Raw genomic sequence first — 72089 nt, 5'->3', positions numbered from 1 at the left:
GCACATATAAACACTCGTTATAATAGAAGTTGAACTGGACCATATCCTATAGGTATGGTATCTATTTGTCACACTGATTTTAAGACCTATATATATATATATGATTTCTATTATTGGAGCCACTTGAGACCTATAGGCATGATTTCTAACATGGTAAGACAAAACATAGCAAAATATAAAGTCTTATAGGCATGGTTTCTACCCATATTACCCCACAAATATGTAACTACCCATCCTTTTTCACTAGTTACCCCAATATTCGTTTACAATTATTAAAGACCATATTAATGAATTATATAAATAGATAAAAGAAAAGAAGAAGTTACATTATATGGAGCCTGAAGCAGGCCCAAGTGATTTCCTAAAACCTCCATTAGCCTCAAATGCCAATTTCATAGACAATATTTCGGGTAAAGAAATGATGGCCAATTTTGACCGGATGGGATGTTTTGAAAGACAAAGGCCAGACTCCGATCTTCGAGTTGCCTACATATCCCTGGTCTTACAGGAATCAGGCCATGTGTAGTTCTGGATTCTGGCAGAATATACCGATAAAGTCATTGCAAAACATACACGAGATGCAAAATCGACTATGGTGAGCGGTTAAAGCTCAGAATAGTTGAAGGAACTGGAGTGAGATCACTCCTGCTAGGATAGCAGTTGCTTATTGGTCACTTGCAGATAAAAGATGCTACAAACATGTATTTGCAAAAAAATAAACATGATGCAAATTCTCTTTGGACCATGAAGGTTGTCTTCGGATGGTTAAAGATGACGTCCTCAGACCATGACATCCTAGGCCATGAATTGTTCAGTGAGGGATTCGTAGGCCATGGAATGATGTTCTCGGGCCATGACAAATGGTGCCTCCAAACCATGACGCCTTTGAATAGTGTTATGCAAATTCAGAGATCCTCAAGCCATGGCATGGTGTCTTCCAGCTATGAGTATGATGCCTTTAACTATGACGCCTTTGGATAGGTTGGCAATATATCAACCTATGATATGCAATAGTCATGATGTTATCAAGACAATGCTTAATCTTGTGAAATGGAGGGCAAAGCTGAGCCCGATTGAAAAGCAAATAAATGGTACTTAGAAATAGAGCAATATTCGTGCAAAGAGAGACATTGCTTAGTCCCATGCAGACGGGGAGGCAAGGATTAGCCTCATGTAAGTGTAGAGGCAGGGATTAGCCTCATGCAAGTAGGGAGGTAAGGATTAGCCTCATGCAAGTAGGGAGGTAAGGATTAGCCTCATGCAAGTATGGAGGCAGGGATTAGCCTCATGGAGTCAAGGATTTAGACTCATGCAAATATGGAGGAAAGGATTATCCGCATGCAAGTATGGAGGCGGGGATTAGCCTCATGGAGTCAAGGATTAGTCTCATACAAATGGGGAGGCAAGGATTAGCTTCATGCAAATGTGGAGTCAGGTATTAGACTCATGGAAGTAGGGAGGCATGGATTAGCCTCATACAAGTATGGAGGCAAGGATTAGCCTAATGCAAATGTGGAGTCAGGGATTAGACTCATAGAAGTAGGGAGGCAGGGATTAGCCTCATGCAAGTATGGTAGGCAGGTATTAGCCTTATGCAAGTATAGAGGTAGGGATTAGCCTCATGTAAATAGGAAGGAAGGGGTCAGCCTCATGCAAATATGGAGGCAGGGATTAGCCTCATGGAGTCAAGGATTAGACTCATGCAAATGGGGAGGCAAGGATTAGCCTCATGCAAATAGGTAATCATGGATTAGAATCATGCAAATAGGGAGGCATGGATTGGCCTCATGTGAATATGGAAGCAGCGATTAGCCTCATGCAAATGGGGAGGCAAGGATTAACCTCATGCAAGTATGGAGGCAGGGATTAGCCTCATGGAGTCAAGGATTAGACTCATCCAAATAGAGAGGCAAGGATTAGCCTCATGTGAGTGTGGAGGCAGGGATTAGCCTCATGTAGAGAGAAAGTAGCAAATAAGAGTAGTATATGTCTTAGCTGGAGATATATTCGGTGTCTCATGGCCTAATTGATAGTGAATTATATGTGTATACATATTTTGCAAATGCTATCGTTACGTCAAATGTGCCTGCGTTCAAAGAAAAATTGTAAGTTTTGTGGGGGGAAGGTTGGTTCGTGCTCCTACCGGCTGGCTTTGCTTTGCTCCGTTCTGAAAGCATTTCGAGTTCCCCTAGTTGACACTTGACTGTTATGGAAATAGAATTTTCGAAAATATGCAATTATTGATAAAAAATAGAGTTGTTTTGGAAATGTATTGATATATCACGTAATTTTTGATGAACTAGTGATTGTAACACACCTCAAAAGCATTGCAGCTCTCTCATATTGGAATTTTGAGGGTCCTTTTCAAAATTCTACCCCAGTTTGGTAGATGATCTTTGACCGTTTGCGGATAATGAATCTTGCAGAACCTTCTCTAGAATTTTGAGAATCCTTCTCAAAATTCTGCCACAATTTCTTAACTAGTTACTGACCGTCTGACACATGTTGTTGTTGGCTAGCCTTGCTCCGAAATTTAGCCCTAGTTTCTGATCTTGAGGGAAATGAAAATTTTATTATGATACGACCGAACCCATAAGGCTGCCAACGTATCCCCTCTTAAATGGGAATCAGCTCAAGCGTAGTTCAATTATATCAAATGAGGAAATGTAAAATATCTTAGCATAGTAACTCTTTTCTGTGTCTGAATTGATTGGTTTTGGCCAGACTTCCCCGTCCATTTCTGCAAGTATGAGTGCTCCTCCTATCAGTACCCGGTGATAAGTTAATGCTTATGCGAGTATCCTTGATGGTTTTGGCGTCTCCCAAATTTACTGCTTCGGTCTCGTCCAGATTGGACTTAGGCTTATTCTCAAAATTTTCAACCTCCCTGACAATTTCCTCGGGTATCTCATCTTCTTCCTCTGAATCACTATTCTCATGTTGCGTTGCCTCGTTACATGTCACAGCCACTGGTTCATTAGGAAAAGTAATAATAACGCTGTGGAAAGGAAAAGTGTAAAGATAGTAGTGAATAATAAAGAGCAAATGCATTTGATTAAGACTTGAAATATTGTCCAGACAAAGTACGGCTCGATGAATCTAGCATTCATTTTGAAACAAGTAAAACTTAAAACAAAACTACAGGAAATCTTAAATGCCTAGAATGGCTTATAGAAGTAAATTCTACCAAGCTACCTAGGGACTCGGCGGGCTCAGGATGGTGTGGCAGTCCAGTTTCTGAGAACAGCTCCCTTCTCCACAGTCTGAATAGTGAGGCCTTCTTCCTCCTCCTCTTCCTCAATTATGGCACCGTAGTACATGTCCTCATCGCCCAAGAACTAATTCTTCAACCCAGCTAGTGTTTCTTCTGCAGTCCCCCATATTGTGTTAGTCTGGTGAAAAGCTTGTTCCAAACGTGGCACTGGCTTCTCAATAGGGTAATACGGTCAACGCCATGGAGGCGACCAATCATTATACTCTTGCTATATATACTGGTATCCGAGCCAAAAAGTGGTACTATGATTTTTCAGCTGTATTGGTTTGGTGATACCTTGGAGGTTCCTTCCCAACCCTTTGTCGGTTTATATCCAGACCATGCTAGTATGCTCTTTATTTTATTACTCTACCACTTATCCTTCTCAACGGCATTGACCCGTTCGATGTGATGATAGGTTTCCCCTCCTAGGTTTCTTCTATGTCCAATGGCCAGGATGGTTTGACTAGTGTAGATGGAGTTACTTCCATCTCCGTGAATGATTACCTCTTGGTGGTTCCATTTAAACTTCACGGCTTAATGTAGTGTAGAAGGCACGGCTCCAGCGGCATGGATCCATGGCCGTCTTAACAGAAGATTATATGAGGCTAGTATGTCAAGCACCTGAAATTCAACGTCGAACCAAGTTGGCCCCATCTGCAAGCAAAGGTTGATTTCCCCAATCGTGGCCCTCTAGGACCCATCGAAAGCCTTTACATTCATGTTTCCTACCCGTATCTCATGGAAACCTTTGTCTAACCTTTTCAGAGTGTTCAATGGACAATTATTTAGCTCGAACTTCCATCAACCAAGACCCTGGCAATAAACATGTCTTCAAATTGCACCATAATATGCAATGCTTATTGTGATTCAGCCCCTCATGTGGTAGCTCATCATCATGGAAGATAATCTTATGGCTCTTCAGCACCTGCCCAACCATGTTGGCCATTTCTCCACCAGTGATATTATTGGGTGCATAAGCCTCGCTCAGTACTTTCATCAAAGCATTCTTGTGTGCCTCTGAATTTTGCAATAATGACAGGATAAATATCTGAGTAGGGACTTGTTCAGATGGTCAACAACAGAATACTCCTTTGCCTGTACTTTCCTCCACATGTCATCTGGCACGGTCTCAATGATAGGCTACCTAGTAGTGGCCTCCTTACTTGAACCTCCCAGGTGTTCAGGTGTATAGACTCTTCCGGTTCTAGTCATTCCTTGTGCAGCATCAGATTCCTCTATCTTGGCCTTCCCTTTTTGCTGAGCCTCGGCAACATAATCCTAAGGTATTGCTTTTGAGTTGAATAGGGATGTGGTTGATACTATCATAGTAAATGATGTGACCATTCTATTCCAAATGGAGCGGAGATGGCTGCGGGCGGAGCCACTTTCACCTCGAATGGAACTGATGTAGTTACATCAACCTCGATTGGTGCCTGAGTCTGAACCACAACAGGAGTAAGTGTGACTGCAACCTTAAAGTCATCGCCTTCTCGAATAAGCCCGATCGACCCCTTGAGTTCCCATTTTTCATTTATTTCTATCACATATACACCATCACATCTGTGATCAGGGAGGGGATTATTGTGGACATTAGGTGCGACTTCCTTTGCTTGTATGACCTTGTTGTCAATTAGCGTCTGGATCTTATCCTTCAATGTTTGGCACTCAGTAGTGGTGTGCCTTTTCATACCGGAATAATACACACAAGTTTTGTTCGGACTAACCCATTGGGATGGATTTTTAATGCCATAGTGGGAACATGAGTGACGTAACCTACGGCTTTTAACCTTTCATATAGTTGGTCCATGGGCTCAGCAATGGCATTGTATTGCCTGGGTGGCTTGCAGTCGAAGTTGGGTCTTGGTATTGGATAATTTTGGCGAGCTGGTGGTGATTGGAAGTGGGATGGTTGGGAGTTGTAGGTGTGATGGATAGAGGCTGGTTGGGAATAACTGGGAGATGAAGGTTGATATGTAGGCGGTGATGCTTGGTATGTGGGTGGAGGTGTTTGATAGACAAATGGAGATTTTGGGTCCTGAGCCACCATTACTGTTACATCCTCTTTCTTCTTTGATATGTTGCCTGATTGTAACGCCTTGTTTGTGGCTTGCAGTACATCAAAATTTGTTACCATCCCGCTTTTGATTCCTTCTTCAATTCTTTCTCCAAGTTTGATGATGTTAGAGAATTTGTGATTTTCGATAACAATCAACCTTTCATAATATTGAGGATCCTAGGCTCTGACAAAGAACTTGTTCATTTGTTCTTCATCAAAAAATGGCCTAACCTTGGTTGCTTCCGACCTCCAATGAGTAGCTTACTCACAGAAAGTCTCAGTAGGTTTCTTCTTAAGATTCTGAATGTAGAAAACATCTGGTGCATTTTCTGTGTTGAACCTGAACCGGTCCATGAAATCCGACGCCATGATATTGGACCATTTCTTGGGATTTTGGCTAATTTACCAAGACAAAGCGTCCCCAGTAAGGCTCCTCATAAAGAGCTTCATCCGGATCTTTTCAACTTTCCCGACCTCGAAAAGCTTGTCATAATAGGTCCTTATATGAACCCTAGGATCACCTGTACCATCGAACATTTCGAACTTGGGAGGTTTGTACCTTTCTGGCAGTTCGACATCCGGTTGTATGCACAGGTCTTCACAGTTCAAACCTTCTATTCTCTGTCGCCCTCAACACCTTGAACTCGGCTGTTAACTTCTTGAGTTCTTCAACCATGTTTTTAATGAGCAAGTCCTTCTCAGAAGATTTCGATGTACATAAGATTGGTTGGGTAGAATGAGGTATAGTTTCCACATATATAGGGTTGCTTTGATAGGTGCCAGAAACTTGGGTGTACTGATGGTCATTGGTGGAGTTTTATGGATCGGGAATGGGTTGTGGTGTGTTTTGGGGAGTGTGGTAAGTGGTGGTTAGTGGGGACTGAATTGGTTGATGATGATGTTGCGCTGGAGTTGGTATTAGTAGTGGATTGATATTTTGGGAGTGGAGTTGGTATTAGTAGTGGATTGATATTTTGGGGGTGGAGTTGCATATTTATTTGGTGCGGTAGGATTTTGTGGCTGTTAGTTTTGTGTGTTTTGAGGAGGTGTGGGGTTCTTTGTGTTTGGTTGGTGGATATCAGGGATATTAAAGGTGAGTGACAAGTTTGCCAAGTTGCGAACCTGCTCATGTTCTCCTTGCAATTCCAGTATATTTTGTTCCAGTCTCAAGACTAGATCATTTGGTGCCGGAGTACTACGGCCATCTGAAGTCTCTGCATTCTCAACATTTTCCTTTCGGATTCCACTTAAGTCGTCCATCTTTGCTTTTCCTCTACCTTTTCTGTTGCTTGGAGGAAGAGGAGGTGGAGGGCCTCTAGATCTGGTATGATATACTGATGAGGTCAGTATGAGTGAACCAACCTAGGGGGATGGAAATAACAATAAAAAATAAGCAAAAACAAAAAGGTAACAAGTCAGTGAGGATCCTAAAATGTTTGTAGTATTTAAACACATATTGCGGAAATGTAAATTCGTGTCCTTCTTTGGGAACCTCGTTGTGCCCGAGGTAGGCCTAGCGACAAATAGATTTAGAGAACTTTAAATGCCAATAAATGCTTCATTTCGTAATATAAAAATAGACGTAATAAAATAAGTCACTACTAGCACTTGGCCTTATTACATTTTTAGGAAAAAGCAAATAAATCTAGCCTATTTGGTCCCAGAAAGACCTTCCCCAGATTCAATCTTCCGGACTCTATCACATAGACCCCCCAACTCGCGTAGCCCCAGTAGCAAGTAGGCTCTGGCCAAATGTCCTCCTTCAGTTCCTTGAACGTTCTGGCAATTTCAATCCTCTTTATGACTTTACCTTCTAGCTCCACTATTCCTCGCTCTAGATATTCCAGCTTCCTATTGGAAGTGACTGCCATCTCTTTCCACTCCTCGATCGACCTCACATTCCTGTAATGTATTTCTCGGTGCTCATTCTCAAAATTGTGGACCCTCTTGCGCAACCTATTGTATTTGACTTGAGCTTCAGCTTCCTCATCTATGATTCTTCTCCCTCGACCGGACCCTGCTATCACCATTCCTTTAAGATTGTCTTCCAACCATGCCGGGTAGAGAGGATCGCATCATGCATGATACCTTTTAGGATCAACAGTGTTCTTCTCCACGATGATTTTGCAGTGCCACATGTGCTGAGCTTGGCACTTGTAAGGGACATCGTCGTCTTGAAAGTCTGCCCTGAAATTACTCATCTTGACAACCCTTGGCACAACCTTGGCACAAGGTTAAAAGTTAAAGTGCTCCTCTATAATTAATACTTGTACGTAGTTGGGGGTTTATTAGATAGTCCCATTTCTCGAGGACGAGCAAGAGTCTAAGCGTGGGGTGTTGATGTTTAGCTTAAAGTATATATATTTCTATGTATATCGCCTTATATTTTACTCTTGTTTCATGAATTTGGGATGTTAAATGCTATGATTTATATTAATTTGAAGTATTTGTACTTGTAGGAATGATTTGGGAGCAAGTAGGGGCGAAACATGCAAGATTTGAGCTAAAACGAACAAAATCGGAAAAATAAGCCATTTGGGATCCACAGGCAGTGCCTGGCGCCACATGTGGTGCTGAAAATAGTACGCACAATTTGGGCAGCGCCCTAGTGGGCGACTGGCGCTACTTAGGGTGCCGCTGACATGATTTTGTCCAATTTCGCCCGGAACAAGGTTATTTCGGCCCTAGACCTACCCAACACGTATAAAAGCAAGACTAAACCTATTTTTGGAGGGGAGGACGCCACTTTTTAAGGATATCTAACATACTTTGAAGGGGAATTCACGTGGAAGAACACACACCACGCTTGGAGAGGCTTCTAACTAGTTTTTCTTCTCTTCTCATCCTTTAATTTCATAGTTTATTAGTTCTAGAGTTGTGGGTGCTACATGAATGTTATAGTTTGAAGCTTAAATTGTTCTTATTATTTTATCATATTGGATTATTTATTCAATCTTGCTTTTAATTATTTGATTGCTTGATCACCAATTGAATACTATCAACGAATCTAGGATTGAACTCGGGAGAGGGAATTCTAGATTGCATATAAGATTGAGTAGAGAAAGATCTTTACTCTTAGGGAGGGCGGATTTACGGTTAGGATAGGAATATACCTGATCGCCTTGCTTGGTTACTATACATGAATTATTAATGCGTTCTTGTTAATCCTAATTCCATAGGAATATAGGCGTTAGATTAGCTTGAATAGCCGAGTTGTACTTCGGGAGAAGGCTACGAGCAATATTAACCCTGTCAACCAATAAACCAGATAAATTAATTAGACGATTTCAGTGGAAAACTCAACCGGATTGTTAGCTAACCCATAGCTCTAGAATATTCACTCACATTGACTTCGTCTCTATAATTTGCCAAATTGTTTTTTTTTAATCTCTTAATTTGTTACTTTAGAATAATTTTAGTTAAATATTCATACTTTAGAATTCGCTTGAATAGATCAATTGTTTGGTTTAATTTAGTTGATAGTTAATCACAAGTCCCTGTGGGTACGATATCTGGACTTATAATCCTATATTACTTGTCGGCCACGTATACTTGCGTGTGCGCTTGGGAGCAATAGTCCACAACTGTGTGTCCCGGTTAAACTTATATTTATGAATTAGTCCATTAACAAATAAATAGTTGAATCAAATAGTTTGCAAGTAAAGCACAATGGACATTGTATAACAAGGCAAAGATTTTGAACAAGTTGTATACATATAGAACAAAGTTTAAACAAAAGGAATTTTGGAAAAATGGGAAGTCCTAGGTTGGCTAGCCTATATGATCACCCCACACAATGTCCGGTAAACACTCCTCAGTGAGGGGCTACACGTAACATTAGCGCATAGTCATCATATCCCATAATTACCCTTCCCACCCCTTAGTGGTTATTAATGCGAGTGTTGGTTAGCGACCTTTATTGTGTGCTATTAACCGTCCCTTCTTAATGGTCCTGGAGGAAATTTAGGACCTCTACCTATAGGTAGTTCTAGACAGACCCCTAAGATTTAAAGGAGAAAATACTAAGGCGACAGGCAAGAAAAAATAAGACCTTAGCACATAAGGCAGAAAGAAGCAATTAGAGGCTCAAGTTTACCTCCACAAACAATGCACATAAGCAGCATGACTCAAACACAAATAAGGTCCTTTTGTTAAATAGTATCGTAAAACATGATGTCTAAGTGAATATTAAGACACGGAAGATAGGCAGTTTATTTTAAAACTCAGAAGTAATGGCCCTATTAGTTTGCCTACTAATTTTTTTAAGCCTGTTAAAAATCAGAATGACATCAAGTATTAAAAATAGTTTCAGAGTTATAGGATTTGGAAACGCCCTATAGGCTTGTCTACACGCGGAATAATGATAACTACATTTTATATAGTAAAACAGGGTGGCAGATTTTAAAACTGACTCTTAAGTCCCTATAGGCATGCTGTCTAGTGATAGATTATGGCATTTTTTGAAAGAATTCGTTTCACGGAAAATAAACCACTAATTAAACTAGTTTCCAAATGAACTAATCGAGGACTGGATTGATTTATTTAAACTAAACTGGTTTAAATCTATAGGCAGAAGTTTTGGTGTTGTTCCCTATAGGCATGAAATCGAGTTGTTAAAAAAACCGATGTTAGAAACTGGTAGGCACGATAACAAATGAAAGCACATATAAACACTCGTTATAATAGAAGTTGAACTGGACCATATCCTATAGGTATGGTATCTATTTTTCACACTGATTTTAACACCTATATATATTATTTCTATTATTGGAGCCACTTGAGACCTACAGGCATGATTTCTAACATGGTAAGACAAAACATAGCAAAATATAAAGTCTTATAGGCATGGTTTCTACCCATATTACCCCACAAATATGTAACTACCCATCCTTTTTCACTAGTTACCCCAATATTAGTTTACAATTATTACAGACCATATGAATGAATTATATAAATAGATAAAAGAAAAGAAGAAGTTACACTATATGGAGCCTGAAGCAGGCCCAAGTGATTTCCCAAAACCTCCATTATCCTCAAATGCCAATGTCATAGACAATATCATTGTCTAGGTGCGTCAGAGTTCCCTAAGGATCTCAAGGATCCCGGGAAATGCTCACACCTAGACTTGGTAACCAAATTAAGTAAGTGTTGTATGGAAGGGCCAGCCTCAGTGTGCCAATGTTCAGAGGGTTCTTAAGAGGATCCCAAGGTAGTACACACACTAGAGGGGCAGAACCTAGTGACTTAGGAGTAGAGTAAGAGTGCTTGCCATAGTTTGAAAAAGGTTTCAGTAGGAAAACAGTATTAAAAGAGATTTCCTTGAAATAGTTTTGTAAGAAAACACATAGTGAGTCAATAAATAAGACAATCTTAAAAAAGGGTAAGGTGGCTAACAATCAATGAAACCAAATACAGAACCAAAAGAAGCACTTCAATACACGAAGTCAAACAGATGCACATATCCACTTAGGCGTAATGGGGATTTGGGGTAAGCATGGGGCACATAGTAAGAATCAGAGGGGCCTAAAAAGGGGTCAAGGCTTTTAAAGTATAGCATGAACTGTGGAGTTAATACAGAACCAATAGGCTTAGGATAGCCAATCACTTCATATAGGAAGGTGCATGCCAGGGATCAGAGAAACATAGTCACATTGGGACATACTAGAAGGGGATCCTAAGGGGGTATATAGCATGCAGTAAAGAAGACAGTGAAGTAGACATGCTAATTGCAGGTTGAACGACAAAACCATGGATAATATCATATTAAAAACATTGCAAATTGAAGTAATAGGAGAAGCATATTATTTTGGGACTTGAATTAAAATTGGAACATACCAGTAAGGGGATAGTAAACACAAAGTGAAAGAGAACCCAGCAGTCAGCCTTGGCTGGCAGCCGACTGACTTTAGACAATAGTAAGTGACACAAAAGAGAGCAGAAAGCTTTTTAGTGTGAAAGAGAGAGTTTTTGAACCAATGTTTGTGTGTCTTTGTGTTAATGTGAGAGTATGTATATATAGTAGTTCGAAATTAGGTAAAATAAGGCAAGAATCACAGTAGTATAGTAATTATAGGACCAAGTACTAATCAGAATCAAATCAATGGAAGTACTCTTTTAATTAAGGGGTAATCAACCAACGGTAACAGGCAAATAATGTTTAAGGAAAGAAATCAAATAGGGCATTAGGTACAAAATAGACAATTAGGGGTAAGTACATAATGGTCAATTAAGGAAACAACTAGTGAAGAATCAGTAAAATACTCGGTTAATCAAATAAGGTAAGAAAACAAAATAAAGTTGCAGAATATGAAAATAATCGAAAATCAGCATATAGTAAATCAGTGAATCAAGGACTCAAACTTACGAATTTAAGGAGAGTAACATGGGTTCCCATAAATAAGCAAATAAACCAAGTTTAAACAGGAGAATCGAAGGTCTAAAGGGAAGTTTTCAAATCAAGCCAAGAAACAGGGAGCTCAGAGTCAATTAAAGAGAGAGTCATGAGTCAATATTTTAACATATAAATAGAGTGAGATGGGAGTAACCTAACATAGCAAGCAAAGAGGTAAGTATTGACCAGTCAAGATGAACACCAACATATAGAGCTGATGTAAGTTAGGCGTAAAAACTCAGTAGAAACATATCCGAGGCGAGATAGTCAGAGAAACTCAAACAAGAATAGGCCAGTCACAAAATCAAACGAAGAAGCCTAGGAAAATTAGGGCTTTCAACATATATGAGTTAAAGATCTGATAAACTCATAGAATAAGTTAAAATAATGCAAGAAGTAGAAGTTTAAACATAAAGAATCAGTTAAACAAAATTTTAAAAGAAGTTTTGAAACCCTAATTTTTTGGAAGAAGGTGAAGAACACTTGAAATCAATGATTCTTGCAAAAGAGTTCCAAGGACGGTGTAAAACATTAAAGAAACAATCTCAAATCATCTTAGATCCGTACAAATCTAGGAGATATAGGCAGAAATTAGGGTTTCGGAAGAAACCCATAGAGAGATGAAAGAACCTGTCTAGAATCCCAAGGATCGTAACAAATACATCGTGATTTTGCTCGAAATCACACTGGAGTAGCCAAGAAAAGACAAGTGACGAACCCTAGATGCAAGTCGGCATGGCCCCAGGCCCTTGAAGACCTTAGTGAAGGCAGACATGGCATGAGAGAAGCCATTGGAGGCTTAGGAGACGATGAGAGGTCACCGGAGAAGACCAGAGAAGAGAGATCGGTAGTTGAAGGGCTAGGGTTTGAGGGTGAGGAGATGAGATGAGAAAATACAGTGGCGGCGGGTTTGGGAAAATGAGTTAGAGTTAGGGTTCTTTTAGAGTTAAAAAAGGCAAGCGTTAATACGGGCCGTTGATCTCTCAGATCAACGGACATGATTTAATTGGTTCTGGGTTGGGTAGGCGGGTTTAGGGTTTGAGTCGGGTAATTCGATTAGGAATTGGGTTGGGGTTGGGTTAAAATTGAGGCTAAAATTGAAATGCAATTTGGCTATATTTTAAATAGCCAATTTATCCCTATATAATTTATAATAAATAATAGATAATTTCTAGAAAATAATTTTGTATACTAAAATTATTAAAAATAGATATTTAACATTTACAAATATATAAGATCAATTTAATGCATACAAATGTAATTATACATTAATAGGGATAATATTGTAATTATATGCAATTTAGCTTTAAAAATATAAAATGCAATTATAAAAATGCACTAAAAATATTTTAACAATGTTTTGGCATAAATATAGAATTAAATGACTAAATCACCACAACAATAATTTGAGGGATAATTATTGGGGATTTTATGAGTAAAAGGGAAGGAAATAAATCAATTTAAAATCCTTAAAATTATAGAAAAATTATAAAAACCTTGTGCATGCTTATATATGCATATATCTGCTATTTTGAAATTATTTATTCATATTTAAAATATATTGAGTAAAATTGGGTATCAACACCAACATCCCTCGTAAAACTCACAAATTTTCTTTGGATGCAGGAATAGGTCACTGCCAGAAGCATCATCACAACAATTGAATCGCCATGCATAAATATATTGCCAGCTAAGAATACTTCACTCTTACTCTTACATTTCCATGAGGCTAAGCTCTGCCTCCCTACCTGCAAAATGCTAAGCATTGCCTTCTCGTTGCATGAGACTAAGCTCTGTCTCAGTTCTTGCATGAGGCTAAGCCCTACCTTCCTATTTGCATAAGGCTAAGAATTGCCTTCTCGTTGAATTAGATTAAGCCCTGTCTCAATTCTTATCTGACGCTAAGCTCTGCCTCCCCATTTGCATAAGGCTAATCATTGCCTTCTCGTTGCATAAGACTAAGCTCTGTCTCAATTCTTGCACGAGGCTAAGCCCTGACTCCCTATTTGTGTAAGGCTAAGCATTGCCTTCACTTTGCATGAGGCTAAGCTCTATCTCAATTCTTGCATGAGGCTAATCCCTACCTCCCTATTTGCATAAGGCTAAGCATTGCCTTCTCGTTGCATGAGACTAAGCTTTGTCTCAATTCTTGCATGAGGCTAAGCCATGCCTCCCTATTTCCATAAGGCTGAGCATTGCCTTCTCATTGTATGAGACTATTCCCTGTCTCACTTCTTGCATGAGGCTAATCATTGCCTTCTGATTGTATGAGACTAAGATTTGTCTCAATTCTTGCATAAGGCTAAGCCCTGCCTCCCTATTTGCATAAGGCTAAGTTTTGCCTTCTCTTTTCATGAGACTAAGCTCTGTCTCAATTCTTGCATGAGGCTAAGCCTTATCTCCCTATTTGCATAAGGCTAAGCATTGCCTTCTCTTTGCATGAGACTAAGCTCTGTCTCAATTCTTGCATGAGTCTAAGCCCTACCTCCCTATTTTCATAAGTCTAAGCATTGCCTTCTCGTTGCATGAGACTAATCTCTGTCTCAATTCTTGCATGAGGCTAAGCCTTGCCTCCCTGTTTGCATAAGGCTAAGCATTGCCTTCTCGTTGTATGAGACTAAGCTTTGTCTCAATTATTGCATGAGGCTAAGCCATGTCTCCCTATTTGCATAAGGCTAAGCATTGCCTTCCACTTGCATGAGACTAAGCATTGTCTCAAATCTTGCATAAGGCTAAGCCTTGTCTCCTTATTTGCATAAGGCTAAGCGCTGCCTTCTCATGAGACTAAGCATTGTCTCCATTTGCATAAGTTTTGCTCTATTCTAAACCTTGCATTATCCTCTTCTTTCGGGGCTAAGCTCTAGCCCCAAACTCTGCACAAGACTAAGCTTGTTCTTGTTATTACCTTTGGTATCATGTCTCTACACTTCATGGGCTGATGTATAGCTAACTTGTCCAAAGGCGTCATAGTCCGAAGGCATCATCTTCATAGCTAGAAGATACCATGCCATGGCCTGAGAATCTTTTAGGCTTGCACATCATTACTCAAAGGCGTCATGGTTCAGAGGCATCATTCTCATGGCCCGAGAACATCATTTCATGTCCTGCGAATCCCTTATCTCGTGATTTATGGCCCAGGACGTCATGGTCTAAGGACATCATCCTCACCGTCCAAAGACAACCTACATGGTCCAAAGGGAATTTGCATCATATTTAAATTCTTGCAATAATCCATATATATTTGTATGCACGCATCGTGTTTTAAGTTTTACAGGTAATCCATGAAGTAATTATTCTTCAAACGGGAGCAATTTCGCTCCGGTTTCCGTTTACAACGTTCATATTTCGCAAATGTTTTAAACATAACCAACCACCATCAATTCCCGCTTCGTACTTTATAGCTATTCAGATACTTTCTCTATAACACATCCATTATGTTTCAGATTCACATTCATAACTCCGCATAAATCCATCCAATATTATCCTTCCTAAAAGAACCCTTTCCGAAACACACGACTATTCCTATAAAAATTCCATCGGTTTCATTCACCGTTGGGTCCAGAACTACACACGGCTTGATTTCTGTAAAACCAAGGATATGTAGGAAGCTTAGAAACTAGAGTGCGGCCTCTATTTTTCAAATCACTCCATTCGGTCAAAATCGGTCATCATTTCTTTATCCGACAACTCTTTCATACTTCCCGGGTAAAGAGGGGCAACTGTTGATACCCAACTTTTCCCTCATATATTTTAAATATGCATATATACTTTCAAAATAGTGCATGAGCATCATCAAGTATTTTTCCTAATTCTTCCTTAATTTTTAAAGGGTTTTAATCAATTTTTTCACATATTTCATTGTATAAGTAATCATTAATCGCATCACAAATTATTTTTATGATGATTTTATCATCTAACTTCATCATTTATATCCATATTAAGCCTTAAATAATTTTGATGCATTTATTATAATTCTATTTGCATCTTTAGGCTAAAATTGTATATTTTGCAATAATAGCCCTTATATACTTATGATTACTTTATTTATGCAAACAAATAACTTTTATGCTTTTATAGTATTAAATGATTGTTATTAACCATTTTTATGCACAAATAATTTTTTTACTATTTTATTTATTATTTTTACGAATTATCTTATTAATTAAAAATGGGTATTTAACTAATAGCCCTAAATTATTATTTTTCGGACATAGGCTACCCAAACCAACCCAAATTACCCTGCCTAACCCTGTCCGCCAGCCCAAATCAAATAACCCAATTACCCATACCCATTCATTAAACACAACCCCAATCAGCCTAAATTCTGACCGTTAATCAAAATTGATCAATGGCCCACAACTAAATGCCCCCTTGACTTATATCCTTCCTCTCTACCCTAATCTCTCATTCCCTAAACCCCGCCGCCCCTGAATGCTCTCTCCTTCTCCTCTTCTAAAACCCTAGCATCGTAACCCCATTTCCCCTTCAATTCCAACCCAGAGATGGAATCCAACAATGATTCCATTACCTTATTGGCTATCTCCTACTACTAGCTACTCGATTATGGTATAACCTAGTAGCTTGCCCAACATGGCAAGCTGATCTCTCTATTTTCGGATTAAATCTTGTTCGAGCCTTCCCCTTTTCTTATTTGTGTTCATTTTTCCTCCCTCTATGTACGAATCTCTGAGATTGTTTTCTCTATTATAATTTACCCTAAATGTTAGGGTTTTAGATCTTTTAAAGATCTGTTTATACCTTCTTCTTTTTTTGAAAACTCCTTTATGTTCTTGCATGTTTATTTCTTTGTGATTGTCCGTTAAAAAGTTTTGCCTAATTTATTTGCCCTGAATTTAGAGCTCAGATCTTGCTAAGATCTGTTTTAGTCCTATTTTAGTTGAGTATATTAACCTTCCTGTATATCTGCCTTCTATTTTCGTGATACTGTTTTGCCTAGATTATTGGCCCTTAATTAGGGCTCAGATCTGTTAAGGGTTCCTATTTTTTTATTAACATTTTTCTTCAATGTTTCCTATATCTGTCTATGTGCGTATCATTTTGATTTCCCTTTGATCATTCCGATTAACTTTACTTACCCTTAAAATTAGGGTTCTTATTTCGCTTCTCTTACTTATTCTGTTATTTCTGTCTTGCCTTAATAATATTCTGAGTTTTCCTTAAATAATTTAATTGATTATTTCCATATTTGTGTACCCTAGTCTAAGGCTATATAAACCCCTCTCTTTTCCCCTTTAAGACAAACATGGAATCAATATACTCTCACTAAAAAACTTAGGGTTTTGGAACTGTATTCTTTTCGCTATCTTGTTTGCTTCTGATCTAGGCCGGCTGAAAGTCAAGGCCAAGTAATTCTGGGCTCTCGACTATTGTGGTGTATTCTTATTTTCTTGCCTAACTGATGAGTGACTATCCTTTTGTCATTTCCTTTCTACGCATCCATGAACTGTGTTTATGATCCAGCATATTTAAAGTCCATTCTGAGCATGATTCTACCATTTTTATGTTCCTATAATTTCCTTTAGTCCTATAATTGATACTGTTAGTTGTGAGATTGGTTATTTTTTGAATAATATGAATCCTCTTAGAGGTTAACTTAATGTCTTTTAACTTGTTTCATGTATGCTGTTTTGCTAGTTCTGAAATTGTCCCGAATTTAGCATCTTTAGGATAATGTCGCACCTCCTTTTTACCGCGCCCGCGGGGCGCGTGGGGAGTTTTCTCCAATTGAAGGACAGTCGAAACGGGATTTATTTAATTATTTCAGAGTCGCCACCTGGGATTTTTAAGGCGTCCCAAGTCACCAATTTTTTAATCCCTGAATCGAGGAGAATATGACTCTGTTTGTTATTCTGCGAACCAGAAATCCTGAGTAAGGAATTCTGTTAATCCGGAAGAAGGTGTTAGGCATTTCTGAATTCCGTGGTTCTAGCACGGTCGCTTAACTGTTTTTATTATTGGCTTAATTATCTTGATTTTTACTAAATACGTTTTTATTGCATGATTTTACTACCGCTTTTTACTTATTGTTTACAATTATATGGACGAATTACGCGTACGTATATTCGTATTATATACTTTTTATAATTACCGGGGATCGTGCCACGCGTACGTGTACACAATAAAATTGTCCATGTTATAGTTTTTATAAAAAAATATATGTTCGAAATTTAAAATAAAATCAGGAACATCATCATCTTTTTTATTTAGACAATGAACTGCACACCTCGGATTATATGAAATTATTTTGACATCCGCGGAGAAATAATTTTTATTAAAATATTCGCTCGAAATTGCGCGTACGCATAATCCGAATTTGTTTTTTTTTAATATAATCAGGGTGCGCGAACGCATCCCTGATTGCGCAAAATCTTTGTTAATAGTATTATGGCCTTTTCCCTCAAATTGTTTATTATATCATGAGAAATCTCCATTTAAGATACCCTTAAATTCTTGAAAAAGAATTTGTAATTTATTAAATGTTGCCCATCGATTATAATTTTCGGATATAAATTATATTCAGCCAGACTATTCAAATTCAAAGAAAAGAGTAAAAATATGATTAACACTATTTTCGGCAAATACAACATATATATCCATATGCCCAATAATGAATTGTATATGAAACTAAAAATGATTTATAAAGGGAAGAATATTTTTCAAGAACTTTTATTATTTCTATTTAGTGCAAGTTTTATTTCTACTTATCCTTGATATAAAGTGTTGCGATTCGTGTTTATATATCTCATCTCATTCTCATATACTTGTTTTAATCTAATAGGCGAAATTAATTTATTTACGATAGTAGATAGGCATCAAATTGATAAGAAAGGGAATTATAAATCGATTAATAATATTGCCTTACATGCAATATAGATATACGTCTAAAACATTCATAGCATTTTAACATTATAATCAACTCATCATCCATTAATGGTTATATATATACATGTTATCATGCCATATATGAACGTATAACTCTCATCATTCAATCCATAACTAAATCAGGTATTAGAATAAACTAGCAATATGGTTTTTGACATTTTTATACTACTCTTTATTCAACTAACAACATCAAACCTTTATTCACAACCAAACAATCAGGCGTACACTAACCATGCATTTTCTTGATATTTCAGAATACTCTATATCTGACTAATAATGTCATAGGACTTAACTAATAACCAACTTCATGCCATATTCCCTATCTTAACAATTCAATCATAACTATACTTTAATGAAAATTTAGAAATTAACCTTGTTACAACACTTATACAGTCTTCAATAAAGAACATTTATCTTACAGTCATCCTATCAACATATACTACTTATTTGATCAAGAAACAAAACTGAATTTTTAGCTAAAGAGTTCAAATGAATAGAAAGTAATATTACAACTCAAACTTTATTTATTGTCATGTTGAAACCCATCACAACATAAGTTTAAAAGATGTGTACCTGGCAATGAAGGAAGAAGGAGTTAAAATTTCAGCAGTAGCAGCAGTAACAAATTCAGCAGAATAGCAGTAGTTCCACAGATTTGAGCAATAATACGACCCGAGGAAACCAGATGCACAGTACAGTATTTTTTAAAGACACTTCAGATTTTAACTGAACAGTGGAATCAAATAAATTTGAACAGATTCAACGAAAGAATAATATTTCAGATTTCAGTTTCTTTTCAGTTTCAAATTCCCATTTTTCTGATTTTCTATTTCTGCTGTTGTAACTGTGTGTGTGTGTGTGTGTGTGTGTGACTGTTCTCTTTTGTCTCTTTTCTGTTTCTTTTTTCCTCTTCAGATTTTCATTTTTTGATTTTCTGCTTGACTTTCCATATTCAAATCTGACTTTTCACTCTCTTAAAATCTGCTAAATCAGATTTTCTTTTGAACTCCTGATTTTCTTCTTAAAATCTGCTAAAATCTGCCTTTTTTCCTCTCTTAAAATCTGCCTTAAATTCTGTCTGAAAGCTCTCTTTTTTCCTTGTTTTTCTTTCTGAAAGAGCTCTCTTCTTTCTCTCTCAAAGACTGATCTTTTTCTCTCTTCAAATCTGCTCTAAATCAGTCCCAATCCCCTCTATTTATACAGGGCTGTCCTATACCCTTCTAGTGCTGCCAGGACCCTTTTCTCCTTTTAAAAATCAGAAAGTTTTCCATTAAACTGCTTTTGAATATTTTAAATCTAAGTGCCCTTATCCTGATTTTCAGCAGCCCATTACCCTTTGTTTCCCATTAGTATCTTAAATTATAGCCAACCAACATTCCACTTTCAGTCCACTTATTCTATCACATTACCCTCACTATTCTGTCCCAAAAAATGTCCCAGATTTCCTACTGTAATTACTGTTATTACTGCCTTAAATTCAGAATCTAACAATACAGATTTTAAAATCTGTTTAAGCAGCTATAACCAATCCTAAAGTTTTGGACTGAATCTTAACTAAGGATGTAACTTTCTAACACAATTACATTTAATCAACACTTGTAAAATCACACTGAATTCAAAACTAACAACATAACAACATATCACTGAAATCATTATAACAATTCAGACTGGACTTAAACATTGAATCAAGATCAAACATACACAGGAGCATTGTCAATATACTGACAATGCCCTGTTCAGAAAACAATATATACACATCATACATTTGAATTCACTGATTTGCAAACAAACATGATTTAATTGACGAGTATTAATCAGTTGACTATTTACAACATTTGTCCATAATCAGTCTAAAACAATAGAAGCAGACTGTTTCAATCAGCATTATCATAAATGAGAATTCATAATATAACTAATCGACGAACTTAATCGAGTCGATTACTTACATTGTGAATAATCACAACCAACAGAAAACAATTTACATTTAGAATTAAGTAGACGGGTAGGAGACAGTATAACATAATGAACTAGAAAAGTATAAAAATTTAAACAAACTAATGAAACGAACATAGAATACATGTAGAATACACATAAGAAACAGAAAATTACCTCTGAACCTTCAAATTCAACCGGACTCAACTCAACTTGGATTTGGACTTTGTTTGAAATCAAATAGACCTTAGTCGAAGTATTTTCTACTGAAAATACTGACTAAGGTCGGTTAAACCTCAATCTTTCGTCTGAAGTGAAAAAGATGCCAAGGTTGGAAAATTTAGGGTTTCAGACCTTGGCTTTTAAATCCGAACACTTCTGGGTAGATTCGAGGGAAACCAAAGATGGCACAAGGGTGAGGGAAGCCTAAAGGTCATTTGGTGTTAATTTGGGAGGAATCTGAGTTTGTTCTTGTTTGGTCCGAATCTTCAAAAGAAGATTCGAGAAACTCGGAAATGATTCGAGCCAAACAAACTTCAGATCCATAACGAGGCATGCTAGGGGGTACTATGGTGTTATTTTGGAAGCCATTGGAAAGGTTTGAGTTTTCAGACCCACCTTCGATTTAATATTCGAAGAGTTGGGGTCTGATTCGAAGGAAACTAAGGTTAGATCTGTGTAGAGGAAGTGGTGAGGAGTCTAGGGTGTTATTTTGGTGACCGGTGGCGTTGATGCCGCCGGGTTTCAGGCGGTGGGATTCTAGGGCGGCTAGGGTTAGGGGTGTGTTTGGGAAGACGATGAACAGTGAGAGGAGGGGGGTGTTAAGTTAGGGGGCCGGGGTAAGGTTTTGGTCCTTATATAGGGGTGGGGTGGATTAATCTTGACCGTTGGATCAATGAGAATAGATGGCCAGGATTAGTTCACTTAGCCAAATGGTGTCGTTTGGTTTACTGCTGGGGTCGGGCTGAATCGGGGCACTGGGTCGGGTAATGGATATGGGTTAAGGTTCGTGGGATCTCAGCCGTTGGTTGGCTTTGATCCAACGGTCCCTGATAAACTACAATCAAACGATGTCGTTTTGACTCGTTTGATTTGGACCGGTGCCTGGGTTGCCTGAATTGGGCTGAAGGGGGAGTAATTTGGTTTTGGGCCTGGATTTTAATCTAGGTCCAATTTTTTATTTTACAACTTATTTTATTTTATTCTATTCTATTATTAATTAATAAAATCCTAATCAAAAAATTATAAAAACAAAATTATCATTACAATAATACTAATTATCTTTAAATAACCATTAACACGTAGATAAATCATTAATCACATAACGACACATTTAAAAATAGAACGAATGCATATTTTTTGTGATTTTATTTAAATTATCTTTCAAATGCATAATTAAATCCTATATGCATGCAACATGTATTTTATCTTAATTTTCATTTTTATTATGACAAAGTAAACATTTACGGACATAACACAAATATTTAACACCACGCAAATTCAGAAATTACACAGTAAAAGAAATTTATTTTATTTTTTGATTTATTTTGGAGTAGTTTTCGTAAGGCAAAAATTACGTGCTCACAGCTGCCCCTCTTTGTGCGGAAACTCGAAGAGTTTTCGTGCAAAGATAAAGTGAGCGGACACGAGCGATTTTTGCCCGTTCAAATACTCCGTGGGAAGCATTTTTTGAAAGATTTGACCGAACCTCTGCTTCAAAGGTTTCCTACATATCCTTGGCTATAAAGGAATCAGGTCAATGTAGTTCGGGAAGTTTTGGGTAGCTGGGACTACCGTGGGACTGTGATGTTACTGCTGCTTCGTGCTGTTTTTACTGCTTGCTGACCTCCTTATTACACCTTACTTCAAAGGTAATACAAAAACTAAACTAGATTATGGTACAGGAATTATAAAAAATCTTATCTAGATCATGCCCTTGCGTTTCTTGTTGTCTTGATATCTTGGGGACTCTTGGGCATTTGGTTTATTCCGTATTCCTTTTCATTGTGTCCCGTATTTTCTTTTGGGACTCTTGTTGTTTCTTGTTGGGGATTTTGTTGGACTCCTCTGTTTTATTGACTTTAAGTGTGCTCCTTTCTCATATGAACGGGCTTTTGACTTCAACACTTCAATTGCATTCCCTCGTTCTCCAGGTGGGTGCCTGACTGCTTCTTTTCTTTCTTCATCCTCATTCTCCAGGTGGACGCCTGACTTCTTCAATTCTTTGTCCTCATTCTCCAGGTGGACGCCTGACTTCTTCTTCTCTCATCCTCATTCTTCAGGTGGACGCCTGATTTCTTCAATTCTCATCCTCATTTTCCAGGTGGACGCCTGACTTCTTTAATTCTTCATCCTCATTCTCCAGGTGGACACCTGACTTCTTTAATTCTTCATCCTCATTCTCCAGGTGGACGCCTGACTTTTTCGATTCTCATCCTCATTTTCCAGGTGGACGGCTGACTTCTTTAATTCTTATCCTCATTCTCCAGGTGGACGCCTGACTTCTTCAATTCTCATCCTCATTCTCTAGGTGGACGCCTGATTTCTTCAATTCCCATCCTCATTCTCCAGGTGGACACCTGACTTCTTCAATTCTCATCCTCATTCTCCAGGTGGACGCCTGACTTCTTTAATTCTTATCCTCGTTCTCTAGGTGGACGCCTGACTTCTTCAATTCTCATCCTCATTCTCCAGGTGAACGCCTGACTTCTTCAATTCTCATCCTCATTCTCCAGGTGGACGCCTGATTTCTTCAATTTTCATCCTCATTCTCCAGGTGGACGCCTGACTTCTTCAATTCTCATCCTCATTCTCCAGGTGGACGCCTGATTTCTTTAATTCTTATCCTCATTCTCCAGGTGGACGCCTGACTTCTTCAATTCTCATCCTCGTTCTCCAGGTGGACGCCTGACTTCCTCAATTCTCATCCTCATTCTCCAGGTGGACGCCTGATTTCTTCAATTCTCATCCTCATTCTCCAGGTGGACGCCTGACTTCTTCAATTCTCATCCTCATTCTCCAGGTGGACGCCTGACTTCTTCAATTCTCATCCTCATTCTCCAGGTGGACGCCTGACTTCTTTAATTCTTCATCCTCGTATTTCCTGACACAAATATTGTCTTTGCCCCTGTTTTAAATCAAAGAAAACTTCGTTAGTTTAAAGCAGGGTGGTTAACTGGGGTATTCTTGCCGATGGTGAGGCTTCTCTTCGTCTCTTTTTTATTGCCTTGGAATGGTTGAAAAAGACCGTTTTGTCCTTGTAATTGATCCTTGACTATAGGATTTCCCTCTGTATGTTTTCCTTCGAACCCTTTTAGCCGTGATCATATGTCTCTTCTGACTTTGCTGATCCACTTTTGATTTCACTTTTCTTACACCAATATCTTTTTATCTCCCGCCTTTCATGGCCGTATTTTGCATCATGTAACCTTGAATCTTGGTAGTATACCTTGACATTCCTTCTTATTTGTTTGGAATAAAACTTATCTCAAAGCTTTTAGAAAAGTAAGATTATTAGTGACGAAACACGCTGATTTCGACAATTATAGAATGAAAAGAAAAATTCAAGTTTGGATGACTGTTGGAGAAAGAATAAAAACTTATCTGATTGAAGTTACTGGCACCAATGATCAGGGTATGCATTTCGTATTAATCAACCCAGTCTTTTAATCAATCTCCTTTCAATTGTCTCATTTTTATTTTTCCCAAAATTTCCATAATCCAACTTCATTTTTCATTTCACAGACCTGTTGGACTTGCAATGTCTCAAAGAGTTTTCACCGATAAACCTTCCTCATTTGTTCATTTCTCACTTCCTTTTCGCCTTATGGTGCCTACGAAGGTTTTCACCAATAAGACTCTCTCATTTTTACTTTTCTCTCAACTTCCGTCGCCTTATGGTGCCCGTGTGGGTTTTCACCTATAAGACTCTCTCATTTTTACTTTCTTTTCTTGTTTGTACCAGAGTGTTATGAACCGTCTTCATTTGCTTGTCTCAGCATTTTTCTAAGATTGATCGAAAGGTCTTTTTGGTATGGGATTAGAAATGGAAAAGGTATTAAAAGCTAAATAGCTTTGGTATGGGTTTAAAATTACAACTCTTGGAATCTTTTCTTATTTCCAATACAATTCCTGCCCCATTTTCTTGATTGGGGTCTCTTAATGTTTCTTTTCGTGCACATTGTGTATGTTGTGCACCCTATGACCGAGCCGCGAGGCGCCTACGTATCCTTCTTTGAGGAATCAGGTCAAACGTAGTTCACTAAATAATAGTGATTTTTTTATTATTTTATTATTATTATTGTTACTTCAATTTGATTTTCATCGATTCCAAGAGAGGGTAGGAACGAAACAAATATGGCTCAAAAGGGGAAGCAAAGGGTATAGTGTTTGGATAGCAGAATAAATTGCCTTTGTCATTCCAATCTTTGAAATAATGCTAAATACAAACATTCAAAAAGTTATGCGTAATATCTCTTTACCGCGTCAGAATTGATCGCCATGTCCATGCATTTGCCTTCAATATCTGTTAAGCATAGTGCACCATTCGACAATACTCTGGTCACAATGAATGGTCCTTGCCAATTCGGGGCAAATTTGCCTTTCGCCTCAACCTGATGTGGAAGAACACGTTTCAGCACATGCTGACCCACTTCAAACTTCCATGGACGCACCTTTTTGTTGTATGCTCTTTCTATTCTTCTTTGATATAATTGACCATGGCATACTGCGGTCAATCGTTTTTCATCAATCAAGTTTAACTGTTCCAGACGGGTTTTGACCCATTCATCATCATCAATCTTTGCTTCGGCGATGATCCGAAGGGAAGGAATCTCAACTTCTGCAGGAATTACTGCTTCAGTGCCATATACCAACAAATAAGGAGTTGCTCCTACTGAAGTGCGAACAGTAGTGCGATATCCCAATAATGCAAATGGTAATTTTTCATGCCATTGTTTTGAACCTTCTACCATTTTCCGAAGTATCTTCTTTATGTTTTTGTTGGCTGCCTCTACTGCTCCATTCGCCTTGGGCCGATATGGGGTAGAGTTGCGATGTGTAATCTTAAACTGTTGACATACTTCCTTCATTAAGTTGCTGTTAAGATTAGCACCGTTATCTGTGATGATCACCTTCGGGATTCCGAATCGACATATGATATTTGAGTGGACAAAATCGACCACAGCTTTCTTGGTCACTGATTTAAATGTTTTGGCCTCAACCCATTTGGTAAAATAATCAATGGCTACCAGAATGAACCTGTGCCCATTGGATGCTGCCGGCTCAATTGGTCCAATCACATCCATGCCCCAAGCAACGAAGGGCCATGGTGCCGACATTGTGTGCAATTCGGATGGTGGAGAATGAATCAAATCTCCGTGTATTTGGCATTGATGACACTTGCGCACAAAACTGATACAATCTCGCTCCATGGTAAGCCAATAGTAACCAGCACAGAGGATTTTCTTTGCCAACACATATCCACTCATGTGGGGTCCGCAAACTCCCGAATGTACTTCAGACATGACAGCTGTAGCTTGTCTGGCATCTATGCATCTTAATAATCCAAGATCTGGTGTTCTTTTATACAAAACTCCTCCGCTTAAGAAGAATCCATTTGCCAATCGTCTAATGGTCCTCTTTTGATCTCCTGTGGCTTGTGCGGGATATATCCCCATCCTGATATACTCCTTGATGTCGTGGAACCATGGTTCACCATCAAATTCTTCTTCGACCATATTGCAATAAGCGTGCTGATCGTGGACTTGAATATGTATCGGATCTACATAAACTTTATCCGGATGATGCAACATTGATGCCAGGGTAGCCAATGCATCGGCAACCTCATTATGGATTCTTGGAATATGTTGGAACTCCACTGATTGAAACCGCTGACAAAGATCATGTAGACATTGTCGGTATGGTATGAGCTTCAAGTCTCGAGTTTCCCATTCTCCTTGAATTTGATGTACCAAAAGATCTGAATCTCCCATGACTAAGATTTCTTGGATACCCATATCTGCGGCTAGCCTTAACCCCAAAATGCAAGCTTCATATTCAGCCATATTATTGGTGCAATAAAATCGCAATTGAGCCGTAACAGGATAGTGATGCCCTGTTTCAGAAATGATTACGGCTCCTATCCCGACTCCTTTCATGTTAGCGGCTCCATCAAAGAAAAGTTTCCAGCCAGGTTTTTCAATTCGCTCCACCTCGTCGATATGCATTGTTTCTTCATCAGGAAAATAGGTTTTCAACGGCTCGTATTCCTCATCGACCGGGTTTTCGGCTAAATGATCGGCCAGTGCTTGAGCCTTCATTGCAGTTCGAGTCACATAGATGATGTCAAATTCTGTGAGCAATATCTGCCACTTTGCAAGTCTTCCCGTTGGCATAGGCTTTTGAAAAATGTATTTCAATGGATCCAACCGAGAAATGAGGTAAGTAGTGTAGGATGACAAATAGTGTTTCAATTTTTGAGCTACCCATGTTAGGGCGCAACATGTCTTTTCCAGATGAGTATACTTAACCTCATAAGCTGTGAACTTCTTGCTAAGGTAGTAGATGGCCTGTTCTTTTCTGCCAGTGAGGTCATGTTGCCCCAATACGCAACCAAATGAATTTTCCAAAACTGTTAAGTAAAGAATCAAAGGTCTTCCTGGCTCTGGCGGGACCAACACGGGTGGGTTCGACAAGTACCCTTTTATTTTATCGAACGCTTCTTGACACTCATCGGTCCATTTGACCGCAGCATCCTTTTTCAACAATTTGAAAATTGGCTCACAAGTTGTTGTGAGCTGAGCAATAAACCTGCTGATATAATTTAACCTTCCCAACAAACTCATTACTTCAGTTTTGTTCCTGGGAGGTGGCAATTCTTGGATGGCTTTGATTTTTGATGGGTCTAGCTCGATGCCTCGTCGACTGACTATGAATCCTAGCAACTTTCCAGATGGAACTCCAAATGCACATTTGGCAGGGTTAAGCTTGAGGTTGTACCTGCGAAGTCTTAAGAAGAACTTCCTCAAATCCCCAACGTGGTCGGCCTGATGCTTTGATTTTATGATCACATCGTCCACGTATACCTCAATCTCCTTGTGTATCATATCATGAAACACTGTGGTCATTGCTCTCATATAGGTTGCTCCGGCGTTCTTTAAACCGAATGGCATTACCCGGTAGCAATAAGTTCCCCATGGTGTGATGAATGCCGTCTTTTCTGCATCTTCTTCATCCATTAGAATTTGATGATACCCGGCATAACAATCCACGAAAGATCCTATATCATGCTTGGCACAATTGTCGATCAAAATATGGATATTGGGTAATGGGAAATTATCCTTTGGACTTGCTTTGTTGAGATTGCGGTAGTCGACGCATACTCTAATTTTGCCGTCTTTCTTTGGTACAGGAACGATATTAGCCAACCAAACAGGATATCGAGTGACTCGAATGACCTTTGCTTCCAATTGTTTGGTGATTTCTTCCTTAATTCTCACACTCATGTCAGGCTTGAATTTTCTCAGCCTTTGCTTGACAGGAGGCACCGTTGGATCGGTGGGCAATTTGTGAACTACTAAATCAGTGCTCAGGCCCGGCATGTCGTCATATGACCATGCAAAAACATCTTTGAATTCTATGAGTGCTTTAATTAACTCTTCTCGGATCTTTGGTTCGAGATGGACACTTATTTTAGTTTCCCGGATATTACTCGTGTCCCCTATATTGATGTCTTCGGTATCACTCAAGTTAGGTTTGATTTTTTCCTCAAAGTGAATTAACTCTTTACTAATCTCTTCAAAAACCTCATCTTCATCATATTCTGATTCATAATCACAATATATTTCTTGAATTATTACTTCGGAACCAGATTGATTTTTAAGACTGGGCTGAGGATTCCTCATGCATGCCATATCACTAGAGCCAGCGTAAAAAGAACTGTACAGAAAAAAGAAAAAGAAAAGAAAACTATCAGGAATGACAATAAAAAGGAAACTGCTTTTTATTGGATGATGAAAGATAACAAGGTTTGCACACTTCAAACAAACTGTAAGATAAGCTTTGGGATTACAACCCTGAAGTAACCCAAACAAACTTGAAAGAAAATCAAAATAAACTACCAAGACTCCTTTCGAATGGGGAGAGGAGTGGCTTTCCAATTATTAAGCTTTGTTTCTGGCCCAACGAATTGAACTTCTACGTTGCTACACCCTTCTCCACTTTCCAACATATTCACATCATCAAACAATTTCTCGAATATTTCAATTAATTCCTCCTCAGGATTGACTCGGGATTTAGGAATTGTTGTTATCGGGCGATTTTTAGCACCGGTCTTGACAAAAGATTTTGACAGGCGTGGGAGTGGTTTTGGAAGAACCCATGCTTGGTGTTTCAACTTTCTGGCCTTTATCACGTCATTGGCAGTGGGTATGAACCCCAAACCGAATGTTCCCTAGTTCTCGGGGAGAGATACTGGTTGTATAATTCCTTGCAAAGATAAGCCCAGACCTTTGCCGGGTATAAAGCCATTCTTTAACATTTCATAAGCTACCATGACTGATGCAGAGGATATCTTTGGATTCGGAAGGTATTTCCCCTCTGGAATTTTCTCTACCGACACTGTGTCGGATACTTGGTATACCCATGGTCCCTGGTCATTATCTATTCCCTCGACCGGTACAATGGTACTGCTGCGAGCATTTAAACTTTCTTCCCCATGCACAACTATTTCTTGATGATCCCATTCAAACTTGACAACCTGATGTAGTGTTGACGGGACTGCTTTAGCAGCATGGATCCATGGTCGGCCCAACAACAAGTTGTAAGAGACAGTTATGTCCAACACTTGAAATTCCATTGTGAATTCAACTGGCCCTATTGTTAGTTCCAACACTATGTCGCCAAATGAATCTCTGCTTCCACCGTCAAACCCCCGTACGCAAATACTATTTTTCTGGATCCTCTCTTCTTTGATTTTCAATTTGCTTAAAGTGGAGAGAGGGCAGATGTTTGCACTTGACCCATTGTCAACCAATACCCGGGTTACTACGGAGTTTTCACATTTCACGGTGAGGTAAAGAGCTCTGTTGTGCTCGGTACCTTCCATAGGCAATTCATCATCAGAAAATGTAATTCTGTTTGCCTCAAAGATTCTGTTGGCTATTCTTCCCAAATGATTTACAGAGATTTTTTCAGGAACATGAGCCTCATTCAGGATTTTCATCAAAGCCAGACGGTGCTCCTCTGAATGGATCAGTAATGACAACAATGAAATTTGAGCGGGTGTCTTCTTCAATTGATCCACAACAGAATAGTCATGGAGTTTCATTTTTCTTAAAAACTCTTCCGCCTCTTCTTCCGTCACAGCTCTCTTTATTGGTGTTGGATTATTTTTAGTTTTTCTTAACTCTTCGGGCGTAAAACATCTTCCCGAACGAGTCAAGCCTTGCACCTCACACACTTCTTCCTTGACTTCTTTTCCCTTGTACATTACAGTCACCCGTTCATAGTTCCATGGGATGGCTTTGTTGTTGATGACTGGCAGCTGGGTTACAGGTGTGATAATAACCCGATCTGTACGGGCTCCTTCCACGAATACAATGGGTTTGTTAGCAACCCCTGGTACTATCACTTTCGGCCTTTCTTGTTTTGGGGCAACTTTGCTCGATGATCCCTCCTTGTCTACCACAGATGATTCAACGCCATTTCTGCTCTGTTTAGGTACCGGCTTCTCCTCTGTTAATTGCTTATTTGGTTTGGCTTCATGAGACTTGATCATCATGACAGTTTGTGACGGCTTCTTTGTCTCCCCATCAGCTTGTATGATTTCTATCATATTGGCCTCTTGATGGGCTGGCATTGGATTTCTATTGATATTGGGAGCTTCGGGGGTTTGAACCTCGATTTTATTAGTATCAATCAGCTCTTGTATTGCATTTTTCAAATGCCAGCATTTCTCCGTATCATGGCCTGGTGCACCGGAGCAATATTCACAGCTAATGGTGTAATCCAGATTCTTTGGAGGAGGATTGGGTAGCTTGGATTGTATTGGTCTCAGCATGTCTAGCTGTCTCAGCCTGTGGAACAGACTAGTGTAAGACTCTCCCAATGGAGTGTAAGTTTTCTTTTTCTGTTCTCTTTCCCCCCTGAACGCTGGCCTCGGCCTGAAACCTGGTCCGGGATAGGCTCGTGGGTAAGTACTTGGTGTGGCAGGAGCACGCCAATTGGTGTGAACAGGTGGCTGATTGTATGCTTGAGCATGGTTAATGGAGAAATGAGGCTCTGAAGGGTGATAGTAGTGTTGGGATGAATCATGGTGGTAAGCTGATTGGCGAGGTCGTTGTTGATTATAGTAAAGCGGTGAACCTCTGGGTCCCGACCAAATTCCTGAATCAACTACCGCTGCTTCCTCCCTCTTCTTTCTTCCGATTCCTCCTACCCCGCCTTGAATAGCTTGAGTAGTTGCCTTAATTGCTGAATAGCTCATAATTTTATTTGTTTTGAGACCTTCTTCCACCATACCTCCCATCTTCACCACTTCGTTGAATGATTTTCCAACCGCTGAAACCAGATGGGCATAGTAAGTTGGCTCCAAGGCTTGGAGGAAGTAGTCTACCATTTCGCTCTCCTTCATAGGAGGATCCACTCTTGCTGCCTGTTCTCTCCACCGAAAACCATACTCTCTGAAACTTTCATTGTGTTTCTTCTCAAATTTTGTCAAAGATAATCGATCTGGGATGATTTCCAGATTGTATTGGAAATGGTATGCGAATGCCTGTGCCAGGTCATCCCAGGTGTACCATCTCCCATGGTCCTGGCGTGTATACCACTCCAAAGCTGATCCGCTTAAACTTTGACTGAAGTAAGCCATCAATAATTCATCCTTTCCCCCAGCTCCTCGCATCTTGCTACAGAAACCCCTTAAGTGGGCTACTGGGTCGCCGTGCCCGTTGTATAGGTCAAATTTGGGCATCTTGAAGCCAACTGGTAATTGTACATTGGGGAATAAGCACAAATCTTTGTATGCTACACTGACTTGCCCACCTAATCCTCGCATGTCTCTGAACGATTGTTCTAAACTCTTGACCTTCCTGAACATCTCTTCTTGTTCAGCATTTTGGCTGGCTTGTCAATTTCGGTTGGGAGATCAAAATGAGGAGCAGTTGAATTAATTTCGGAGGCTTTGAGGATGGGCTTCGGGGGGTAATATTGGTTGTCCTGGGCCTGGAATGTAGGCTCACTAGGAGATTTGTGAAATATAGCAGGGGGAGGTGCTACGAAAACAGGAGTCATAGGTGGAGGAAAATATGGAACTGGTTTCGGAGGTGGAGACTGCGGTGTCTGAGAGGTGGTGCCTCGGTAGTGCTGGTAAATGGGGAAATTTGGGGATAATTCAGTGGTAATATTATCCTGAGTTTGGGTCATTGATGGAGCAGGGTTATTTGGGTAAGATGGGGGTAACTGTCCTGTAGACCAGGCTTGGTACATCTCAGCCATTTGCTGCTTGAGTTTAAACATCTCTTCTTTCATTTTCCCGACATCCATCTCCTCTAGCTCCATACCTGTGTCAACATCTGGGATAGACATACTTTCGGGTATTGGTCCTTTTGATCTTGTGTGATAATGATAATATGCCAGTATACTCTTTAGAGAAACTAACTGCTTGAATTCTGAAAATGAACAAACTTGTTAGTTTTGAGAGTTTAACACATATATAATCACACGTTGAGATGCAATGCTCCTAGACAAATAATCCCTTTCTGTTATGTATTTGCTCGGCTTCTTGTGTCGTCCCAGCTTTCTTGAAATTTTTATTGTTATTCACTTTTATTTATCATATATATCTTTTATCGTGGTGGTCGAATCTTATAGAGATTGCCTACGTATCATGCCCCCGCATGAATCAGACCTTGCGTAGTTCGGACTAAAGGCAATCACTTTTATTCATTATACAAAGATGGAATTACATTTGAAAACTTTAAGAAAATGGCTTGAAACACACACACTTAAATCAAAATAAAAGATACAATTCTTAACATCTCACAACGTGCCCCACTTTCCACTTGTGTTGTATATTATTAGACTATTTGCTCAATGTGGAGCTTGACCTGGATGACCTCCCAGCGTACGATACATCCTTTCCAACTCCATTGCTAGATGACGAGCAAAAGTGGGTGTATGCTCTGTAAACCTTTCATAATCCATTCCTTGGCAATTTACGTAACTTTGAGAAGTGTAGATTGCTAGGTCGTGGATTTGTGCCCTGAAATCTTGGAGACATTGGTCTTGGTTCTGCAATTGCTGCTGACGAGTGGTGGCTATATCTCTGACACGGTTTTCACGATCTAGAGCTGATTCTAACAGAGCTCGGAGTCTGGCCTGCTCTAATCTTGCTTGCGCTCTTTCCCTGTCGAGGTCTGCTTGTTGATGTTCTCTGTTGCATCTTCTTGCCTCTTCTAGTTGTGCACGAAGCTGGTTTTCTGATCGTATCCAATGGTCTTTTTCCTTCTTGAATTGTGCCCTGTCTTTTTCGGATTGCCTATCTTGGCGTTCCTTATTAGACATGGCTTCTTCGTTTAATTGTTGGATCCTTTCTTTTGCTTTGCTCAACGCCCTTTCGTTTTCTGCAAGAATAGAATCATAATCTTGCATTCTTTCAAAAAGATTGGCGATGGTTTTTTGATCCTTCCAGCTCCTCTTTGGTGTTTCAGAAACTCTTTTCATTTTTTGGAATCGAGCATGAAGATTTTCATTCTCACAAGCTAGACTCTTCTTCTCGCCTTCGGCTTCTTGTGCTTGCAAATCTTTCTCCAAACTGAGGCTTCTCAGATTTTCTTTTAGGGCATGGATAGTTGCTTTGTACCCTTTTTCCTTTTCTCCCCAGATCAACCGCTCTTGGATTTTATCATTGAAGTTTTGAACATGGGGTCTTTTTGTTGGCCTTCTTAGCTCAGGCTCTGGTACATCATCCACGCGAGACCGTTTTTCAAACCACCTTGCATATCCAGGATTTATCTCACCCTTTGTAGTGTCTGGGACTTGAGTATCACTTTTCAAGTATCGACATCCATTCCACATCTGCTGAAGTAGAGCCTCGGGAATAGTGGCTTCTGGGTGTAATTCGATTACTTGCATACTCAAATCTTCATCATCAGGAACTACTTGATATCTCCCTAGTTGTCTTAGGACTCTTAGTGGCGCATACGGCTGAATGCTTCTCAATCCCAATAGTAGTAGATAACTATTTGAGGTTGACATGTGTATTACTTCCCTCATCGGGAGCCATCCCAAAGTCCATTCAATCTGATTTGCCGTTAAAGCCTTTAGATGAGATACCCATGCTTCTATCCCTTCTGGAGCCTGATAATTTTTTGTTCTTTCCTCATAGCTCTCGATGCAATTATCATTGTTTGACCCATACTGTATGATCTTGGGCTGTTGTTGGAGATGTTCCATTACCCACATTTGCAACAAAATTTTGCATCCTTCGAAGACTTTTGTTCCTGATTTACATAAAGTCAAAGCCCGATAAATGTCTGATAGAATGATGGGGACAAGGGTGTGATTTTCTTTGGTGGTGAGGATTTGCACAACTTTTGCGGTGCGAATATCAATTGTTCGCTCTTTGTTTGGGAAGATCATGATTCCTAGAAAAGCCACCATGAAGGCAAAGCGACGGTGAATCTGCCAAGTGTCTTTGTTTTACTTGTTAGTAAGGCCTTTCTCATGAATTTCGAACCCATCTGACTTTCCGAACCTTGATTACAAAAAGTTGAAGGAACAACATCCATTGATGACATTGCTTTTCCTGATTTGACTGTTGATGTTCAGAAGACCGAAGAATCGATGTACCGAGGGAGCCTTTGTGAATATCAGGCTTTGATTTCTTAGACTTCCGTCAAAACCAGCATATCCAACTATCTCCTCTAATGTAGGAGTAAGCTCGAAGTCGGAGAAACGAAAGACATTGTGAACAGGGTCCCAAAAAGTTACTAACGCCGCAATCAGATCATCACGGGGTTTAACTTTCATAATATCCGTGAGATTTCCCAAATGCTTGACGACCCATTTTTGACCATCTTCGCCTAAATCATACCACCACATTTGAAGCTGAAATAGAAACTCTTCTGTATTCGTGGATGGGGGGTTTTGCGTGGTGCTCATTTTGTATCTGAAATTTAATTTAATAAAGTTAAGACTCATTTTAAAAATAAAAAAAAAATATTTTCAAAATTTTATATTTTTTTTTATTAAACGCTTTTTATTTCAAGATTTCAAAACTACTTTTTTTTTTTGAAATTTTTCAAACAACCTATTTTATTCCTCTTTTCTCACCATGATTTCATTTAAGCTGGTCAACAAGCATGTTCGAGGCAAATGAATGCACAAGTAGCAAGTAGGATGCATCATGATGGTCTTTTTATTTTGGGTTCACCTGTCCTAGACAGACCCAACCCCTGTGTTGAGTCTCCAAGGCCAAATGCATATGATGCAAATATTCGTTCCTACTAGGGATCCGGTACATGGCTGAGTTATTCTAAGTGTAAAACCTTAGGTTGATTGTTCTAAACCTGGCTTACCCAAACGGACAGTTTGAGCCGAAGCGGGGGCAACGTACCGGGAGCACGAAAGTCTGCCCGGCCTAGTTACTTGTCCCAACTCCGTCTTATTTGGTATGACTTTAACAGAAAGGTGGGTCACGCGCACGTGTACACCATAAATTCAGAAGACTCAGAAAGAAGGGGGTTTCGTAGCAGTTGTATATATTCACAATTCAAATAATATTAAAGCGGTAAAAAGCAACATTTAGCATATTAAGCATATAAACAGTTGAAAATCATATAGTAAATAAAGCCAATTATCGCAGTTATTTTAAGCTCGAATTCTTTAAACCCTGAACCAGTGGTTCTGGGTTATAACATTTTTGTCCCCAGCAGAGTCGCCAGAGCTGTCGCACCTCCTTTTTACCGCGCCCGCGGGGCGCGTGGGGAGTTTTCTCCAATTGAAGGACAGTCGAAATGGGATTTATTTAATTATTTTAGAGTCGCCACCTGGGAATTTTAAGGCGTCCCAAGTCACCAATTTTTTAATCCCTGAATCGAGGAGAATATGACTCTGTTTGTTATTCTGCGAACCAGAAATCCTGAGTAAGGAATTCTGTTAATCCGGAAGAAGGTGTTAGGCATTTCCGAATTCCGTGGTTCTAGCACGGTCGCTTAACTGTTTTTATTATTGGCTTAATTATCTTGATTTTTACTAAATACGTTTTTATTGCATGATTTTACTACCGCTTTTTACTTATTGTTTACAATTATATGGACGAATTACGCGTACGTATATTCGTATTATATACTTTTTATAATTACCGGGGATCGTGCCACGCGTACGTGTACACAATAAAATTGTCCATGTTATAGTTTTTATAAAAAAAATATATGTTCGAAATTTAAAATAAAATCAGGAACATCATCACCCTTTTTATTTAGACAATGAACTGCACACCTCGGATTATATGAAATTATTTTGACATCCGCGGAGAAATCCTTTTTATTAAAATATTTGCTCGAAATTGCGCGTACGCATAATCCGAATTTGTTTTTTTTTAATATAATCAGGGTGCGCGAACGCATCCCTGATTGCGCAAAATCTTTGTTAATAGTATTATGGCCTTTTCCCTCAAATTGTTTATTATATCATGAGAAATCTCCATTTAAGATACCCTTGAATTCTTGAAAAAGAATTTGCAATTTATTAAATGTTGCCCGTCGATTATAATTTCCGGATATAAATTATATTCAGCCAGACTATTCAAATTCAAAGAAAAGAGTAAAAATATGATTAACACTATTTTCGGCAAATACAACATATATATCCATATGCCCAATAATGAATTGTATATGAAACTAAAAATGATTTATAAAGGGAAGAATATTTTTCAAGAACTTTTATTATTTCTATTTAGTGCAAGTTTTATTTCTACTTATCCTTGATATAAAGTGTTGCGATTCGTGTTTATATATCTCATCTCATTCTCATATACTTGTTTTAATCTAATAGGCGAAATTAATTTATTTACGATAGTAGATAGGCATCAAATTGATAAGAAAGGGAATTATAAATCGATTAATAATATTGCCTTACATGCAATATAGATGTACGTCTAAAACATTCATAGCATTTTAACATCATAATCAACTCATCATCCATTAATGGTTATATATATACCTGTTATCATGCCATATATGAACGTATAACTCACATCATTCAATCCATAACTAAATCAGGTATTAGAATAAACTAGCAATATGGTTTTTGACATTTTTATACTACTCTTTATTCAACTAACAACATCAAACCTTTATTCACAACCAAACAATCAGGCGTACACTAACCATGCATTTTCTTGATATTTCAGAATACTCTATACCTGACTAATAATGTCATAGGACTTAACTAATAGCCAACTTCATGCCATATTCCCTATCTTAATAATTCAATCATAACTATACTTTAATGAAAATTTAGAAATTAACCTTGTTACAACACTTATACAGTCTTCAATAAAGGACATTTATCTTACAGTCATCCTGTCAACATATACTACTTATTTGATCAAGAAACAAAACTGAATTTTTAGCTAAAGAGTTCAAATGAATAGAAAGTAATATTACAACTCAAACTTTATTTATTGTCATGTTGAAACCCATCACAACATAAGTTTAAAAGATGTGTACCTGGCAATGAAGGAAAAAGGAGTTAAAATTTCAGCAGTAGCAGTAGTAACAAATTCAGCAGAATAGCAGTAGTTCCACAGATTTGAGCAATAATACAACCCGAGGAAACCAGATGCACAGTACAGTATTTTTTAAAGACACTTCAGATTTTAACTGAACAGTGGAATCAAATAAATTTGAACAGATTCAACGAAAGAATAATATTTCAGATTTAAGTTTCTTTTCAGTTTCAAATTCCCATTTTTCTGATTTTCTGTTTCTGTTGTTGTATCTGTGTGTGTGTGTGTGTGACTGTTCTCTTTTGTCTCTTTTCTGTTTCTTTTTTCCTCTTCAGATTTTCATTTTTTGATTTTCTACTTGACTTTCCATATTCAAATCTGACTTTTCACTCTCTTAAAATCTGCTAAATCAGATTTTCTTTTGAACTCCTGATTTTCTTCTTAAAATCTGCTAAAATCTGCCTTTTTTCCTCTCTTAAAATCTGCCTTAAATTCTGTCTGAAAGCTCTCTTTTTTCCTTGTTTTTTCTTTCTGAAAGAGCTCTCTTCTTTCTCTCTCAAAGACTGATTTTTTTCTCTCTTCAAATCTGCTCTAAATCAGTCCCAATCCCCTCTATTTATACAGGGTTGTCCTATACCCTTCTAGTGCTGCCAGGACCCTTTTCTCCTTTTAAAAATCAGAAAGTTTTCCATTAAACTGCTTTTGAATATTTTAAATCTAAGTGCCCTTATCCTGATTTTCAGCAGCCCATTACCCTTTGTTTCCCATTAGTATCTTAAATTATAGCCAACCAACATTCCACTTTCAGTCCACTTATTCTATCACATTACCCTCACTATTCTGTCCCAAAAAATGTCCCAGATTTCCTACTGTAATTACTGTTATTACTGCCTTAAATTCAGAATCTAACAATACAGATTTTAAAATCTGTTTAAGCAGCTATAACCAATCCTAAAGTTTTGGACTGAATCTTAACTAAGGATGTAACTTTCTAACACAATTACATTTAATCAACACTTGTAAAATCACACTGAATTCAAAACTAACAACATAACAACATATCACTGAAATCATTATAACAATTCAGACTGGACTTAAACATTGAATCAAGATCAAACATACACAGGAGCATTGTCAATATACTGACAATGCCCTGTTCAGAAAACAATATATACACATCATACATTTGAATTTACTGATTTGCAAACAAACATGATTTAATTGACGAGTATTAATCAGTTGACTATTTACAACATTTGTCCATAATCAGTCTAAAACAATAGAAGCAGACTGTTTCAATCAGCATTATCATAAATGAGAATTCATAATATAACTAATCGACGAACTTAATCGAGTCGATTACTTACATTGTGAATAATCACAACCAACAGAAACAATTTACATTTAGAATTAAGTAGACGGGTAGGAGACAGTATAACAGAATGAACTAGAAAAGTATAAAAATTTAAACAAACTAATGAAACGAACATAGAATACATGTAGAATACACATAAGAAACAGAAAATTACCTCTGAACCTTCAAATTCAACCGGACTCAACTCAACTTGGATTTGGACTTTGTTTGAAATCAAACAGACCTTAGTCGAAGTATTTTCTACTGAAAATACTTTGACTAAGGTCGGTTAAACCTCAATCTTTCGTCTGAAGTGAAAAAGATGCCAAGGTTGGAAAATTTAGGGTTTCAGACCTTGGCTTTTAAATCCGAACACTTCTGGGTAGATTCGAGGGAAACCAAAGATGGCACAAGGGTGAGGGAAGCCTAAAGGTTATTTGGTGTTAATTTGGGAGGAATCTGAGTTTGTTCTTGTTTGGTCCGAATCTTCAAAAGAAGATTCCAGAAACTCGGAAATGATTCGAGCCAAACAAACTTCAGATCCATAACGAGGCATGCTAGGGGGTACTATGGTGTTATTTTGGAAGCCATTGGAAAGGTTTGAGTTTTTAGACCCACCTTCGATTTAATATTCGAAGAGTTGGGGTCTGATTCGAAGGAAACTAAGGTTAGATCTGTGTAGAGGAAGTGGTGAGGAGTCTAGGGTGTTATTTTGGTGACCGGTGGCGTTGATGCCGTCGGGTTTCAGGCGGTGGGATTCTAGGGCGGCTAGGGTTAGGGGTGTGTTTGGGAAAACGATGAACAGTGAGAGGAGGGGGGTGTTAAGTTAGGGGGCCGGGGTAAGGTTTTGGTCCTTATATAGGGGTGGGGTGGATTAATCTTGACCGTTGGATCAATGAGAATAGATGGCCAGGATTAGTTCACTTAGCCAAACGATGTCATTTGGTTTACTGCTGGGGTCGGGCTGAATCGGGGCACTGGGTCGGGTAATGGATATGGGTTAAGGTTCGTGGGATCTCAGCCGTTGGTTGGCTTTGATCCAACGGTCCCTGATAAACTACAATCAAACGATGTCGTTTTGACTCGTTTGATTTGGACCGGTGCCTGGGTTGCCTGAATTGGGCTGAAGGGGGAGTAATTTGGTTTTGGGCCTGGATTTTAATCTAGGTCCAATTTTTTATTTTACAACTTATTTTATTTTATTCTATTTTATTATTAATTAATAAAATCCTAATCAAAAAATTCTAAAAACAAAATTATCATTACAATAATACTAATTATTTTTAAATAACCATTAACACGTAGATAAAACGTTAATCACATAACAACACATTTAAAAATAGAACGAATGCATATTTTTGTGATTTTATTTAAATTATCTTTCAAATGCATAATTAAATCCTATATGCATGCAACATGTATTTTATTTTAATTTTCATTTTTATTATGACAAAGTAAACATTTACGGACATAACACAAATATTTAACACCACGCAAATTCAGAAATTACACAGTAAAAGAAATTTATTTTATTTTTTGATTTATTTTGGAGTATTTTTCGTAAGGCAAAAATTACGTGCTCACAGATAATACTAGCATGTTCATCAGTTAATCAGCTCTGAATCATTACAAACTTGTATTGTTATTAAACCTTTCTCTTCCATTCATGTGCCCTGATAACTTACCTTATAATGTGTTTTTCATTCATTTGGGTTCATGTGATTATCTGACTGTTTGCCTTAATACATTGTCTAAATATTTTCTGTGATCGAACAAAGCTGTCCTAAAATGTTAGCATGTATACTTAGCCTAATTAGGCCTTTCAAACTTTAACTTATTAAAACTTTGTATTTGAGCATGAACAACTTTGCAAACCTTGCTAGTTTGTCTCTTTAATGCAATTCTACCTATATATTCTGTGTTTTAAACTCTGTGATGATGGCTTTTGTAAAATCAAACCTGTTTTAAAATTTGTCCTTTACCATTATCTCTCTTTATACGCTGCTACTTTTAAACTCCTATTCTTAGGTCCTTTAGGTTCTATCCTTTACCTCCTTAGTGTGAACACTGCTCGGGGTCCATGTGAGACTCTTGTGAACTCTGACATATTGGGGTTTGGTTTCTAACCTCCTTTGAGTTATTTCTGAGTATTTGGTCCTCTAGTGTGAGCATTGACCTGGGTCCTTGAAGCCCTTGGGAACTTTGCCACACTACAGATCTGGATTCTATGTGTGATTGTTCTATACCTGTGAAAGTGAGTCTTGGATCTGCTATGGTTTGAAGGCCTGGGTTACCCAGGTATATTTGGGCTTGTTGTAGGCTCTCTATAGTTTATTTCATTATTATTATGTAATTCATTCATTAATCTGGTCTGTAATAATTTTGTAACAAACAACTCTGGGGTATTTAGTAAAATCTAGAAGGGTTTCTTATTTTCATTTGCTAAATCGGGTAGAAATACTGCCTATAGGATCTCATTTGTGATGTTTAATATCATGCTTATAAGTCCTATGTTATGTTTACATGCAAGAATCCTACCTATAGGTTTGACGTTATGATTTGTTGAGAATCATGTCTTTAGGTATATCAATCTGTCCAATAAACATGTTTTAGCAATCATGCCTATAGGATCAATATTTGGCTTAATTTTTTTTGACTCAATGTGTATAAATTCCTGCTCATATACTGCTCAATGCTAGAAATCATGCCTATAGGATTAAAATTAGTTCAATGCTAGAAATCATGCCTATAGGATTAAAGTCAGTTCAATGATAGAAATCATGTATATAGGATTAAACCCAGTTCAAACCTAGAAATCATGCCTATAGGATAATAATCATCACACTCGTAGAAGTCATGCCTATAAGATTCTATTAACTGATTTGGAATTCGATTATCACTGTCAATCACTTAGACAACATGCCTATAGGATTGAACAATAATTCCGGACTTATGATTGTGATTTACTGTTATTCATTAATGCATGGAACGCCCAGATATCGTATTGAATTAAAATCAGTAGGCAAATATACGTAGACTCTAACACTCGCATTAAGAACTGACTCTACATACTACTGCTTGCATGTTCATCACATAGATATCCTGCCCATAGGACTCCAAGATTAATAAAGCCTACTAAATAAGTTGCGTGCATTTTCTGTTTACATGCGGATGTTAACGGTTGAGCCTTTATCTGTCTTTATTTGAAAAGTCCTAATTATTTTGCTTGTCGCCTAGTATTTTGCAATTTTGAGAACCTTAGGCCTAATCTAGAACTTTCCTAAATAGATGTCCCAATGCCTCTAGGACCTTAGGTAAGGGATGGGTAGTGCACGCATAGGACACGAGTTAGAATCAACTAGAGCGCTTTAGGTAAAAAGTCAAAGATAGTAATAGGGTAGCAGGAGATGATAGTTTATGCCCACTAGATAATTTGAGTAACACGGGGAGTTACAAAGTATTATTATGTTGCACAGGGTGATACTATAGGCTAAAACATTTAGGACCCCCACCATTCTTATTCAATAGTTTATTCGCTTCCTTAGAGTAATTCGCATAATTTAAGTTCGGTCGGAACCCACCGTTGTGGACCTTGAGGGGTGCCTAACACTTTCCCCTCAAGGTAATTTGAGCCTTTCCCGCTCTGGTGATGCAAACTGGTATAATCTGAGTTATTTTCTATAGGTTCCCTAACGCACTTTAATCTGTTAGGTGACGACTCTAACAACCAATTCCTTTTCCCTACTCTATTAAAATGAGTTGTCAAAATGTCGAAACCCGATTTTGCGAGAAAAAAGGAGCGCGACAAGGACGTTGTTCTATCTTCTTTATTAGCTCTTGGGTTGTTTCCAGTATCATGGAAGCCTGTTGTTGGGTGGGAGTCACCGGATTCTGGTTTTCATGTGTTTGGTGGGTGTTAGCATCTTGCTGAATGTGGTGTGGTGTAGCCTAATGCTGGTTCATAAGCCCATACATGTAGTTGCTCAATTGGTTTGTAGTAGATTTGGTGGTTGATGACATTTGGGACGGGGATGATCGTCGTTTGGAAGAAGTAGTTGGTTATTTGTGGTTGGGGTTAGGATTTGTAGTTTTCTCCACATATGCCATGTCGTCTCTTAAGGAAACAACTTGGAATCAATCATGAAATTGCACAATTAAATAATAAACGCCGACAACACAAGTTAATCTAATTAATTGGATTAATTTCTTTGTTTAATTTTGCTATATGTCAATCACAAAAAACAATTAGAAAATTAATGTTCGCTATTCAAAGATAGTATAGTAAAATTCTCATCTCCACATGGGTTGGATTTAAATATTGTTGAAGTAATTTATTATTAACTGCTATCTAGGATAATTAACACTTTGATTTGAAATGATAATGAACTAAGATTAACTACAAAATTAAAGTAAGTTGTAATTGATCACAGAGAACTAGAGATTAGCAATAATGGGTTGTTATCAGTGCGAGAAACAAGGGTAACGACATGATAGGTGCAAGACTGTTATCCTGGATTTGAAACTTATAAATATCTCTCTTAATGTTTTATTGATATTCTAATGATTTCAACAGGTGATTTATTATTTTGATTCAGATTTCTCTTCGATTAAACCTAAACTGTTCATATAAACTAATATAATGTGCAGTGAGATTTGCACTATTGGTAAGAATGGTATAAGAGAAACTTTTTTTGAATATTTCTCAATCGAAATTCCAAAGGTAGATCACAAAGCTCTTTTGATTACTTTAAAAAAAATACCAAAATGAATTAAGGCATGTGTTGCAACAAAATTCAATATTATACTCCTCTTCCGACTATAACAACTTTAAATTTAATAAACACTGCGAAATGCAATAATAACATAGATACAATGATCAACTTTTTAAAGCCCGATAATACTGAGTCATACGCTCCACATGGAATGCATAATGAGTCTCGAAGAGTACAATACTATTTGGAATACATTAACAATACAAAATAAGGTAAAGAGGGTGAATCCGAGGCCTGCAAATGGAATAATAGGAATACCTTGAAGTCTCCAACCAGCTCTAGCATGCCTCTTAACAATCAACTCGATCCGAAGTACCTGGATATGCACAAAGAATGTGCAGAAATATAGTATGAGTACACCACAGTCAATACCTAGTAAGTATCAAGACCCGGTGGAGTAATGGCGAGGTTCAAGTCATGATACTCACTACTCAAATAACATGTGCATTATATTAAAAGAAAACTGACAACAAAATACATACAACAACAACAAATCCAGTTTGATCCCAATATGTGGGATCTGGGGAGGGTAGTCTATACGCAGACTGTACCCCTATCTAATGCAGGTAGAGAAGTTGTTTCCAATAGACCCGCAGCTTAGAAGAAAAAGAATAAGAAGACCTCGCAGAGCATGTCACAACAACACAATGTAGAATATTTGCCAAAAAAATATCAAATAGGAGTGGACCATGTGATAGCACGTCAAAATCAACTAACAACTCATAAAACACAAGACGGAAAAATTTAGGAAATAATCATGTGATCAAAATATCAACCCCATTCCAACACATGAACAACATTAAAGGAACACCTGGAAATGTCACATAACCTCGCCAACAAAGCCACCATTATGTCGCCGCATGCACATAATTGATGGAATGCCTCCCTTATATCGCAGCATGCACATATAGCCACCCTTATCTTGCTGCATGCACGTCATAATGTAATGTCTCCCTTATTTTTCCGCATGCACATCACAATAAAATGCCTCCCTTATGTTGTTGCATACATATCTTGTCACCCTTATACTCCACACAACGATAATCAATCCTCACAACATGTCCACACGTGCCATAATATCACAATACAACAATACCCAAGTTTCATCAGACATAAGCCCACAACATAACAACGAAGTGCACTAGGAAATAATAATATCATAAAAGTGTAAAGGAGTGCTCAACAAATAAGCTTGACTATGGCTAAGTCAAAATGTAGCGATCATGATCAAGTACTCTACAAGTGATTAAGCATGTTCCTTATAGAATAAATCTCCAAATTAAGGCATATTAATAGCCTAAAAGGTCTAATCTGGTCATATACCACATTTACATCCGTGTATACACTCATCACATCGTGTACATGTCATTTCACATAACACAAATATACAACTTGGACCAAATCCTAAAGAGTATTTCTCCCAAACAAGATTACGCAAGATACTTACCTCAAATAGCCCCAGTCAATTCTTTAACAATGCTTTTCCTTTAAAATTCACCTTCGTCCGGCTCAAATCTAGCCAAAAATGATTCAATAATATCAAACAATGCAAAAGAAATTAATTTGAATTAATAAAGTTAAATATTTTATCCAATTCCCAAAAATTGAACAAAAGTAACATTGGGCACATCCGGTCAAAATCCGAGTCAAGGGGTAGATCTTGACTACCCATAACTCCATAAGTCCAAATATGTGATTAATTTTTAAAATCGAGACCAATTCGACTCCGAAATCTCAATTTTTTTCAAAACATAGACAAAATTTCCTTCAAATTTCATAAATTTGATGTTAAAATTCATAAGAAATAAAGTTACAATATAAAAATTGAGTGAAAAATACTTAACTAATAGCTATGTGTGAAAATCCCCTTGAAAAATTGCCTCCCACCGAGTCTAGGGCCCCAAAATATGATAAAATGAGACAAAGTCTCGAATTCCCAGCTATATGTTCAGCTACAGATGTTGCATTTGCGACCAGAGGTTCGCAAATATGACTTCCGGAAATGTGAGCAATGGATCATAAATGCAAAGTCTTCCCAACGCAGAAAACATAGCAAATGTGACATAAACTTCACAAATGGGAAGCGAGCATGTGTCGCAAAAGCGAGCATCTGTCGCAAAAGCGACCAAGATATCACAAATGCAACCAACCTCTGCCTAGATCCTCCGTCATAATTGTGATTCATACTTCGCTAATGTGAAGCCTGTCACCCCCACCAACTTCCGCAATTGCAACCACGTCTTCCGCAAATGCGAGAATCACATATGCGAACAGGTGCTTGCATTTGCATGACCTGCAGCATCAACAAACATCCACACAAGTATAGAAACATCATCTAAACTCGCTCGCGAGCTCAAAATACCAAAATAACATCCGAAATCATGAATCGAGCACCAATATGCATCGAATACACAATAAAACCCACAAAATTCTAAGATCACAACCAAGCACCTGATTCCTACCAAATCAACTTGGAATGATACCAAACTTTGCACGCAAGTTTCAAATAAGAAAACGGACTTATTGCAACTCCCAAAACCAAAATTTTAAATCTGATAGCCACAAAGACAACACATGGTCGAACTTAGGAAATTTCTAAACCTTCAAATTGCCAACTTTAGGCAAAAGGAGCCAATTCATCCTAGAAATATCCGGATTCAATTTTGTGCATACATCTAAGTCCTTATAACCATATAAACCTATTGGGACCATCAAAAGACCATTTCGGGGTCACTTACAAAAATTCAAACTTCGGTTAACTCTTCCAAACTAATCCTCCAAACTAGGAACCAAGTATTCCAAATCAATCCGAAACCGAACAAACCATTCCCGCAAGTCATATAACAGCAAATACACATACGAAAAGTTTCAAAAGAGGAAACGAGGCTCAAATACACAAACAACCGGTCGGGTTGTTATACTTTCTCCCTCTTAAACATACATTCGTTCTCAAACAAGTATGTAGACATACCCGAAGTCCCAAAAAGATGAGGATATCGGCTCCGCATATTATGCTTGGTCTCCCAAGTCGCCTCCTCGACCGATTGACCTCTCCATTAAACCTTCACCGATGCAACATTCTTCGACCTTAGCTTTCGGATTTGCATGTCCAAAATGACCACAAGCTCCTCAATATAAGTCAAATTCTTGTCCATATGGACCAAGATGAAATCTAAAACACATCTGATGGGTCCTTATAGTACTTTTAGATCATGAAAATATGAAACACCGGGTGAACTCCCGATAAGCTGGGTGGAAAGGCATGTTAGTATGCCACCTCACATACTCTCTCTAGAACCTCAAAGGGACCAATATATCGAGGTCTCAACTTACCCTTCTTCCCGAACCTCATTACACCCTTCATGGGCGAAACTTTGAGTAGAACCATCTTACCTACCATGAATACATCATCACGAGCCCTCCTATTAGCATAACTCTTTTTCCTAGACTACGTTGTACGAAGCCGCTCTTGAATCAATTTTACTTTCTCCAAAGCATCATGAACCAAGTCAGCGCCCAACAACCTAGCCTCCCTAGGACCAAACCAACCGGAGAACGACATCGTATTCCATATAAGGACTCATATGGAGCCATTTGAATGCTCAACTGATAGTTGTTATTGTATAAATTGATCCCACTGAAACCCAAAATCAATGAGGCAGGCTTGTAACATGTCCTCCAAGATCTGAATAGTGCGTTTGGATTGCTTGTTTGTCTATAAATAAAATGTCGTACTGAGCTCAACTTATGAGCACAACTCATGCTGCACAGCTCTCCAAAAATGTGGTTTGAAGTGTATGCCCCGATCCAAGATAATAGACACGGGCACACTATACAGGTGAACGATCTGTCTAAGATAAATCGGAGCCAGCTACTATAATGAGTAGGTAGTCATGATTAGAATGAAGTGTGAAAACTTGGTTAGTCTATCCACAATGACCCACATAACGTCAAATATCCTCAAGATCCATGGTATCCTAATTGTAAAATTCATAGTGATACGCTCACACATTCTCATCGATATATCTAGCTTTTAAACCAAACCACCTGGTCTCTAATGCTAATACTTAACCTGCTGACAGTTCAAATATCGTACCACTTACTCAACAATATCCTTCTTCATCCTTCTCCACTAATAGTGCTGCTTCAAATCATGGTACATATTCACGGCACCCAGATGAATGAAATACCGTGAACTATGGGCCTCCTCAAGAACTAACTCCCGCAACCCATCAACATTAGGCACACAAATCCGGCCCTGAAGCCTCAATACCTCATCATCACTAATAGTAACCTCCTTTGCATCATAGTATACAAGGTATTCTTAAGGAAAAGCAAGTAGGGATCATCATATTGACGTGCCTTGATGCGCTCAAACAAAGACGACCGTGACATCATCACCAATAGTCACCTCCTTTGCATCATAGTACTACACTATATTCTTCAGGAAAAGAAAGTGAGGATCATCATACTGACATGCCTTGATGCGCTCAAACAAAGACGACTGTGACATAACACAAGTAAGAACCCTGCTAGGCTCCAAAATATCCAACCTGACGAACCTGTTGGCCAAAGCCTGAACATCCTAAGCTAACGGTCTCTCCCTAACTATGATAAATGCAAGATTCATATACTCTCAGTCTTCCTACTCAAAGCGTCGGCCACCATATTGCCTTCCTAGGATGATAAACAAATGGTGATATCATAGTCGTTTAGTAGCTCTAACCATCTCGATTGCCTTAAGTTCAGATCCTTTTGCTTGAATAGGTGTTGAAAACTGTAGTGATCTATGTATACATCACAAGACACGCCATAAAAATAGCGTCTCTAAATCTTGAGCACGTGAATGATGGTTGCTAGCTCCAAATCATGCATTGGGTAGTTCTTCTCATAAGGATTCAATTGGCGCGAAGAATAAGCAATCACCCTACAATCCCGCATCAATACACACCTAATGTCAACCCATGAAGCACCATAGTAGAATGTATATGAACCCGATGCTGAAGGCAAAACTAAAACTAGATATGTACTCAAGGAAGTCTTGAGCTTCTGAAATCTCTCCTCACACTCATCCTACCACCTGAATGGGTCACCCTTCATAGTAAGTCTAGTCAAAGGAGCTACAACGGGCGAGAAGGACTCCATGAAGCGGCGAAAATATCTAGCCAAACCTAGAAGACTTCGGATCTTAGTAGCGGTAGAAGGTCTTGGCCAATTATGAACTGCCTCAATCTTCTTTGGATCCATCTTAATCCCCTTACTAGACACCATGTGACCCAAGAATGCCACCGAGTCTAAGCAAAACTCACACTTGGAGAATTTAGAATATAGCTTATTCTCCCTCAAAGTCTAGAGCACGGTCTTTAAGTGTTGCTCATGCTCCTCACAGCTGCGAGAATACACCAAAATATCATCAAAAACACAATAACGAAGGAGTCCAGATACGGCTAAAACACAATGTTCATTAAGTTCATGAAAGTTGTTGGGTCATTGGTCAGCCCAAAAGACATCACCACATACTTATAATGGCCATAACGGGCCTTGAAGGCCATTTTTGGAATATCTGAAGCCCTGATCTTCAACTGACGGTACCCCGATCTCAAGTCAATCTTCGAGAATACCCTAGCATCCTGAAGCTGAACTAAGTCAATCTTTGAGAATACCGTAGCACCCTAAAGTTGATCGTATAAATTATCAATATGCAATAGTGGGTACTTGTTCTTAATAGTAACCTTGTTCAGTTGCATGTAGTGAATGCACATTCTCATGGAATTGTCCTTCTTTTTCGCAAATAGCATTGGTTCACCCTAAGGTGAAACACTCGGTCTGATGAAACTTTTATCTAGAAATTTCTAAATTTGTTCCTTTAATTCCTTTAACTCTGTTGGAGCCATGCGGTACAATAGAATATATAGGGCTGAGAGCCCGGCACAAAGTCAATGCTAAAATCGATATTCTTATTTGGTGGAATGCCCGGCAGGTCTACTGGAAACACTCTCACTACTGGAACTGACTCAGCGATATAAGTATCAGCACTAACATCCCTCACAATGGCTAAGTATGCCAAACACCCCTTCCCAACAATACATTGAGCCTTCAAAAAGACACTAGCCTACTAGGAACATCACCCAAGGAACCTCTCTACTCCAACCTCGGCAACCCCGCCATAGCCAACGTCACAGTCTTAGAGTGACAATAAAAAATAGAATGATATGGTGACAACCAATCCATGCCCAAAATCCACCATACTAAGTAACAGAAGGTCAACCCTAGTCTTATAACCCCAATAGTGACCAAACAAGAGTGATAGACACGATCTGTAACAATAGAATCCCTAACGAGTGTAGACAAATAAATAGGAGTATCCAAAGAAATACGAGACATCCAAATATAAAGAAAAATAGGATGACACATTAGAATAAGTAGAACCCGGATAAAAAAAATTGATGTATCTCTATAGGCCGGAACAATACTTGTAATGACATCACATGATACAACAACCTCAGTCCTACCAGGAAAAGCATAACAACAGGCCTGACCTCCCCATCTAGGAAATCATCTAACCGCCTATCTTCCACCCCTAGTTGGTTGAGCATGTGGAGAAGCATCTGGATCGTAAATCATAGCTTGAGTACCATACTGAGGTCCACCCCTTTGAAGTGTGGGACAATCCCTCACAATGTTCCTAGTATCACCATACTCAAAACAACACCTTTGCGGGCGTGGCTATTGGTATTGAGTCTGCCCTCTACGACTAGAATAATTGTTGTAGGAGCCCCATGTAGAAGGTTAATTGAAAAATGGATGTATGATATGAGTACCCTGATGTCCCTATCTAGCCAGAGCACTACAGGTAACCTGAGGTGCGGACTGAACAGGCCAGTCGGCATAGCCTCTATCGTGATAGGTTGTAACCGAAGAGTGGGAACTACCAGACCCTCCAAAACCTCGAGGCTTCTTAGCCTCCCTAACCCACCTCTCCTTCAAGAGGATATGCACCAATCTCGTAGAAATCACCATAAACTTGTGGATTGGAGTCTCAGTCTCCAACTCCCGTGCCATCTCAAATCTGAGGCTATAAGTGAGTCCCTCAATAAATCTACAAACACTCTATAATAGTGGAAACCAAAGCAGGTGCATGAAAAGATAACTATATAAACCTCATAGCATACTTAGACACAGTCATACTCCCTCGGTGCAACTGCTCAAACTCGATGCGCAAATCATCCCCGTGGGTCTATGGAATAAATTCCCTTAAGAAGAGATCAGTGAACTGGACCAAGTAAGTGGTGCTGTGCCAGTTGGCCTACTCGTCTCATACGTCTTCCACAACCAATATGTCGGCACCGTCAGCTAAAAAGTAGTAAGGTCGACCCTGCTAAACTCTATGAAACCTATAACACATAGGGTAATGATGACACTAGTATAAAAAACCATGTGCATCCTAAGAAGCCCCGCTGCTAAAATGAGAAGGATGATACTACTACAGCCTCTCTAACCTATTTTGCTCCTTAATCGATGCAACCGGCCCAACCTCGGGCTGAACTGCAATCACAGGCTACACAGATATAACACCCTGAGCCTGATCAACATGACCCCCTGCTATAAAGTATGTATGGATAGAGTCTAAACTCCTCCCCCAGCCCGTGAAGTAGCTGGTGCAACCGGGATTAACCCTGTCTAAGCCAAAGTCCCAAACATATCAGAAAGTGTGCCAAAGTCTCTTGAAGTCGAGTACTAGCAACATGATACTTAGGTTCCTGCTCTTCAATTGGAGCTAGTGGTGGCTCCTTAGTTATGGCCCTAACACAGCCCCTCACTGTAGCATGTGATCCGCCTCTACCTCTGTCCTTGCCTCTACCAGCACCGGCCCTGGGGCAACATCATCCATAAATGAAGCTCGTGTCCTCACCATTTGTGAGAGAATAGAAAGGCAAAGGCTCAAACACCAAAATCAATAAACCTGCATGATAAGGAATGAAAGAAGTGAGATTTTCCTAATAGTTTCTCGAAGATAAGTACAGATGTATCCATATAGACGTATCCATACTGATCCACAGGTCTGAAGCACTGTCCTCAGGTGCTGCTCATGATCTCCTCGACTCCGGGAGTACAGCAGAATGTCATCAATAAAGACAATGACGAACGAGTCAAGATATGGCCGAAATACACTGTGCATCAAATGTATAAATGTTGTTGGGGCATTGGTCAGCCCAAATGACATAACAAGGAACTCGTAATGTCCATACCGAGTCCTAAAAGTAGTCTTCGGGATATCTAGCTCCCGAATCTTCAATTGATGATAACTTGAACGCATGTCAATCTTAAAAAACACTTGAGCACCCCGTAACTGATCAAACAGGTCATCAATACGAGGAAAAGGATACCGGTTCTTTACTGTAACTTTGTTCAACTAGCAATAATCAATCACATACGCATAGAACCATCCTTTTTCTTCACAAAAAAAAACAGGAGCACCCCAAGGTGATACACTAGGCCGAATAAAACCCTTATCAAGCAATTCCTACAACTGTTCCTTCGACTCCTTCAACTCAGGAGGATTCATATGATAAGGAGGAATGGGGATGGGTTGAGTGCCTGGCAACAAATCAATAGCTCTATCGGGTGGCATGCCCGAAGATCAGCTGGAAACACATCAGGGAAATTCCACACTACTAGAATTGAATCAACTGTAGGGGTATCGATTCACATCTCTCACATAAGCTAGATTCACATCTCTCACATAAGCTAGATACGCGTCACACCCCTTCTCAACCATTCGCTGAGCTTTAAGAAATAAAATAACTCTACTAGGAGTGTAATCTAAAGTACACATCCACTCTAATCGCGATAAATAGTGCATAGCCAGCATCATGGTCTTGGCGAGGATAATTAAGAATAGCATAATGGGGCGACAACCAGTCTATGCCCAAGATAATATTAAAATCTACCATGTTGAGCAATAATAAATAGGCTCTGATCTCAAAAACACTAAGAGCAATCAAACATGACCGATAAACGTGGTCCACAAAAAGAGAATCTCCTATAGGAGTAGAAACATAAACAGGGGAACTCAAAGAATCCTGATATACACCCAAATGTGGGGCATAATAAGAGGACACATAGGAATAAGTGGAGCTTGGATCGAATAGAACCAATGCATCTCTATGATAGACCGAAACAATACCTGTAATGAAAGAATCAGAAGCAATAGCCTTCGTACGGGCAGGAAGGGTATAGTATCTGGCCTGGCCTCCCCCTCTAGGGCAACCTCTACCTCCCCGACCTCCACCTCCAGCTGGTTGAGCAGGTAGGGTAGCAACTAGTGCTGTGATCATAGCCTGGGAACCCGATGGAGCACACTGTGGCTGAAAAGTCTGTGGAGGTGCACCCATCCTAAGTCTAGGGCAATCCCTCACCACATGGCACGTGTTGTGAGCACGTGATTTTTGCCCTATGCAAATTGCTACCATAAATTAAAAAAAATTCAAAAAAAAATAATAAATTTGTCCCATTATTTGCAAATTCGTAGATTTCTGTAGTTAATTGCTTGCATTTGTCCGCACATGTTTAATTTTGTTTAAACCATGAAAAATACCAAAAATATCACGCATGGCATTGAGGATTTATTTTTATATTTTAGGATTAATCGGAAGTTACTTGTTTTATAAAATTAAAAATCACAAAAAAATGCTTCATTTTTAATTTAGGATAAGTAGCTTTTATAATTTTTATAATTAGTTAATTAGTTAACTTCACACTTTTGGATAATTTAGAATTTTTAATTTGTAAGATTTTAATTAAAAGAAAGGTAAAACTTAGAAAATAAAAGAAAGGAAATTGAAAAAAAAAGTTTAATTTGAATTTGGGCCAAATCTTATACCGAAATCTGATCCAAAACTTCTTTTGACCCAAGCCCAAATGCTTAAACCCAATTACCCACACTCCAGCCCAATTGTTTTGGCCCATTAACCCTTACCCTCATTAAAACCTAATCCTTAATTCCTTATAAAGATGAGATCATAGACACATTAGAGAGGAGCCTTCCCCTCTAATGTTTGACCTAGTTTAAAAGACCATCCTGATGCATCCTAATGTGCTACATATTGCAATCTTCAAGGGTAAAAGGGTCATTTGGCAGACCAATAATAGTTGAGGGAAAATGGAAAAAGATGTTAAATGTTTCATCATTTTCAAGGAAAAGACAAAAAATATATTTTCTCTAAATTAGTTATTTTTGTTTTAATGCTCGCTCGTATCCAATCTACCAGAACTACGCATACCTGATTCTCGTCTTTCGGGACGTGATACGTAGGCAACCCACATAGGGTCCGGTCTTCCTAGTAAATCTTAGGTTCTTTGCTTTGCGGGGTCATAGCCAAATTTTGTACTTCTAGCCACCTTTTGGCCAAATAAGCCATTTTTGCAAAAATAGCCTCAATTATATCTTGCATGTGTCCAATAGAGAGTGTTATTGTCTCACCTAGTGTTGGTGTGAGTTTTTTTTATACAGGTATGGATCTACTTACCGGGGTTTGAGCATGACAGACCCCCAGGACCATCTGGTCAGGACCGTTGCACCCGGAAGTGCTTAAGGAGATTTTTATTTTATTTTATTTTTTACGTTTTGAGTCTGTTTTTCTTCTTATGTCGTCTTTTACATTCTAGTTTTGTACAGTAATGTCGATTTTTTCTTCTTTATTGTACTTTCTATTTCGCATTTGAAAAAGTGTGTTATAAATCAAAAATCCAAAAAAAGAGATTTTGCGTTTTTATATTTCCACTAGAAGTTTCTTTATAAATACTACTCCTAGAAATTAAAAAAAAGAAAAAGAAAGAAATTTTGAGGTGGTTTTTCCTTTAGGAAATTAATATCTAGAACTCAAAATACAAAATTGCTTTTATATTTCCTTAAGTATATTGATACTAAAAATTCAAAAAAAAAAGAATTTTCTTTTGATACCTCTTTAGAAGTTTTCTTTAAGATATCAATTCCAAAAATCAAAAAAGGTTTTTTTTTTTGAGGTTCTTCTTTGCGAAATTAACGAAAAAATAATTATTTTTTTCACTAGAACTTTAGGATATTGTATATAGAAGAAGAAAAAATATACTTTTCCTTTAGTTTATTTTTAGAGTTTCTTCCTTAGGTAATCAAAACTGAAATCCAAAATCGTTTATTTTATCTTTTTCATTTCTCATTTCGAAATCTTTTTCAGGATATCAACCGAAAATTAGAATATATTTCTTTGGTTTATTTTTTTTAGATTTCCTCCCTAAAAAAAGAGGTCAAAAAAAATATTTTGTTTTCTTCTAGGATTTTTCCTTAATAGAGTATTTGTTTCAAAAAGAAAAAAAAATCCGTTAAACTTGAGTTTAGAATAGGTTATAGAACATTCAGTCTAGAAAATTAAAAAAAAAGGATTTGTTTCTTTTATTTCCATTTCCTCGTCAGAGTAGTCATTAAGGTAAAAAAGAAAAAAAAGGAAAAAAAACGTCAGTTTGTTTACTTTATTCCCGATCTTCCCGAACTGCGCAAAGATCAGATTTATGCGGCGTCATGATACTTAGGCAACCTACATAGGGTTCGATCGAATCATTTTTTTTAAATAATAAAAAGAAGAAGAAATAAGAAAAAGAAAATGAAATTATGGGATGTGTGAACTGAGAGGAAAGGAAAGGGCGATAATTAGAAAACAAATGAAGAAAATGAGCAAGCTAGAAAGTGCTAGAAAAGAAAAGAAAAGAGAAGATTCAAATGGACAAATTGGGATGATGCCAAGTGACCTTATGACCCTCGAATTCGTTCTAGAACCATTAATTGTTGCTAGGTGCATTGCATGCAATGTGATATTTTGATGTTAAATGCCCTAACGCTAACGTAATGACTCCCTTTTGTTCCTTTTGATATCTTCATAGCAAAAAGGTGGTTGGTTTGGTGTTCTCAAAGTAGTAACTCCTCTCCACAACATAAAGTCAAAAGACAATGGCGGACAACAATAAAATTGGGTCGGTTGATACCGGTGCCCGAAAGCAGTTGGTTGAACAGGACACTGGTTTGGCTGATAAGGTAAGGATGTTAAGACAACACATGACGGACATGTATCAGGCCTGGATGACTGGGAAGGCACCACCCCCGCCACCACCTAGCTTCTTAGATGCTACCCTTATCCAAACTCCGGTCATAGTGCCAGATGATCCTCCATACTCTCCAGATCTACCCATTTATCACAGCTTTCCCAACTACCATAGTAGCTCCGTCACTCATCCTCCAATTACCACTCCCCAAAATTGTCCTCCTATAATATCCGTCATTCCCAACAATGAATACCCACTCAAAGCTCATGATGCCCAATATTACCCCTCAAAGGTTGCCCACAAGGTTCCTGACTCATACAAGAAGAGCCCTCGGGATGAGCTTAATGCTAAAAATGAAAAGGTTACAGGAAAAGAAGGGCGAGATGAGATACCCGGGAAGCTGAAAAGCATAGAACAGTCTTTAAAGAACATGCAAGGGGTTAGCATGTCTTACAAAGAGTTGTGTATGTTCCCTGACGTTCGCCTGCCCGCGGGGTTTAAAGTGCCAAAGTTTAACTTGTATGATGAGGGTAGAGATCTGGTAGCCCATCTTAGGGGTTTTTGCAGTGAAATGAGAGATGTTGGCAAGAAAGATGATTTATTGATGGCGTATTTCAGTGAGAGCTTGACTGGGGCAGCTTTGGAATGACATAATCGTCAAGATGTCGGTAAGTGGCATACATTGGGCGACATGGCTCAAGAGTTTGTGCGACACTTTCAGTACAATATAGACATTGTCCCAAACCGCTCCTCCCTATCTCAGATGGAAAAGAAACCCATGGAAAGTTTTAGGGATTTCTGGCTCAGATGGAACGAACAAGTTGCTCGGGATAGTTCTCCCATTAACAGAAAAGAAGTTGCTAAGCCCCGTCGACGACAAGGTCCAGTGGTCGTTCTTGCTAAACGCTTTCAGCCTCAATGTCGACTCCGTGGATATCCTTGTAATCCTCCCCCTGCTACTTCCCTCCACAGAACCCCCAAAATCGTACATCACTTCCCCGATACCCTGTCCACAATGCACCACCATATGCTCCACATCCCCGAGGCCCGCGATGGCCCGGTCACTTCCATAGATGTCTTGCCCGGCCCATCAAGTCTTGGTGGTTTATTTTGTTGTCATTCCTGTTGTCCGGGTGATTTCAGGGTTGTAATCTAGATATTTTCTTGTGACTCAAACCCTTTTATCCTTTTATTTTACCTGGTTTGTTTAGTCGTAGTAACTCGTCAGGTGTTGTCTAGGTTTGTTCCAGGGTTGTAACCCCAGTTTAGTTTGCTTGTTTTGTTGTTCGAACCATTTCACCGTCTGTCTAATGCAATTTCTTATCTTCTTTTATTTCTAGTCATTTTTTGTTTAGTTTTTTTCTCCTTTTTAGTTCCTTTCCTGCTGGCTCTAGTGACATGACATGCACGCATAATTCTAGGCCTAGTCTCAATAGTTAGTTTAATCATGGAGCAATGAAACAATTTTGAAGATGATAGGGACATTTGAGGGAAATAAGTACAGATTTGGACATTTTGAGATCATTTGAAGCCCGAACTGGTTGAAACATGGGCAAATAATTTGGGAAGTTAATAGGATGGCAAGAATTCGTTAAAGGAAAGTGCATCCCGAACGATTTGAAGCAAGCAACTTTGAGTTCAAGTACATCTCAAGTTACAGAATAAAGTCAAGGAAGTTCCCTCCGAATTGACGGAGGATATCTATTGTAAAGCAGGAATCATCAAACAAGGGTTCTGTACTTGACAAGGCACTAAAAAAGTGGAAAGCATATGAGTGATGTCAATATTGAAGCTGCAAAAGAAATATTGTGCATGATTTTCAATTTTCATTTCAAGTTGCACGTGTTGTACTTGGCATTTTTCAAGGATTGGGAGGCCTTCTTTCAGCTAACCAAACACTTATACTATTTGATACCCTTTTGAGCATGTACTAATTTCTTTGACCTCCCCTTTTTTGGAATCATGTTAGAGTCAAAAAAAAGAAGAGAAAGTTCATGTCCCCATACGTTTATTTTAGAAAGTTCATTCCAAAAGGAAAATTCAAAAAAGAAGAAGAAGAGAAAATAGAGATTAAAAAAGAAGAAAAAAAAAAGAAAAAGGAAAAAGGAGAAAAAAGGAAAATAGCAACGAAAAGTAGTGTTGTGAACTACGTTTGACCTGATTCTTGTCACCACAAGATACGTAGGCAGCCTTAAGGTTCGGTCATACCAAAAAAAAAGAATAATTTTTTTTAATCCCACGAAGTCGAGAGTGGGGCGGTGCTTCTTAGTAACTTCATCAAAAGAAAAGGAAAACGAGAATTCCTTGTTTTAGAAATTGGGGCAAAGTTTTTAGAATGGATTCCAAAAGTTGTAAATAAATTAACCTCGTTGTCTTAGTTATTTTGAGCCTGTATGATATCCTTTCTTTCTAACCCTGTCCAAAAGCTACATTACAGTCCAAAAAAGACCTCCTAGATAATCTTTGAGAGTGCTGAGTTAGCCATGCCTGGAGCACATGATATTTTTACCGTGGTTGATGCCTTGCCATCTGCAGAATCAGAGGAAATAAGAAGAAAAGAACAAAATGAGAGAGTTTTATTGGTGAAAACCTTCACAGGCACCATAAGGCGATGGTGAGTTGAGAAAAAGAACAAAATGACAGAGGCTTGATGGTGAAAACCCTTCGGGCACCACAAATCGAATAAGGATCGTGAACATATTGGATAATCGTAGCATTGAAGCCCAGTTTCACGTTATAGAGGTACATCAAGAGTTGAACATCAGTCTTGTTTGGCAGATTAGGCCACTTAATCCACAGGTGCATGTCATGGTCATTAGAGTTGGTACCCACATCTGATAGGTTTCTACTTTGTAGTTTCCTTGTTAGGAATCATCTCTTTCCTTTGTCCTTTACTCTATTCCTTTTGTCTTGTTTACTTCCTCTTCCTTAGTCTATTTGGTCAGAACAAGTAAGAAATGATTGCAAAATTTGCCACCAGCTTTCCAATTGCACAAAACGGGATCTGGCTAGCACATCACAGTGGCATGAATCAGGAAAGAACAAAGTGCGCACTAAGTTGGTAACAATCAACATGCTTTGGGGTTCATGTGAAATACAAAGGTTTGGTATATATCAATTCATGAACAATGCAACAGATGGAGGATGTAGGGTGAACGGATCAAAGGTATTTTTTGTCATAAGATTGACAAAGAATGTGATTAACCAGTGACAAGCAAAGTTTTCCAAACAGAAATCAAAGTTATCATGGCAAGTGATGGAGCAATAGACCTCAAGGCCAAGGCCAGTGATTTAAGTTAGGAAAGAACAACATTGCGCACTGAGTGGATGGCAATTGACGTGCTTTAGGATTCATGAGAAACACAAAGGTTCAGTACATGTCAGTGCAAGAGCACAATGCAACAGATGAATGGTATTGGGTTTGAACGGATCAGAGGTATTCTCCGTGATAAAGGTGATAGAGAAAAGTGGTTAGTCAATAAATAGGCAAGATCTTTCGAGTTAAAACCGAAGTTACAAGAGGAAGTGAAGGAGCAATCGCCCTTAAAGTTCAAGGCCACAAACCAACCACCATGTTTAAATTCATAAGTTTTCTCTGATTGAAACAGGGGCAGAAAATTTCGTTTGTTTCAGAGAAACCCCCCGTAAGGAAAAACAAGCACCATACAGGTTTGACCATAAAATCTCAGGACCCTCCTGAAAAATGGGACCTAGTTTAAAATTCAAAACAATCATGAGTAGCAAAATCTAGCATAAATGTACCCCAAAGGAATATAAATTGGTTTCATAGTTTTCATGCTTCAATTAAGAGCTTTCAGGACCCTCCTGAATAATGGGACTTAGCTTTAAGATTTCCTTTAGATAACAAGATCTACCTAAGTTCTGTTGTAGGGTAGCATAATTCAGCCGTAAAAGTTGTCACTCTTAAGATATTACTTGATTTTTGACTTTCAGGACTCTCCTGGATAATGGGATGTAGTTTTAAGACCCTCTTAGAATATTTGATAACATTATTCAGTTAACACTCACATATGTGCCCAGCTACCAAACTGGAGCAGAAAATTTTCTTTGTTTTGTCTATTTTGTTGAAATCAGGCACCCTCCTAGAGAACAAGGAGAAGTAGTTAAAGTTTTGGCAATTAGGCGCTCACTTGGAGAGCAAGGGAATACAGTTAAAGTGTTGGAAATTAGGCACCCACCTAGAAAGCAAGGCAATACAGTTAAAGTTTTGGCAATCAGGCGCCCACCTGGAAAGCAAGGGAATATAGTTAAAGATTTGGTAATCAGGCGCCCATCTGGAAATAAAAGGAATACAGCTAAGGTTTTGGTGATCAGGCGCCCACCTGGAAAGCAAGGGAACACAGTTATTGTTTGGGCAATCAGGCGCCCACCTGGAGAGCAAGGGATTGCGGTTCAAGTTCAGCAATCAAGCGCCCGCCTGGAGAAAAGGGAAAGCATCTCAGATTACAATTCAAGTCGGCAACAAAGGAACTTCACCTGGAAATTACAAGTCAACAAGGCAACAAGAATCACAAGATCAAGATTGAAGATACAGACAGGATTTTTGTAATTCATATATCATAGTTTAGTCTAGCTTCTTTTATTTTGCCATGGTGTAATAAGGAGTTCAGTAAGCAGTAGCAACAACAACAACAATAGTGAAATCATAGCTTCATGGTAGTCCCAGCTACCGAAACTTCCCGAACTACACTGACCTGATTCCTTTACAGCCAAGGATATGTAGGCAACTTCGGAAGCAGGTTGCGGTCAAATTTTTCAAAAATGCTTCCCACGGAATATTCAAACAGGCAAAAATCACTTGTATTCGCTCACTTTATTTTTGCATGAAAACTCTCCGTGTTTTCGAGCAAAGAGGGGCAGCTGTGAGCACATGATTTTTGCTCTGTGCCAATTGCTCCCATAAATTCAAAAAAAATTAATAAATAAATTTGTCCCATTATTTTAAAAATTCGTAGATTTTTGTAGTTAATTGCTTGCATTTGTCCGTGCATGTTTAATTTTATTTAAACCATGAAAAATACCAAAAATATCACGCATGACATTGAGGCTTTATTTTTACATTTTAGGATTAATGGAGAGCCACGGCGCTCCAGCTGCTGCTTTCCAAAAAATTCATCAAAAGACCTAACCCTTTCGAAAAACAGAGCAATGGTGGAATCCCTTCCTTCATCACCTCTAAACATCAGATTGCACCATCCCCACCCAAGAGAAAAATCGGCTCACCAGAAAATGTTCCATTTTTCCCTCTTTCTTTGTTTGTGTTCTCTCCAAGTATAGTTAAGTTTTTTTTTAATTTGCATTTGCACCAGAATCAGATTTCGAAGTGATTTGGAGAAGAAATCGTTTGCTAAATTTTCAAAGTTTCAACTCCTCTTCCCTAGATCTAAGGGGCTGTTGAAGCTCGAATTCATGGATGTTTGTTGCTCGTTTGTTGCTGCTCTACTACTGGAACCAGCTGATTTTGGCTTCTTTTGGTACAAATCTGTCTGATTCAGCCTTTATTTGGCTACTTGAAGTTTGTTATTTTCCAAGTTTTCAAGAAATGGAAGTTGGGTTTTGTTGATTCTGCTGTTACCGAGCTTCAAACTTGTCAATTCCAGTCTTATTTGGTTTTCATCTCTTTTAAATTGAAACCTTGCGCGGCGAGGTATGTTCTTCACAAAATTGTTCTCAGATCTATTTTTTTTATGTGTGGAATTATTGTTTGTTGTTTAACTTGGATGTGGAAGAATGGAGAAACTTAAGATCCTTTATTTGATGTGAAGAATGTTAGAACAATGAAATGAGTTCCTTTAGTTTACGAGATTGAGCTAGTTATTTATTACTCATACGTGATTCAATTTTGTTGGAATAATCGTGTAATTAGATCATTGCTTCTTTGATTTATTTTCAAATAGCATGATACATAGATACCGATGGGATGTTATGTCTGTAAGTAATGCAAATTTTTTTTGTGTGGTTTAAGACATGAATTTGAGAGATTAAAGTGGTTATTTGAGAGAATAAATAAATAAATTACTCCTACTTCAGTTAAAAAGAAAAACAAAGAACAACAGTAGACAAGTTTTTTTTAGTTATTACTTTAATTTCTACAAATTGGATGATGGTTTCAATGTTCAAGTTTTCAACAGTCTTTTCTATTACCTATTGTGTGAATTTTCATTCCTTAGTTTCATGTTTTTGACCATTGTTGTTCATTCTTTGTGACTTGCTTGTCTATGTATTATTGTCATTGACTATTAAGAATCAGGAAGTTGAAATGAATTTTGTGGTTGTAGTACTTCAAAATCTGAATTTCCTTTATGTGCCAATGGACTTCGGCTTCTATGGAATTTTAGGACGTAGTGTTTGCTTCAACTGGGCATGAGGTTAGGCTAACAGTAATGTTGAGTTGCCAACACTTATTCCAACCCAATACATGGTTCCCTAGCTCTCGACTTCAATAACCTCAAAGATTTAAAAAATAACTCAAATGCGCTAGTTGCTTTAGGCACGATTAATAAACCATTGTGACTATGGGTACGGTTCCCGTGACGTAGTTACGATGCCTAATTCCAAAATTCGGGGGTATATTTCATGTGACCCAATCATAACAACTTCGAATAATAAAACACTTTGGAATAATTCGAGGTGTGCCATGCCAAATAAAATCCCGAAACCTATGGCCCTCACTCAATTAATTTTTATCCTTAGAATTCGAAGTGTGTCATTTAGTTGAATCTCCATGGCCCTCGCAGATTTGAAATGCGTAGTTTCTTTAGGCGCGCTATTTAATAGTTTACCTTCCTAAACTCGGGTGCGCATATATGTGACCCAAATCCAATTCTCAACAATGTTAGATAAAATGTGTTGCGGACTGCGGGTGCATTTATGTGACGTGGTTCAAGACGTATTTTAAATGACGATGCAATCTTCTTTAAAAATGAATAAAAGCATTTATAAAGTTAAAATTAAACCATAGGCTAAAACATGTATTAAAATTAGATAATAGGACAATTGTAACATAGCGACCGTGCTAAAACCACGGAACCCGGGAATGCCTAACACTTTCTCCCGGGTTAACAGAATTCCTTACCCGGATTTTTACATTCGCGGACTATAAAACAGAGTCAATCTTTCCTTGATTCGGGATTTAAACCGGTGACTTGGGACACCATAAATTTATCCCAAGTGGCGACTCTAAATCTAAAAATTAATCTCGTTTCGATTGTCACTTTAATTGGAAAAATTTCTCTTTATACCCCTTATGGGGGTGTAGGTAAAAACGAGGTGTGACACGTGTCGCCATACTCAAAACAAGCACTGGGAGGGTGTGCCGACTGTGACTGGCTCGAGCTAGGTCTGCTTGACTGACCACTGATGTAGCAGGAGCAGCATGAGCAGCAGGAGCAGCAGGAGCAGTAGGAGTAGGAGTAGGAGTAGCAGTAGGAGTAGCAGTAGCAGTAGGAGTAGAAGTAGTAGGAGTAGTAGTAGTAGCAGTAGTAGTAGTAGCAGTAGTAGCAGTAGCAGCAGTAGCAGTAGCAGTAGTAGGAGTAGTAGCAGTAGTAGGAGTAGCAGCAGTAGTAGTAGGAGCAACAACAGCAGTAGCAGTAGTAGTAGTAGGCGTATCAGGCGCTGGAGCTGCTGCTGGCTCCTCTGTGGTAGCTCGCGCGGGTGCTCTGGCTGCACCACTTGTGCGTCCTCGGCCTCTACCCCGGCCCCGGCTTCTGGCGGCTTTAGTAAGGGGCGCGGGTGCTGGTCATCTCTGGTAGCACGTGTCATTACCATCTGTGAGAGAATAGAATACAGAAGTTCAGAGTTTCGAAATCAATAATCTCGCACGACAAGGAATCAAATGAAGTGGAATTTTCCTAATAGTTCCATAGCCCCTCGAAGATAAATACAGACGTCTCCGTACAGATCCGCGAGACTAATAAACCGGCTTGTAACTCACGACTTCTATGAACCTAGAGCTCTGATACCAACTTGTCACGACCCAAGTTCTCCCTCCATGAACTGTCATGATGGTGCCTAGTCTCTACGACTAGTTAAGCCTAACAATTTGCGGAATAGAAACGAAGATATGAAAACTAACAATTTACCAAGTAAAACTAATAAAGAAGTTTAAAATGTCGCTCGGCATATACAATAAAACACTCTCGAACTGAACATAAGTACTCCCAAAACTCAGAATATCATGGCTCACAAGCTATAGGAGTACATAGTATTTCTAAACTCCAGGAATCTATCAACGAAGAAAATACAAGAAATCTTTAACTAAAGGAAGAATAGAGAGGGACTTCTAGGTCTGCGGACGCGACAGATATACCTCGAAGTCTCTAAGATCGCCTCGCCTCACTGAAATATGGCTGGGAAGAGGTACATGGATCTGCACACGCAAAAACATATGCAGGAAAGGACATGAGTACACTGCAATGGTACCTAGTAAGTGTCAAGCCTAATCTCGGTCGAGTAGTGATGAGATTAGGTCACGGCCCTACTGGTTTATATATATATATATATATATATATATATATATATATAAGATAAAACAGTATGAAATATTACAGTAAAATAAATGCTAACAGTCAGTGAAAAATAAAGTCACAGAAACATCAATTCAGTACACAGAGATAGCAGTAGGGGATCTCCAAGGATACCGTCTCGTAGTCCCAAAGATAAATGTTCAGAGGATCTCATGGGATACCGTCCCGTAGTCCAAATCGTAAATGTGCAAGGGGATCTTCTGAAATACCGTTCCGTAGTCCCAAAGTAAATATCCAGTACAGGGGTATCTCCCAGGATACCATCCAGTAGTCCCAAACATAAATAGGCAGGGGGATCTCTCAGAATACTGTTCCTTAGTCCCAAAGTAAATACACAACTCGTTCAATATAAACAACAATTTCAACAAGGAAAATCTACAGTTCTAATTAAGCTCGTATCAAAGAAGACAGGTAATTCTTACTCTAAACATGCTACACAGAATCCAAGTAGGCAGTTAAAGCAGATAAGACAGTTAAGGCATGTAAGCATGCTTTGCTAGCTAAATAAGATGGCTACATATAATAGTATTTCTCAATTAGAGAAAGCATAGGTATTTACTTAATGAAAATAGGGTTTTTCCAAAAATAGCCAGTGCACGCACTCGTCACCTCATGTGCACGACATTCATATATCAATCATTATCAAATCATAAGTGGAGTTCCCCCACACAAGGTTAGGCAAACCACTTACTCAAGCCAAGCTCAAATCAATCCGAAATCACGTTCTTGCCACGAGTATCCAACTTTGAGTGGCCTAAATCTAATTAAATCAATTACATAACGTAAATATAGCTACAAGCAACTAATTTAGCTAATGAATTCAAAGCTAAGGCAAGAAAATTGGAAACCACCCAAAAATCCTCTCCGGACCCACCCTCGAAATCGGGTAAAATTCACAATTTATGAACACCCATTCACTCACGAGTTCACTCGTACAAAAATCATCCAAATCTGATGTTAAAATCCCAATCAAAACCCAAATTCTTAGTTGAATAACTTCTACCATTTTTTCCCAAATTTCTCAACCAATTTCCTTAATTAGATGATTAAATCAACCATAGATTAGAGTAATATAACCATAGAGGAGTTAAGAATCGTTACCCAGAAGCTTTATCTGAAAATCCCTCAAATAATCGCCCAAGCCGAGCTCTTAATGTCCCAAAATTGGAAATGGATTAAATTCTTCGACTTGGCCCTTTTTCTGCTAGTGATCTCGCTTTTGCGAGGGGTCCACCGCATCTACAGTCCCGCACCTACGAAAATTTCATCGCAGGTGCGTATTTCACTTAAGACAGCTGAGTCTGCATCTGCGGAATGGGGCCGCACCTGTGTGTATGCGCTTGCGGCTGGTTGGTCGCTTCTGCGATCCTTTACCGCTTCTATGGTCTTTCAACACATCTGCGGGCATCGTAGATGCGGTATTCACCTCGCACCTACGACCCTTGGCACTCCTCCAATTTTCCACTTCTGCGCTTCTCCCTTTGCACATGCGATCCCGCACCTACGGCCTCCCTACCATAAGTGCGAAACCAATAGAAGTCTGAAAACTTTAGCAACAACATACATTCTAAATCTTGATCCGTTAAGCACCCAAAACTCACCCGAGGCTCCTGGGACATCAAACAAATATACCAATAACTCCTAAAGCACCATACGGACTTAGTCGAGCTCTCAAATCACATCAAACAATGCTAAAATCACGAATAACCCTCCAATTCAAACTTAAAGAATTTGAAACTTCAAATTTCTAAGACCGATGCCGAAACCTATCAAACCATGTCCAATTGACTCCAAATATTGCAAAAACAAAAAGTCATATTCAACACTACGGATCTATTCCAACTTCCAAAATCGGATTCCGACCCCGATATCAAAAATTTCACTATCGGCCCGAAACTCCAAAAATTCAACTTTCGCCATATCAAGCCTAAATAAGCTACGGACCTCCAAAACACAATCTGACATGCCCCTAAGCCCGAAATCAGCCAACGAAGCTAACAGAATCGACGAAATTTCATTCTGGAGTCGTCTTCATACTACTCCGACTACAGTCCAAATTCTAAGACTTAAACTCTCATTTAGGGACTAAGTGTCCCAAAACTCTCCGAAAGTCAAAAATGAACCACCCCAGCAAATCACAATAGCAGAAAAAGACACGGGGGAAGCAGTTAATAGGGGATCGAGGCATAAATTCTCAAAACGACCGGTCGGGTCGTTACAGTATCCATGTATCATTTTAGGTTGCTTCCTCTCACTGTTCCCTGCACAAGAAAATTAGGAGTTAGACTTAGGAACCCCAACGAGTTTGGGTCCCTTGTAATGAGGAAAGGGGTAAATGAGGGATCTTCTGGTCCAAGCAGGCATCATGCATTTTTTATACTAGTATTAGAACCTGCGCGATGCACAGATAATTTGACAGAATATTATTCTTATAAAATTATGATCTGGTATATCATATTATTTTAATAAATATTAGTTATTATTTTATTATTTAATATAGTGTACATAATATAATAAAATCTATAAAAAATCAAAGGATACAAAGCAGTATAGTAAACAAATAAATTGTTTATTCCTTGTTTATTCTTTATTAAATTAGCAAGTACTTAGTATTATACATTTATTAAAGTGATTTTTTTATTAATTTATCAATTGGTTTAATAGTTTGATACTACTTCTCTTCTAGTAAAATATATATATACTTCTCTTCTAGTAGAATATACATATATATTTTCTTATTCTGAAAATATATATTTTTATACTTATGTTATACTGTTTAAAATTCTTCAATTGTCTAAATTTATCAATAATTTTCTTGAGTGTTATATATTTATATTTTATCTATTAATTAATTCAAAATATAAATATTATAACATTATCTTTTTCCACCTCCTTTCGTACATTCTTTTCTACTATAATATTTGATTAGTTTTCTCATTTTATATTTTACTGAAAATTTAAATAATATAATTATTTTTTACTAAATTATAATTTTCAATTCATCAAAAGTATAAAGAGATAAGCCTTTTATTATTTTTATAAAAAACATACTAATATTTTTACTAATTAATAAAATGTGTTTTGTATAATAGTGTTTTCTCTTCTCCTATTCTATATAGATAATCCAATTAATAAAATGTATTGTATATATAATATATTATCTTATGTATAATATCTTAATAGTTTCTTTATATTTTTGTATTTTTCATATAAAATTATGAGTTCTATTTATTAACTAAATTTTTCTACATGAGAAATTGAATTAGTATATGTATTTTTACGATATCATTTGATTTTTTTTTGTATTCTACATTTATGACTAATTGTTTATTATGATTTTAGTTATGTGTATATGTGTCACGACCCAAAAACTGATCCGGTCGTGATGACGCCTAACGTGAAACTAGGTCAGCCGATACAAACCCTAAAATCAACCAGAATTTCATAATTAGTCATTTTAAGCCATTAATTTGCTAAAATCCCATAACATAAGTTAGAATAAGTAGAGCGAAAATATAACACAAGCCCGACATCGGGGTGTCACCAGTCATGAGCAACTACAACTCGTTTAGGGACAAGAAAAGACAACATAGTCCGTAAATAAAATACTATGACAATCTAGATAAGATAGGAAGGAGAAGCACTAGGCTACGAACGCCAAACAGCTACCTAGTCAACTCCGGAGACCTGCTGGAAGACTGATCAACACTCACTATCGCGCCTCGAGACTCCTGGATCTGCACACAAGGTGCAAGGAGTAATGTGAGTATGCCAACTCAGTAAGTAATAAAAGTAAAAGCATATGAGTAGTAAGAAACATGTAATTTCACGTTAGAGCACCACAACAAAATAGTATATGTGCAAAATCAATACAGTAAATCAACAAAACTCATAAAAACAACTCAGTTCATTAAAAACTTTTTAAAACACTTTCAATAGTTTCAAACGAGTGATGAAAATAGTGAGTGAAATGGTAGAAACGTAAACAGCCCCTCGGACAAAACATGTACCACAACTGCCCCTCGGACAAAATATCAACAGAACTAGCCCCTTGGGCTACCTTACAATCACTTGTAATCAGCCCCTCAGGCAACAACATGAAACAACAACAGCCCCTCGGGCAATATCACATCTCCCACACTGGGTACCCGCGCTCACTAGGGGTGTTCAGACTCCGGAGGGGCTCCTACAGCCCAAGCTCTATCACAAGCCATCTCGTGGCATAAAAAATCAGGCCCTCGGCCTCTCATATATCACAAATCAGTGTAACACGCTACGGCCCCAACCCGATCTTATAATGTCCTCACAACACAGGCCCCCGGCCTCACTCAGTCAGAAATCTCCCAAGCCCCTCGAAAAACAGTAAAACATGATTCTCAGCCCAAAATATCTTTTAAAATATCAAAACGGAGTAAATACGGCTGAATTATAAAAATAGTATAACACAACATAACTGAGTACAAATATTAGACCAAAATGGTGAGGAATAGTATTAAAAAAAACCCTAAGGTCCCAAACAGTTGGCACGAGGCCCCAAATATGGCATTCAGCCCAAAACATAGTAGTACTTTCCAAAACACATTAATATCAAATAGTTTTCAATCAAATACGAGACTTAATAGTCGTATGGGACGAACCAAGTCACAATCCCCAAAGGTGCATGACCCCATGCTTTGTCATCTAGCATGTGTGTCACCTCAAAGTAGCACAACGATGTGAAATCCGGGGTTTCATACCCTCAGGACAACATTTACAATCATTACTTACCCCAATCCGGTCCAAACTCTAGCTCGCGATGTCTTTGCCCCTCGAATCTATCCAAAATCAGAATCATAACATCAATATATGCTAAGGGAACGAAGCCCACATAAAAATAGTCAAATTACATCAAAAATCCTGAAATTGGCCAAACCCGACCCCTGCCCACGTCTTGGATTCTGATAAAAATTATAAAACTAGAATTCTTACATTCTCGCGAGTTCATACATACCAAATACATCAAAATCCGACAACAAATGACCCCTCAAATCCTTAAATCAAAGTCTCCAATTTCAAGCTCTAATTCCTCAATTTTAGACTGTAAATCCCACTAATTTCATGTCCAATTAGGTAAAAAAGAATCGAGTATTGAGTTCAAAAATCTTACCTCCAAGTGTTTCCTTGGATTCCCTCTTCAACCCCTTTCACAAAGCTTCAAAACCGCTCAACAATGGTGGAAAATAGACCAAAAATCGCGAAGGCAACTATTTAAACATTCTGCCCAGGTGTTATTTCCTTCTTTGCGAACGCGGTCAAAGCCTCGCGTTCGCAAAGCACAAAATTCCACTGAGCAATTATTCCTCCTTAGCAAACACGATATACTCTACGCGAACGGGATGCTTCAACCATCCAAGCCTTCGTGAACGTGACCTTACCTACGCGAACACGAAGCACAAAACTCCTGGGGTCCCAGCTGCTCCAATTACCCTACGCGAACGCGACTCCTCACACGCGTTCGCGGTTCACCAGAATCCAAACCTATGCGAACGCGACCTTAGGCTCGCAAACGCGAAGAACAATTTCTCCTCTAGGCCCAGCTCTTCTTCGTGGACGCGGGACTATCTTCGCGAACGCGAAGAACAAAATCTTCTGCAACAAAAACCAGAAAATCTGCAACTGTCCAAAACAAAGAATTGGTCCGTTAACCACCCAAAACTCACCCGAGGCCCTTGGGACCTTAACCAAACATGCCAAAACATCCCATAACATCATTTGAACTTGTTCCAACCTTCGAAACACTCAAAACAACATCAAAACATCAAATCACCCTCAGATTCAAGCCTAAGAATTCCAAAACTTCCAAATTTCGCTTTCAATCAAAAAGTCTATCAAACCTCGTTTGAATGACTTAAAATTTTGCACACACGACCCAAACGACACAACGGACCTACTCCAATTTCCAGAATTCCATTCCGATCCCTATATCAAAATCTCCACTACCAACCGAAAAAACGCCAAAATTTCAATTTCGCCAATTCAAGCCTAAATCTACTCTGGACCTCCAAAATACATTCCGATCACGCTCCTAAGTCTCAAATCACTTCACGAATCTATCCGAATCATAAAAACCAAGTTCTGAGATCGTTTACTCACAATTTAACTTTCGGTTGACTTTTCCAACTAAAATGTCAACTTAAGAGACTAAGTGTCTCATTTCTCTACAAAACCACTCAGAACCCAAACTAACCAACATGATGCGATGAAATACAACTGAACAATACATAAATAAGCAGAAATGGGAGAAACGAAGTGGTAACTCATGAAACGGCCGGTCGGGTCGCTACAATATGTAACCTTTCTCATAATAATTATAATTATTTTTATAAGCCTTATATATATATATATATATATATATATATATATATATATATATATATATATATATATATATTCCTTGGTTATCTAATTGTATTATCCATTACTTAATATTGTTAAATTGACATATGAATTATTAATAAATAACCAATTTAGTATAATAATTACTCCCGTATATATACACACACTCTACTACAACTATATTAGGAAGAAATTACTCTCCAATTTGAATTGGTAGTTTTTTATATTTTATTTTCTTATTGTAAAATAATTTTAAAACTCCAATTTGATTGAGTAGAATATTTTTTTGTATTTTTGTTTTAATTATAAGATATCTATATTTATTAATTCAAATAGTATAACCAATTAATTTAAAATTTAAAATTCAGAAAAAAAATTATTTTAAAAAGTAGTTTATTTTGTCTTAACAATGCCACTTGTCTTTTTGTGGTTAAGACACTTGTCTTAATGTAGTGTTTTTGCTTCTCCTATTCTATATAGACAGATGAGGGACCAAGTTCCTTACCAGTAGCTACTTTTTTAGCAAAAACTTTATTTTTCTGATATGACTGAAACTTGGCCTTACAGTTTTCTTTAAAGTGTTGGGTGTTACCGCAGTGAGTGCAAAGCCAATTATCAAGTACAGTAACGTACTTGCTATGACGGTTGTAGGGAATCTTTTTCCTTTGGAACCCAATTCCCTGCCTATTTTCCCCATTGTTGGTGTATATGGCAGTAATAACATCAGAGGACCAGATCCCTTGAGTGATTTTTTAAGATCACTATTCACTCTACCTAGTTCTTCCTGAGGTTGTTTGTTCTTCCCCAATTGTTTCCTTCAAGTCCACTACCACCACTAATAGGTCATCTCTCTCTTTCTCAATGTTTGCAACTCTCTTATCTAAGACTTATTTTTCTTTTCTTACACACCCAATGGTCTCTTTTATGTCTACCACAACAACCATTAGATCATCTCTTTCATGTTCTACATTTGTAATTTTTTCATCTAAGGCATCCTTATGTTTCTTCAGGTTCTCAATTGTTTCCTTTAAATCAACTACATCGACTACTAGGTCAACTCTGGTATGTTCTACTTCTCCTAACTTCACAATTAAAGCATTTTTATCATTTATAAGATTGTGATAAGCATCAATTAATACATTTGCCAATGATATGAGTATTTTAGGAGAATAAGATATCAGATTTCTCTAAACATCCAGAAAATTTACCTCATCATCGTCGTCATCTTCATCATCATCAGACTGACCCATCAAGGCAAAGATTGAATCATACCCAGTTGTTTCACTTTCCACTGTCATCATTGAACTATCATCATGATCATTTTCTTCTTCAGATTCGCTGGAGGAGTCTCCCCATGCAGCAAGAGCTTGTTTTACAACATTGTCAGCAACATTTTTCCTTTTGAAGCGTTTATCAGGAACCAAGTTCCTCTTGGCTGCTTTGTCACAGTTGTTTTTGTACTGATCTTGCTTTAGGTGAGGGAAATCCTTGATGAAGTGTCCTGACTTTCCACATTTATGACAGAGGTCGTAATTTTTTGGCTTGCTAGAACTTCCCCATTTTGGAATGTCTCGATTCCCATGATCCATCTTCTGGAATCTTCTTGTCAAGTAAGCCATATCACTATTCTTATCATTTGAACCATTATTGTCTGTCTTAAGGACCAGGTTCGTCTCCCTTTTGGGCTCTCTTCTTTC

This window comes from Nicotiana sylvestris, chromosome 10, assembly GCF_000393655.2.
Source record: "Nicotiana sylvestris chromosome 10, ASM39365v2, whole genome shotgun sequence".
Lineage (NCBI taxonomy): Eukaryota > Viridiplantae > Streptophyta > Magnoliopsida > Solanales > Solanaceae > Nicotiana > Nicotiana sylvestris.
This window is presented reverse-complemented; position numbering follows the sequence as displayed.